At 51.3% G+C, this 70,579-nt stretch overlaps 2 protein-coding genes and 1 non-coding gene across 3 annotated transcripts; 1 reads left to right on the top strand and 2 right to left on the bottom strand.

The window, feature by feature from the left end:
• Positions 1-17,176: 17,176 nt before the first annotated feature.
• Positions 17,177-18,297, bottom strand: LOC148217266 (olfactory receptor 14J1-like). The gene has a single exon (XM_088158734.1). It carries the CDS (start codon positions 18,188-18,190, stop codon positions 17,258-17,260), a length of 933 nt encoding a protein of 310 aa, XP_088014860.1. The 5' UTR covers positions 18,191-18,297; the 3' UTR covers positions 17,177-17,257.
• Positions 18,298-26,853: 8,556 nt separating this feature from the next.
• Positions 26,854-26,937, top strand: LOC148217267 (small nucleolar RNA SNORD45). Its single transcript, XR_015801119.1, has one exon. It is a non-coding gene; the product is annotated as a small nucleolar RNA SNORD45 (small nucleolar RNA).
• A 19,647-nt stretch (positions 26,938-46,584) lies between these two features.
• On the bottom strand, positions 46,585-47,653 carry LOC148217268 (olfactory receptor 14I1-like). Its single transcript, XM_088158737.1, has 2 exons — positions 47,360-47,653; positions 46,585-46,999 (listed from the first exon to the last, which is right to left on the bottom strand). Exons 1-2 carry the CDS (start codon positions 47,651-47,653, stop codon positions 46,721-46,723), a joined length of 573 nt encoding a protein of 190 aa, XP_088014863.1. The 3' UTR covers positions 46,585-46,720.
• Positions 47,654-70,579: the final 22,926 nt, after the last annotated feature.

The raw sequence follows: 70,579 nt of genomic DNA on the forward strand, positions 1-70,579 counted from the left end.
TGAGAGAAGAGAGGGGCAAAGGGTGTAGGGAATTGATTTCTTTTTTAAGAACATTTTTATTCAAAACAGCACCTACACATACACAATCCACTCCTGCTACAATATGGTTAAGTATTTTCTGCTGCTAGGAGATTTCCTGTGGATTTGCTTTGCTTCTGTGAATGGCCTTTGCTTTTTGTGGTTGCTTGGTTTGTGGGGTTTTTTGTTGTTGCGGGTGGGTCTTGCTTTGTTTTTTTTTTGTTTGGGTTTGATTTTCCATATTGAACTGCCTTTTTTTCTGATACATAAATTCAACCTTTTCGTGTGGCTTGGTGGACACCTGATGACAAGAGAAATTTACCCAACTCAGTCATTTTGCCCAATTACATTTTGCAGTCACCATTAACCAGATGAATTCGGTCACAGACTCCCTGCAACCTGGCAGCATCCACAAAGGAATTGAAAGTGCATTTCATGCCATTGTAGAGATAATAGAAATGTTCCACACTGGTGGTCCAGGGCTGGTCACTGAGGGATGTCACCAGGGAGTGGCTGCCAAGAGGACTCTGTGCCATGGATGACATTTGACCCTCATTGTTCAGCCAAATTCCCACCCACCCCATGTTCCTCTCCTGCAGCCCAGCTCGCTCCAATCTGGCTCTGAGGAGAACACAGCAGACCATGTCCCAGGCCTGCCTAAAGTCTGGGCACACATCCCCTTCTTTTCCCTCCCACGGGGGTTCTGCAATCCCTGCCTTGTGCTGCCAGTGCCTGGAATGGCTGCAGGAGGATTTGCCAGCTGCCCTTCCCTGCTGAGCCTGACCAGTCTGTGACTGTCCCAGTGCCCCTCCCTGCCCTGTTTGCAGACTGGTTCCATGTCTGCCCTTCCCAAGTGCCCAGGACCCTCTGGGATATCTCTGTCCTTTCCAAGGAGTTTGAGAGAGATGTCACAGAGACACTGCCCAGCCTTCTCAGCATCCCTGACTCTAAAGGCCTTTTCCACATCCCTCAGCTCCTGGTCAGTGCCCAGAGCACAACACAGCTCTATCCAGGTTCTCAGGGTGGGTCAGAAGGGAGGTAGCTCTGATTTCTTCCCAAAAACCTACCATTCCATTTGTCTCTCTCTGCAGTCCGTAGCTGCCTTGAATATTTTTTCCTGGAACATCCCTGCAAGAATGTTTCTCTCCATGCAATCCTAAGCACACCCCACTAATGTATTCAGGTGTTTTCACAGAGTGTAGTGGCCTCAAGGCACTGTTTGTGCCACCAGAACTGTGCCACCCCCGAGTGCTGATGATGGTGTTTGTGCTCACTCGGGTTCATCTCCCCACACACACATGATGCACTGCTGAAATCTCCTCAGTACAGAGCAAACATGGCTGCTGGCCTGGTCACTCGGTGTCCCTCCATGCAGGGACAAACAACCTCGTGCAGCTGGGGGAGAGGCCAGTGCTGAGTGTGGTGATTGCAGGGGCTGGTGTGGGACAATTGCCCTGGGGCACCTTCTCAGGCTGTTCCCAGAACAAAGACACAGCCCAGGCCCTGCCCTACTGCTCCCTCAGGTCCATCCCAGGAGCTCTGGCTGTGCCAGGACACTGCTGTGTGCCCCCTGCACACTGCCCCTCTGCCCCAGGCACTGGGCTTTGCTTGGCCAGGGCATTCCTGGAGCACATTGCTGACAGCAGCTCTGGAGAGGAGCAAAGCCTTCCTGCCCTGCCCTCAGGAGATGCCCTTTGCTGATGGAGCTGCTGTGCTGGAGCCCAGCTGTGTCCCAGCAGTGCCCATGGCCTGTCCCTGCCTGTGGGCACAGCACGGACACGCAGCAGGACAGTGACCAAGCTGCCAGAGCACTGCGGCCTCACAGCCACAGAAGGGCTGGCAAGGAGAGGGTGGAGTTGGGAAGAGCAGATGTGGGAAGAGCCAGGGCCATTGTCCCTGGCTGTGCTGCTGTGCTGGGAGTCTCTTCCCTCCACCTCTGCCCACAGGCACTGCCCTGCAGAGACAGAGAAGGGCTCAGGAAAGATCCTGAACACACAGGGCAGGGCAGGCACTTGTTTTATTTAAATGCACAGCAGAAAGACCTCTTGCATGTCTTTGTGTTTCAAAAGAAAGGTAGATATTAATGAAGAAATGGAAAGACTAACACTACAGTATTTTGTAAGAAATATTACAACAATAGAAACAGATACCATAGAAAGAGCAGACAAATATGGAAAAAAAAAAAGGCGAGCTTTTAGAAAGTTACATTCAGAAGATTATGCATCAGAAAAGTTGAATGCTTCAGAAAATACAGAGTTATCAATTTTCTCAGAGCATCCTTGAGCTGCTGGTTCCTCAGGCTGTAGATGAGAGGGTTCAGGGCTGGTGGCACCACTGAGTACAGAACTGACAGTGCCAGATCCAGGGATGGGGAGGAGATGGAGGCTGGCTTCAGGTAGACAAACACTGCAGTGCTGATAAACAGAGAGACCACAGCCAGGTGAGGGAGGCAGGTGGAAAAGGCTTTATACCGGCCCTGCTCAGAGGGGATCCTCAGCACAGCCCTGAAGATCTGCACATAGGAGAAAATAATGAACATAAAACAACACAAAGATGAAGAGGCACTAACTGCAATGAGCCCAAGTTCCCTGAGATAGGATTCGGAGCAGGAGAGCTTGAGGATCTGTGGGATTTCACAGAAGAACTGGCTCAGGGCGTTCCCATGGCACAGGGGCAGGGAAAATGTATTGGCTGTGAGAAGCAGAGCAGTGAGAAAGCCACTGGCCCAGGCAGCTGCTGCCATGTGGGCACAAGCTCTGCTGCCCAGGAGGGTCCCGTAGTGCAGGGGTTTGCAGATGGACACATAGCGGTCATAGCACATGATGGTCAGGAGGGAAAACTCTGCTGAGATGAAGAACACAAAGAAAAAGAGCTGTGCAGCACATCCAGCATAGGAGATGTGTCTGGTGTCCCAGAGGGAATTGTGCATGGCTTTGGGGACAGTGGTGCAGATGGAGCCCAGGTCGCTGAGGGCCAGGTTGAGCAGGAAGAAGAACATGGGGGTGTGCAGGTGGTGGCCGCAGGCTACGGCGCTGATGATGAGGCCGTTGGCCAGGAGGGCAGCCAGGGAGATGGCCAGGAAGAGGCAGAAGTGCAGGAGCTGCAGCTGCCGCGTGTCTGCCAATGGCAGCAGGAGGAAGTGGCTGATGGAGCTGCTGTTGGACATTTCCTGTGTCCTGGCATGGGGATCTGTAATGAAGTAGTGTAGTATAGTTCAGTTTGGAGAGGACTTGAAATATCCCAGCCCAGCTTGGTGTCACTTTTCCCCCACTGCCTGTCCAGGGCTCTGCTGCCTGGAGCTGTCCCTGCCAGCAGCTGCTTCCCTGTGCCCAGGGCTGAGCCCTGCCAGTGCTGCCAGAGCCCAGCCCAGCCCTGGGGGCTCAGCTCTGCCCTGCACACCCCTCCCAGCACAGGGCACTGCCCAGAGTCAGCTCTCACTGTGCAGGCTTTGATGGGAACATCACAGCAACACCGAGGAGGCTCGAAAAGTGAGACTGATGCTGCCTGTGAGGGACCTTGTGCTGATTTCTGTCACTGCCTTCTTTATTAAGATCCGAGAAAAAAAAAATATATTTTTCCCAACCTGATCTGAGAGATAAATATCTATATGCAATTTCCTATCTATGCAATACAGAGCAGTAGATTATAAAGTCACGATTTTCCCTTTTATGCAGTCCCTGCCTCACTGTGCTCCCTGTATAATGTGTTTGAAAAGGTTCTAGATTTAAATGTTATGCTGGGAGCAGTCCTCAACAATGCAGCATCATCACCACACAAGGAGAACACTTCCAAGCCTCACCAGCTGTCTCCTTCCATCCATACCTTGTCCCCCAGTGCTGGGAGCAGCTCCCAAGGTTGGCTGAGACCTGTCCCTGGCAGGCAGCAGAGTCCCTGCCCCAGCACAGCGCCCTGGGCTGCAGGACCCTGCTCTGCACCACAGCCCTGGGCACCCCTGGCTGCTCTACACAAGAGATCATCAGAGAATGTACTCACACAGTCTGCAGGCATTGGGATGTTGCAGCTTTAGGAGATCAGTGCAGGAGCTGCAGCTGCATTGTCCTGCAGCCAGAGGCTTCCTGTGTCAAGGGCTGGGAGTGATTCTGCCCCAGTCCCTTCTGAGCATCTTCCCAGCCCTGACTGATTGAAGCTCTCTGTGCCTCTGTGCTGTGCCTGGGGTGGCTGCAGGCAGTGCCCCAGCCCTGCTGGGCTGGGAGAAGAGCTGCTCATGAAGAGAAATGTGTTTTTGAAGCTCTTCTTGGTTGCCAGGATCGCCTTCTGTGCCAGGAGCCCAGCCCAGCTCAGCAGCACGGACACAGCACAAGGATTTTAATGACCCTCTTGGGGTTTGTGCTGAGGCCCTGAACATCAGTCCCGGAGAGAGAGCTGAAGAAACCTCTCAAGAACTCCAAGTCACAATCAAACTCCAAAATTTCCTGAAGTTTTAATGGATCCCACTGTGGGACACAACTGAGAAAGTGTCCCCAGGTTCCCGTCAGAGCAGGAAATTGGAGGCAGTAATGACAAGTGGGGACAAAGAGAAGCCAAGTCTTGGTGCCCTGGGGCACAGCAGGGTCTGTGCCACCAAGGGCTGGGAGGAGACACCTTGTCCTGAGCCACTGGGGCCTCCTGGCACAGCCCCAGCAAGGCTGGCCACTGGCACCCCTTGTCCTGCCTTCAGCATCCCCCCACATCCCAGTGGCCTCAGGGATCTGCTGGGACGAGTCCCTGGGGAGCCTTGGTCAGGAATGGCCCTGGGGGGCTCCTTCATGCTCCCAGGGACTGCAGGTTTTTTACAGGACTTTGGTTATTGCTTTTCCCTTGGAGTTCTCTGAGATCTTTGTGCAATCCTGGCCTTCAATTATCTGCTTTAATTAGTCCCTTGACAGCCTTTGTCAGTAATGATACTCACTGGGGCTCATTAATACTTGAAGGTACTAAGTTTTTTTAAGGTACTTGGAGTTTCCCTTTTGACACCAACTCTTTAGTAGTTTATGCAGTGATGCCCCCAGTTATCTGCTTTAACAAGTCCCTTGAGAGAACTTTGTATTGACACTCACTGCGGCTCATTAATACTTCAAGGAACTTCAGTTTTTTAAGGAACTTTCCTTTTTCCTTTCTTTTCTCAGTCTCAGAGACATTTTTGGGCAATCCTGGCCTCCCATTCTCTCCTCCAAAGAGTGTCCATGAGGAGCCTGTGTTGGGGATGGACCTCAGTGGGGCCCATTAATGCTTTGAGACACTTTGGGTTTTTCTTCTGCCTTGGACCCCTGGAAAGGTTTGTGCCATCTCCTCTCAGGCCCTGAGGTTCAAGGGCTCAGCACCAAATGCACCACGGGGCTGATTGGGATCAAGCAAGTCCTGACAAACCATGGCTCTGCCTTGATTTCCCTCTGGTCTGGTGCCGTTCATTAGGAAGGTTTCCTACTACAGTTAGAGAGAAATATTTCAAAGAGCTTCTATGAAATATGAATTCCTATTTTAAAGAGAGTGTTTTATAGCCCTTCTCATTAGATATATGTGATTGCAGTATTCAGTGGTTGATATTGATCCAGGGTGTCTCCTCAGGAACTTTGGCCTGCTCAGAGAAGCTGTGCCTTGAGGTCTGAGTGTGGACAACCTTGCTCCACATTGCCCAACCCCATCCTGTCTGTCCTTACTCACCTGGGACCTGCTTTGCTTGGAGAACTGGCTGCACTCAGGCCAAAAGTAGTTTCTTGCCTTTTTTTTGTTTTGTTTTGAAACATTCTAAAACTCCTGAATTTCCTCATTGAAAACAGACACCTTCTATGAGTGTGTGCCAGCCCAAGGTACCACCAAACAGGTTCCCCAAGTCAGAACCCTGCAAGGAATGTTTGAGACCTTTGATTTCGTTGGTTCCACAAGGCCTTGCTGGGTCACCATGCACTCTTGGTTCCATGAGGTTCTGCATTGTCACAATGGAGATTTGGGTCCCTGGGGCCCCACAGTGTCACAACGCTCTTTTGGGTTCCATGAGGCCTTGATCTGTCACAATGGACTTTTGGCTCCTCGAGGTTCCATACTCTCACCAATGGTCTCTGTAGTTCCAGACTGTCACAATGGACTCTTGGTTCCATGTGGCCCCACAGTGTCACCGTGGTCTCCTTGGTTCCACAAGGCCATGCAGTGTCACAATGGCTCACAGGTTCCATGAGGCCCCACAGTGTCACAGTGGCCCCTTGGTGCCATGAGTTTCCCCAGTGTCACAATGGTTCCTTGGCTCCACGTGGCCCAGGTGTCTCACAATGGACTCTTGGTTCCGTGGGGTCCCGCAGTGTCACAGGGGTTTCCTTGGTTCTGTAGGGTCACACTGGACACTGCAGCGCCCCCTGCTGGCCGGGAGGACCTGGCGCTGTGCGAGCACCTCCTGGTGGATGACCCCTGCAACTGTGAATGGCTTGTACTGGTTTGTACTGGTTTGTGCTGGGATGGGGTCCAGGAAGTGCTGGGACGGGGCTGAGGTCATTGGGTTGTACTGGGTTATACTGAGAGAGGGTGTGTGAGTGTCTGGGTGGACCTAGCACTGTGTGTACTGGTTGTGCTGATTTATACTGGTTTGTACTGGGATTGGCTGCTGGGGGGTTACTGATTTGTGCTGGGTAATTCTGGGATGTGGTACTGGGGGTGACTGGTTTATGCTGGGTTATACTTGGTTATACTGGGTCATACTGGGTTACACTGGTTTATATTTGGTTTGTGTGCTGGGAGTCACTGGGTTATACTGGGTTATACTGCTTTATATTGGGATGTGGTCCTGGGGGTGACAGGGTTGTAGTGGTTTATACTGGGTTATAGAGGGATATTCTGGATTTTACTGGGTCAGACTGGGGTGTACTGGGTTATACTGGGAGGGAGCTTGGGGATGCTTGGCACTCCACTGTGAGCAACTTCTGGGGATGCTGGCCTTACTGGTTTATACTGGGATGGGGCTTGGGACATACTGGGAGTGACTTCAGGTAGTGCTGGCCTTACTGGTTTATACTGGGAGCTGCTGCCATGGGCTCAGGGGCTCAGGGGTGACTCCCAGTGCTTACTGGTTTATACTGGTGCCTTCCCAGTATAAACCTGGGAGCCCCAGGACCACACTAGGAGCCCCTAGACTACACTGAGTATGGGTTTGGGTGCATGAGGCCATACTGTTTTATACTGAGAGCTGCTGCCACAGGCCTCAGGAGCTCGGGAGTGGCTCCAAGTGCTTACTGGTTTATACTGGTGCCTTCCCAGTCCACACCTGGGAACACTGGTAGGCACTTGCAGCCGGGCAGGACCTCAAAGCTGAGCTGGCCTTCACCAGGGCCTTGCTGAGCCGCAACTTCTCCAACTTGTCGGCCTGGCAACACTGCCTGGGGCTGCTGATGCCCACCAGGAACTACGGCAAGGGCACTGCCCCCTGGAAGGCTGGAGGAAGGTGAGGGATTCCTCAAAAAATCTCCAACAATTTTATGAGATCCCCAAAATTGTCCAGCTTCGTCCTCACCTAAAGTGGGAGCTGGTGGGTTCTGTTGGGTTGAATGGGTAGACCTGGTGTTCCTGAAACTCCATTGACTTCATTGGGTAGACCTGAACTCCTGGATACCTGGGTGTCCCCAGTGAGATATTGGGGTTTCCCCTGCTGCCACCCTGAGATTTTGGGGTGCCTCCTTTGCCCACCCCAGAGCTGGAGCTGCTGCAGAATACCATCTTCACCAACCCCATGCACCAAAGCACCTGGCTGTACCTGCACTGCATCCTCTCCTGAGGTAACTCAGGGCTCCCTCCCACCCCTGATGTCCTCACCTGACGTTTTGGGGTACCCCTGAATGTTGGGGTGCCCCCCAACAGCCCCACAACTGCCAAGGGTCATCTGTGTCCACATCGACTGGGAGGACGGTGGCCATCATCTTCTCCTGGCCTGTCAGGGTGAGTCAGGGCACTTGGGTGCCCCAAAAATAGCCGGGATATCCCCAAAATTTGTCTGGGTAGACCTGGATACTGCCCAAAATCACCTGGATCCCTCCCAGCAATCACCTGGGTACACCTGGCTATCCCCAAAAATCACCTGGATACCCCCAGAAATCACCTGGATACATCTCGTTACCCCTTGGATACCTGGATCACCAAAAACCCCTTGGGACCCCTGAAACCTAGTGTCTCAAATATCCTCATTGCTTTGATTGGGCAGACCTGGTGCCCCTAAACCCCATTGCCTTTAAAGGGTAGCCCTGCTGTCCCTATATTCCTATTGACTTCAATTGGTTAGATCTGGAGTCCTGTTTATCTCCATTTATCTCTACAAATCCCTCCCAGTGGCCTCACTTTTGCTTCAGTGCTCCCAGTCACCCCAGTGTCCCCCCTTAGCCCTTCCCAGTGCTCCCAGTTTAAAGAGTAACTCTTCCCAATCAAGCCCTATCAATGGGTAGACCTGGTGTCCCTAAATCCCTATTGACTTCACAGTGGTAGAAAACTGGTGTCCTTCAATCCTCTGACTTCAGCGGGCAGAGCTGATGTCTAACATTTTTGCTGCTAAAAATCCCAATTTTGAGTTTGGAATTCCCAGATTTCAGGCTGAAAATGGACATTTTTGGGCTTAGCTGGAGGCACAGCTCCAGCATGGACAGCAGGTGAGGGATCAGGGATTTGGGATTGGCCTCCAGGAATTCATCCAGGACATCCAGAGCATCAGCATTGCAATCCTGGAATGGAAACTCCCAGAATTCAGACCAAGATTTCCCCCAAATTTCCCCATTTTAGGACCAAATTTCACCAGAAATCCATTGACTTCAATGGATAAACCAGGTGTCCCTAAATCCCTATTGACTTTAATGGGATACACCTGGTGTCCATAAGTCCCTATTGATTTCATTAGTCATGTCTGATGTCAAGAAAATGTGCATTGGGAGATTGATATTACAAGAGATGGGGCAACTGAGAGACGTTGTCAAAGATGGTTTATGGCCTCATGGTGTCAGTCTCATAGAAGGGTGAGACATTAAAGCTGTTACATCCAACACCAAACTATCAGAAGCCTCCTCATTCTTAGTTACAATGCCTTATGTTAGTTTTTTAGCCAATCAAATACTTCTGTGAAGTTTGCCAGCATCCTTTTACACCAATCATTAATTGCTTTGCTTCTCATGGCTTTGCCACAATGCATCATTTTTCAACCAATCCTATAACACTTCACAAACCTACATTGATATATCTGAAATTTCTAATTAACATTATAACAAGTTCTATTGCTAAGCTTTACAATCTTTTACTATCTTACTTAACATACTGCTTTGCTTACATAATGTATATTTCTGTTTGCTCTAAAATATAGATCTAGTTATACTAAAAACTTATATTCCTGTTTTATATCTATTGTACTTTGAATGCTCTGACTGTCTAAGATTTCTCCAAGGTCTTAGGTCAAACCTTGGATCCATCTCAATCTCTGAGCCTGTATGCACAAGGCCCTGAGAGCTCTCTGTGCCTGCATTTCCCACACCACCTGTCATCTCTGCCTCCAATTTCCTGCTCTCACTGGAACCTGGGGACACTTTCTCAGTTGTGTCCCTCAGTGGGACACATGAACAATATCAGAAATTTTGGAGTTCGAATAATACTTAATTCTTTAGAGGTTTCCTTGAAAGCAACAGTTCTGACTTGCTTTCCATCTGGTCTGATCCAATTCTTTCAGAAGATTTTCAACTCCAGTTATGGAGAAATATGACAATGACCTCCTTAGAAATATCCATTCCAATTGTGAAGCATGTATTTTATTACTGTTCTCTTTAGAGCTGAGGTGATTGCAGCATTCTGTGATTGATATTTGTGAGCAATGGATTTGTAAAGGATTCTCAAAGCCTGACTGAAAGCTCACACAGTCTTGTACATCTGGATGCAAACTCTGAGATAAGGTGTGCTGACTCAGAATGGCCCTGGAATAGAGAAGACATTGCTGAGAGAGAGATTGAACAAGAAACAAGTTTCAAACAATGGCCTTGCAAAAAGATCAGATATTTTGGAGAATTAGAACATGAAAGATGCACTGTGACAAGAGCACATGGGGTAGAACACTAGGTGATTGATGTTAGAATTATTTCCACCATTGCGTGGCAAAAGCTAATAGGCTGAAAAGCATTTCTAAAGTGTTGTAACCAAGAAAACACTTGGGTTTTGATGGCATAGCATGGAGTTTTATTCTCTTATGTTTCACCCTTCAAGGAGACTGATAATGGAAAAAAATCTTTTTTTAAAAAGTGCCTCTCAGTTGCCCCGTCTCTGTAGAGCTGGGATTTTTCAACAGTCCTGAGTCCCTGGACATCAGTCCCTGAGAGCGAGCTGAAGGAAAACTTCTCAAGAATTCAGTCATATTCAAACTCCTAAGTTTCTTGAGGTTTTAAGGATTCCACTGAGGGATATGACTGAGAAAATGTCCCCAGGTTCCAGTTAGAGCAGAACACTGGAGGCACTGATGATAGAGGGGACAAACAAGGGAAAGGTGTCTGTGATGCTGAGCAAACCTGGATGTGTTTCAGGAATGCAAAGGACCAAGGGCTGAGCCCCAGCCCCTGGCAAGGCACATCCTGTCCCTCCCTCATTGCTCAGGGCTCTTCCCGGGCCACTGGGCTCTGGCCATGTGCAATGCCAAGGGCAGCACCATGGGGCGGCCCCTGCCAGGCTGCTGAGCAGGGACAAGGAGGCAATGAGGCCCCAGCACAGCAAGGCTCACTTGTCCCCTGCTGGCCTCAGGCCCAGGGCCAGCCTGCATGGCCCAAGTGCTGCAGGAGTTGGCTGTGTCAGGGCCTTTCAGCTGCTGCCCATCCCTGTGCCCTCTGCAGCCCAGGCTGTCCTACGGTGTCCATGCCCTGCGCCTCTGTCCCTGCAGGCTGTCGTCATCCCCCGGCTGCCCCACCTCGCTGGCCCCTTCCTTTGCTGACAGCTCTGCCTCCTGCCTGCCTCTGCCTGCACACACAGAGCCTTGGGCTGCTCCAGATTCCTTCTGGGGGATGTGCTGCACCACAGCCCTTTCATAGAAGGGAAATTTCTCCTTTTTTCCAGTCTGGGCCTCCTCAGCTGCCTTTGGCATTAATTCTTTCTTTCTCAGGCTGTTTTCCACTATGTCAAAAGGATCCACCATCTCTGAAACCACTGTTCAATCCCTCCCAGGGCACTCTTCTGCTGTCCTCAGTTTCCACTCCACTGAACACATAGCTTCTTTGTCACTCGATAGTGGTCAAGTGCTTGAGCCCAAGAGCCCTTGGACAAGAGGGATCGCTCTTTTCCATAGGAAGGAAACCACAGAACCCCAGGGTTTTGAAGGCAGATGAGAAGCACTCACCAGAGGCCAAGGCAAGCCAGACCTGTCTGTCCTTACAGCTTCTGTCTGAAAGCAACCTTTGGATATATGGGGAGTTTTGGAGGTGGAATTCCATTTCAGCCATGGGTTCCTGGACTAGAAAGACAGTTCTCCATAGGAAGGAAAGGGTAGAGTCCCGGTGTTTCAAAGGCTGATTAGACACAGCCCCAAGGAGGCCAAGGCCAGCCAGACCTTTTGTCAGGGAGGAATCCTTGAACAGACAGAATTTGGGAGGCCAAATCCCACTTTTCTCTATGGACATCCGGATGAGAAGGACAATTCTTTTCCCTAGGAAGGATTGTAGGGAGCCCTGGTGTTTCAAAGGCAGACAAGAGCTGGCCCACAGGAAGCCTGGAAGATTTTGTCTGGGACCTGTCCTTGGAATTTTGGAGGTGGATTCCCAATTTTGGCCATGGATGCCTGGACTTGAAAGATGTTTTTCCATGGGAAGAAAAGCACAGGTCCCCAGTGTTTTGAAGGCAGATAAGAGGTGGCCCCCAAGAGGCCAAGGCCTGCCAGAGCTGTCTGTCCTGGCAGGTTCCATATGGGAATAATCCTTGGATAAAATCAAATTTGGAGGAGGTATCCCAATTTTGGCCATGAACCCCTGGAGGAGAAGGACAGCTTTTTCCCATAGGAAGGAAACCACTGAACTCTAGTGTTTCAGGGGCTGATGAGAAATAGCCCCCAACATGGCAAGTCAGCTGGACCAGTCAGGCAGCCCTCAGGAGGCCCAGCCAACCAGACCTGTTCCATGTTCTTGTACCCTTGGGGCCCTGACATCACAACTGCCCCTTGGTGTTGTGTTCCGCTGCAGTGAGGGGCACAACAGCTTCCCTGGGCCCTGGAGTCTTGGACCTCAGGCAGCCATTAGTGACCAACAGGAAAAGAAGTAAACAGGATGGGTCTTGGTTTACCAAAACCCGGGATCCTTTATTGAACCAGGGACCAAGACAAGAATGAGGGTAGAGTCATGGGTTTTATATGCCAGGGTATGGGTGGAGTTTAGGTTCAATTACGAGAAAAGCAGGGGACTGCAAAGGGGTGGGTCGAGGAGGACAATCAATGGGAAGAACTAAGGCAGGAACACTACAGTCAAATTTAAACCAATGAGGGTACAGGAAAAGAAGATCATTTTGGGACCATTCCTTATCTGACAAAATGAGTGGAGTATCTTCCTGGGCTTGCAGGAGCATGCCCCACAGGGTGGAGAGGCCCTGATTCCATTGGGCCCCTCTGTTACATGAGTTCTTAGTTCTATGGAGCCCTGTAGTTTCACAATGGTCTCCTTGGTTCCATGGTGCCACACAGTGTCACAACAGCCCCTTGCTTCCATGAGGCTCTGTGATGTCACAATGGTCTCATTGGTTGGACAAGGCTCAGCAGTTCAACAATGGCCCTTGAAGTATAAAAATAGTGTCAGCGGGTTCCCCTGCTGGTTCACAATGGCCTCCTTTGTTCCATGATGCCTCATAGTGTAACAGTGGTATCCTTGGTTCCACAGAGTCAGAATGGTCCTGTGGTCTCATGGAGCCTGTCAAGATCTGCTATTAATACAGAGCGGGGGTCGTGATGGTTCTTTTGATCTTAAAGGTGCAAAGAGCCAAAGTGCAGGGGACAAAATCAGTTTATTCAACAGCAGAAAATCAGTTTATTCAACAACAGCAATGCATTTCATCAAATGCCAACAACTCAGTTACGGTAAAGGGGAGAGGTATAGGATAGGGAGAGGGGAAGGAAAGAAAGGGATGGGAAAATAGCTACCAACAGACGAGACGGGCGTCCTCACGGGTCATCCGATAGACGAGTCTTTGTCTGTGGGGAGATCTCAGGGGTCTTCTCCAGGGGATAGACGGGTCTTCATCAGTGGAGAGATCTCAAAGGGTCTTTCCCAGCTCTTTTATAGTCCTTCTCCAAAACATGTGGCCTCTGGCCAAGAGGTGGGAAGATTTATGGACCATTGTGTGGTGCTGCAGGAGACAGGTACGGTCAAGCAGTCCTCAGTTGGTACAACACAACCTCTGGTTGGTGCCACAACAGCACAGTCCAGTGAACACAATACACCAGCCCACAGTCACGAGCATCCACCTTGGCCCGGCCAGGAAACCATTGTTGGGAGTCAGCCTGGGTGGAGGTCCTCGAGGTCTCTTTGCGATGGTCGGGAGGCAAAATCGAGGGAAACATCAGACCTACCCTTACAGATGGAGACACTTCAAGAAAGAAATCATGAATGAGCAGAAGGAGCCTGTCCCAGTGTGCCAGAAGTGATCTAGTGAGGAAAATGACTGGCCTGGCTGGGTATGGAGATTTTTCTAGGCACTCAGGGAAAAAAGTGGGTGCATCATATTTGGAAAAAGGTGCAGGCAACTCAGGAAGTGTTTAAGGATGTTATTAAGTCATGCAGAAAGAAAATGTGAGAATTGAAAACTCAATTAGGACATTACCTGGCCACTTCTGTGAAAAATAATAGAAAATATTTCTATAAATAAGTTATTAGTAAACCGGCGAACAAGGAGAATCTCAGCTCTTTATTGGATGCAGTGGGGAATAGAGAAATTGAAGATGAGAAAAAGGCTGAGCTACTTAACCCATTCATTGCCACAGTTTCAAACAATTAGACAGGATATCCTCAGGACAAGTGTTCTCCTGAACTGGGAGATTGGGACAGGGAGAAGAACAGACCCCTGTAATCCTGGAGGAAGCAGCTGGGGACCTGCTGAGCCACTCAGATGCTCACTGGTGTCTCTGGGAACAGGTGGGATCTATCCTAGGGGGATGAGGGAGCTGCTGGAAGAGCTCCCCAAGCTGCTCTCCATCATTTCTCATCAGTGCTGGCTCAGCAGGGAGGTGCCAGAGGACTCGAGGTGCCAATGTGAGCCCATGCCCAAGAAGGGCTGGAAGGAGGATGTGAGGAACTGCAGGCCTGTCAGCCTGACCTGGGTGCCTGGTGAGGTTATGGAACAGATCACCTTGAGTGCCATCACAGGGCACCTCCAGGATGGCTGAGGGATCAGAGGCAGCCAGCGTGGATTTCAATATCTGCATTGATGATCTGGATGAGGGCATTGAGTGCAACATCAGCAAATGTGCAGATGGCACCAAGCTGGGGGTGAGTGTGGATGTGCTGGAGAGCAGGAGGGCTCTGCAGAGGGACTCAGACACCACTGTGACACTGACACTGCCTGGTGTCATGGCACCAAGAATCCATTGTGACACTGCAGGATCTTGTGTCAGCAGGGGTCCATTGTGGCACCGTGCGAACAAGGAGTCCAGTGTGGCACTGTGGAGCCTTATGGAATTCGGGGGTCCCTGTGACTCCATGAGACCTCATGAAATCAAGAAGACAGTTGTGACACTTTTTGTCCTTTTGGAAACAAGGAGACCACTGTGATACTGCTGGACCTCGTACAACCAAGAGGCCATTGTGACACTGCAGGGACTCATAGACTGAAGGAAACAATTATGACACCATGGTGCCCCATGGGACCAAGAGGCCATTGTGACACTGTGGAACTAAGGAGAGCATTGCTGCACTGTGAGACCTCATGGAACCAAAGATCCATTGTGACATTGCAGGGCACAATGATCCAAGGGACTTTGTGACACCCTGGGGCTCCATTGAAGCAAAGGGATATTGTGACACTGGGAGGCCTCATGAAATTGTGACACTCTAAGACCGTATGGAATCGTGCTGACATGAAGCTGGGTGTGAGTGTGGATCTTCTGGAAGGTAGGAGGGCTCTATACACGGGCCTGGATAGGCTGGATCCAGGGCCCAAATCCAAGGAGAGGTTTAACAAGGCCAAGTACTGGGTCCTGAACTTTGGCCACAACAACCCCTGCAGTGCTACAGGCTGGGGACGAAGTGGCCGGACAGCAGCCAGGCAGAAAGGGACCTGGGGGCACTGATGGACAGCAGGCTGGACATGAGCCAGCAGTGTGCCCAGGTGGCCAAGAATTTCCATGGCAACTGGCCAGGATCAGGAATGGTGTGGCCAGCAGGAGCAGGGCAGTGATTCTTCTCCTGTACTCGACACTGCTTGGGCAGCACCTCCAGTGCTGTGTCCAGTTCTGGGCCCCAATTTAGGAAGGACATGGAGGGGCTGGATTGTATCCAGAGAAGGGCAACAAGGCTGGTGAGGGGTCTGGAACACAAGTCCTGTGAGGAGTGGCTGAGGGAGCTGGGGATGTTTATCCTGGAGAAGAGGATGCTCAGGGAGACAAGGTGGTGTCAGGGAACAGGTTGCATGTGAAGATCCCCAGGATCTTTTCCAGCATTGCTGATTCTATGATTCCCTGAAGCCACTTGGAGCCAACTTGGAGCAGTTGCAGGATGAGCCCTGGGCTTCCTCTTCACAAGGTCCAGCAGCCCAGGTCCCTCAGCTTCTCCACACAGCCCCAAAGCCCATCCTGTCAGTCCTGCAGAGCCTCTCCAGCCCCTCCTCATTGCCCACAACAGGGAGCCCCACACCCAGACAGAGCTGCCCAGATGTGTCCCCCTGGCCTGTGGTGCCTCTGGCAAGGGAGCAGCACGAGGCACTGCAGGACACTACAGACAATTCCTGAAGCACTTGGATGATGATCCTGCTCCCCAAGGGATGTTCCCATGGTGCCAACTGAGGAACTGAAATCGGGAGATGGGCCAGAGAGGAAAGGGCAAAGAGGAATGGGCTGTTAGCAGGGGAGGGGACAAGGGTGGTGAAGAGGAAGAAATCTGGATCAGGAAAGAGTAAAGAAAGCAAAGCTGAAGGAATAGAAATGCTCAGGGCAGTTTGGGAGTGGCTGCCAGGTAGCCCTGGCTCAGAGAAACAACATCTACAGTGGGACAGGAAACTCACAGCTGATGGGAACAAACTTTCTGGCTGACTTCAGAGGCCACGACAAAGCTGAGTAGTTTCCCTGCCGTCCCCCAGCCCTTGTTGGCCCCAGGGGCTGATGGCATTTGTGCTCACTCAGCTCCATGTCCCCACAGCAGCACCATGGGGGTGCTGAGCCTGCTGTGTGCAATGCAAACAGGGGCTCCTGAGCCAGTGCTGCCGTGTGTGTGCCTGCAAGGATGCGGCTCCTGTGTGAGCTGGGGGAGAGGCCAGGGCTGCAGAGGGGGGATGTTGTTGGCAGGTGCATGAGGACGCTCTGGGACGCTACCCTGGGGTGTCCAGTGCACTGGGGATGGATCAGCCCCTGCTCTGCTGCTCCTTGCCAGGGTGTCCCCCTTGCAGGGAGCTTGCAGAGCACCAGCCATGCTGTTTGCCCCCAGCCTGCCCACGGCCAGCCTGGGGCTGCTCCCGGGGCTTTTCTGTGCTCAGCATTGGGCTGGCCAAGTGTTGTGGAGAGAGCCTGACCAAGGAGCCTGGAGCCCCCAGGCCCTGGCCTGAGGCGTCAGCGCTGCCCCAGCAGTGCCCATGGCCTGTCCCTGCTGCAGCCCCAGCACTGCCACCCCCAGGGCTGTGCCCGACCCCGAGAGCACTCAGGCCCTGCAGCAAGACGAGGGCCAGGAGGGCAGCGGGGCAGTGGCACGGGAGCAGCACTGGCAACACCAAGTGCTGCTGCTGCTGCTGGGCACAGCTGCTGTGCCAGCACTGATCTGCCCCAGCTCTGCACACAGACATTGCTGCTGCAGCTCCAGAGAAGGGAACAAAAGGGGCATCTCTGGAGAAAACTTTGCTGGGAGATCCTTTAGTTCATATATAGCCTCCAAGAGTGCAGCTCCTCATTGACAGAATCTGTGGCCAATGGGAAGGGTGAGAGAAACAAAATGAGAAATAACACGAGCATAGGCTTATCTTTGTGGACAATATAGAAAAACTAAAACAAAGGAAAAAGAATCCCACAACTAACAAAACAAGAACTATCAAAAATGGCTATTATTTATGTGATTTTCATTATTTTTCTGGAAGTTTAATGTCCTTGAAACCCTCCAGTCATCAGTCTCCACATTGCAGCCTTGAGCTCCTGGTTCCTCAGGCTGTAGATGAGGGGATTCAGGGCTGGAGGCACCACTGAGTACAGAACTGACATTGCCAGATCCAGGGATGGGGAGGAGATGGAGGGGGGCTTCAGGTTAGCAAACATGCCAGTGCTTACAAACAGAGAGACCACAGCCAGGTGAGGGAGGCAGGTGGAAAAGGCTTTGTGCCGTCCCTGCTCAGAGGGGATCCTCAGCACAGCCCTGAAGATCTGCACATAGGAGAAAACAATGAACACAAAACAGCCAAAAGCTAAACAGGCACTAACAGCAATGAGCCCAAGTTCCCTGAGATTTGAGTGCGAGCAGGAGAGTTTGAGGACCTGTGGGATTTCACAGAAGAACTGGCCCAGGGCATTGCCGTGGCACAGGGGCAGGGAAAATGTATTGGCTGTGTGCAGCAGAGCATTGAGAAAGGCACTGGCCCAGGCAGCTGCTGCCATGTGGGCACAAGCTCTGCTGCCCAGGAGGGTCCCGTAGTGCAGGGGTTTGCAGATGGACACGTAGCGGTCGTAGCTCATGATGGTCAGGAGGGCAAGCTCTGACCCAATGAAGAAGATAAGCATGAAGACCTGAGCAGTGCATCCTTTATAGGAGATGTGTCTGGTGTTCCAGAGGGAATTGTGCATGGCTTTGGGGACAGTGGTGCAGATGGAGCCCAGGTCAGTGAGGGCCAGGTTGAGCAGGAAGAAGAACATGGGGGTGTGCAGGTGGTGGCCGCAGGCTACGGCGCTGATGATGAGGCCGTTGGCCAGGAGGGCAGCCAGGGAGATGGCCAGGAAGAGGCAGAAGTGCAGGAGCTGCAGCTGCCGCGTGTCTGCCAATGGCAGCAGGAGGAAGTGGCTGATGGAGCTGCTGTTGGACATTTCATCATTCAAGGTATCGTGGACTGTTGAAAAAAAAATGACAAGCTAGGACAGATTCCTTCTAGTCAATCATGTGCAATTAATTTTGAAACCTCTCAAAGCTACTACTCTTCCTGTGGGGGAACTTTCGCAAAATTTCATTTTTGAGATCGTACTTTTGCTGCTGATTTGTTACTGCCTTATCTTCAGCAGTGCTCTCAGTCTGAACACTGAGGAGCCCAGAGGGAAGACAGGGCTTTCTGAGCCCCAGTGCAGGCAGTCCTGCTAGTCCCACAGAGCTGCTCCTTGCTTTTCACACCTCCCTGTAACTCAGGGTGATGGCACTTAAATATTCTAGAGAAATAAAGTAGCCTTTTTGAATGATCTAATTTCAAAATAGAGAGAGGGAAACCAAGGGTTGTTCTGGCTCTCTGCTGCCTGGAGTTGTGCTTACTGGGAGCTGTTTCTCTCTATCCAAGCCTTGTCACTGCCAGTGCTGCCAGAGCCCAGCCCAGCCCTTGGGGATCAGCTCTGCCCTGCACACCCCTCCCAGCACAGGGCACTGCCCAGGACCATCTCCCTGCCAGCAGGGCCTTAAGGGCAGCTCACACAAACAGAGATGTTGCAAGCCAAGGTGCTGCTGCTGCTGTCTGTAGGCACAGGAGGGTGAGGAGGCACTTTGTGAGGGAGATGGGAGGCAGATGTGCTGATGCCCAGGGGGACAGTGCAGGAGTGTCAGTGACACAGACACACCTGACAGCCCCTTTGCCTTGCCTTGAGGAGAAAGCTGAGAGCAGCCCTGGCCATGCAGCACCATCTCCACAGCAGGAGGAATCTGCCCTGATGGGGGTGGCTCCTTGCACCTCCAACTTCTCCCCACAGTCCATGGGGAGCTGCCAGGCAGGCTGAGAGCTGTCCCTGGCAGGTGGCACAAGAGCCCTGAGGGCTGCAGGAGCTGCTCTGCAGGACAGCCCTGGGCAGCCCTGGCTGCAGCCCCAGCTTCAGCCCCTGCAGCCGTCCCTGGCAGCAGGAGCCGTCCTGCCCTGTCCCTCTGACGGTGCCCAGGGCAGCCCCGCTCTGCAGCACATCCTCCTCCTCCTTCTCCTCCTCCTCCTCCTCCTCCTCCTCCTGCTGTGCCTCAGAGAAACTGGGAGAGTCCTCCTGACACATCCCCCAGGCTGTGGGCTGTGCTGGCTCCAGGAGATCCCTCCAGGAGCACAGGGGACATTGCCCTGCACCCACACACTCACCATGTCCAGGGCTGTGAAGATGTTTCCCCAAGTGCAGTCTCAGCTCAATGTCTTCCCAGTCCTGATTGCCTTGAGCCTGTCTGTGCCTGGCTCCTGTGCCCTCAGTGCCTGCAGGCAGTGCCCTCAGCCCTGCTGGGCTGGCAGAGGAGCTGCTCCTCAGCAGAAATGTCTTTTTGAAGCTTCTCTTGGTTCACCTTGGGAGCTGTCCCTGTGCCAGGAGCCCGGCCCAGCTCAGCAGCACAGACACAGCACAAGGACTTTAATGAATCTCTTGAGGCTTTAGTTTGCTTTACATTATAATCATTCCCTGAGAGAGTGTTCAAAAAACTTTTCAAGAACTAAAATCTAAATTAAAATACTGAAGTTTCTTCAAGTTTTAATGGCTCCCACTGTGAGACATGACTGAGAAAGTGTTCCCTATTTCCAGTTAGAGCAGGAAATTCGCGGCAGAGATGACAGGTGGGGACAACTGGAAGCCAAGTCTTGGTGCCCTGGGGCACAGCAGGGTCTGTGCCACCAAGGGCTGGGAGGAGACACCTTGTCCTGAGCCACTGGGGCCTCCTGGCACAGCCCCAGCAAGGCTGGCCACTGGCACCCCTTGTCCTGCCCTCAGCATCCCCCCACATCCCAGTGGCCTCAGGGATCTGCTGGGACGAGTCCCTGGGGAGCCTTGGTCAGGAATGGCCCTGGGGGCTCCTTCATGCTCCCAGGGACTGCAGGTTTTCAGAGGACTTTGGGTTTTGCTTTTGCCTTGGAGTTCTCTGAGAGCTTTGTGCAATCCTGGCCTCCAATTATCTGCTTTAATGAGTCCCTTGAGAGTCTTTGTCAGTAACAACACTCAGTGGAGCTCATTAATGCTTCAAGGTACTCAGGGTTAATTTAAATTCTACTTTTTGACACTGGGTCTCTGAGAGGTTTGTGCAGTGACAGCTTCCAATTATCTGCTTTAATTAGTCCCTTGAGAGGCTTTGTCAGTAATGATACTCAGAGGGGCTCATTAATGCTTTGAGGTACTCAGTTTTTTAAGGAACTGGGCATTTTTCTTTTGACACCAACTCTTTTAGTATTTTATGCAATGATGCCCCTCACCTGGACACTGACTCAGGGTGCCCTCCATGGCCTCGTCCACATCAGCAAGAAAGAGATTTCACTGCCCTGGCCCCAATCCTGAGCCCTGGGGACACCCCTGGATGTGATTCCATTGCCCAGCACTCCTTGGCCTGGACTTCTGTTTTTTATGGAGCTGTGTCTGCCTTTGGTTTTGTTTGCTGACAAGAAATGAACATCCCTCTGTGTCTCAGGCAGCTCCTTCTCCAAGGAAAGCAGGTGGGAGTTGGTGCCAAGGAGCTGAAAGCTGCAGGCATAGCCTGGAGGGGAGGGAGCTCAGATTTGCACAAGGCTGCTCTGAGTGCCAGGGCTTGGATGGGGGAAATGGTGGGGTGGGTGTAGGGACAGAGTGTGATTGATTGTCAGCCATAAAGGGTCTTGACTTTCATATTTTTTCAGACTGCATTAGGAGGTGCTTGGGATCAATATCAACTGGAGATTGCTGATATCAGTGTATAAAAAAGAAAATAAAAATAAGATAAAAATATATTCTCTCTTTTTGTCTTTAATTGAAATATGTTTTGAATGGAGTGAAAGCTTAGACAAGTCCTGCCTTATGCTCAGGTTTCTGGCAGTAACTCTGTTTCAGGCGACCTGCACACCAAATTGCTTTTGCTCACAAGAGAATGGCTGATGAGGTCTATTATAAAATAAATTATTTACTGAATGGACTCAAGATTAACAGACAAGACACTTTAACTGGAATACTTACTGCACAGGATAAACAAAAGAAGCCCAGGTAGGTACAAACACCGTGCACAATAAAGTTCCCTATATTACAGCTAGTGAAGGAATAGCAGAGATCAGGAGTCAATGTAACTTAGCACCAAACTGATGAGGGAGTACACATGGAGCCCTTTCACTCAGCTCCCACAAAAGGAACCACAAAGATGCATCCAGACTTGGGAGAGAAGCCCTACCTGTTTGCAGGGACTATGCAGAAGATTTCTGCTTGGTGAAAGTTCTGTGTAGCTTTTCTAGTTTGTAAAGTGAAGTGTGTGTCACTCAGAAATTCAAGGCTCATCTCCCTTCAGGCTGCTCTCAAGGCCAGATGTTCATGGTCAGCTGGGAATTCCACCTCCCTGGCACCAGAGAGAACTCAGGACAGGACAGATGTGGGGCCTGGGTTATCTCAGCAATTCCTGAGAGGGGGAAGATGCCCTGAGTGATGGCCCCAGCTGATGGACAGAAGAGATGAGCTCTGCTGGGCCATAGGGGAAGTCCTGCTGCAGGAACCTCATGGAACCAAGGGTCTGTTGTGACATTGTGATGGCTCCTGGGACCAAGGAGACCCTGGTGACACCAATGAACCTCATGGAACCAAAAGTCCATTGAGACAGATCAAGGCCTCATGGAACCAAAAAGAGCATTGTGACACTGTGGGGCCCCATGGACCCAAATCTCCATTGTGACAGTGCAGAACCTCATGGAACCAAGGGGCCTTTGTGATACTGCAAGGCCTCAGGGAACCAAGGAGTGCAAAGCTCTCAAACCTTCCATGCAGGGTTCTGCCTTGGATGAAGGGGAAACTCCTTGGTGGTACCTTGGCCTGGCACACACCTGAGGAGTGTGTCTGTTTTCAATATAGAAAGTAAGGAGTTGTTGATTGCTTAAAAAAAACCCCAAACCAAACAATTTCCTGAGTGCAGGCAGTTCTCCAAGCAAAGCAGGTCACAGGTGAGTGAGGACAGACAGGAGGGGTTGGGGAATGTGGAGCAAGGTTGTCCACACTGGGTCAGACCTCAAGGCACAGCTTCTGTGAGCAGGCCAGACCTGCTGAGGAGAGATCTTGGATCAATATCAATCACAGAATGCTGGAATCACCTCTGCTCTAAAGAAAAACAAGAATAAAATAAACCCTTTAAAATAGGAATGTTGGTCCCTGAGGTGTCCCAGCGTGAGGCTGGGCCAGGCCATGGCTCTGTGTGCCAGGAGCCGGCAGCGCTGGGTGCAGGGAGCCCAGGGAGGGCACAGCAATGCTGGGCTGAGAAATGCTGGGGGGGACAGCGAGATGGGCGTGTGCAGCCGGCCAGGGCACAGGAGCAGCACGCACAGGGGGCACAGCCTGCAGGAGAGATGGCCAAGGGCTGGGCAGGGCTGGCAGGGCCAGAGGCACCCAGGCCTTTGTGCCCTGGGCTCGGGCAGGGCCTCTGCAGCCCCACAGAAGGAACTTTCCTGGCAGGGGCTGCACTTTGCTTCTGCCTCGGCCCTCCCTCAGGAGGCTGCCAGGGCTGGCAGCTTGATGACATTTGTCCTTGCTGCCCCTGCCATCCCACTGCCCCAGCAACAGCCCCGAGCCCCCCGTGAGGGACAGGCCCTGCTGGCCCAGGCCTGGGCTCAGGCCTTGGCCTTTCTGCTTCCTCCAGCCAGCCCAGGCCTTGCTCAGCATTGCAGTTCCCTGCTCACAGCCTCGGGCTCCTGCAATCCTGCCCTCAAGGATCTGCTCTCACCACTCCCTGGGGAGCCTTTGGCACTCCCTGCCCTCAGTGGGGCCACTGATGCTCCAAGGGACTTGGAGTTTTGCTTCTGACTCCTTGAGCAGCTTCTTCAACCTTCTCTCAGTGCCTGAGGGTCCTGCACTCAGCCCCAAATCCACTGTGGAGGTGATTAAAATACAGAAAGCTCTCAGGATCTCTTTGTCTTCCTTCAATTGTCTTCAAGTCTGCAGGGCTTGTGCAGCTGCTTGGAGTCAGTTTGGAGTTCTGTTAAGGAGGAAAATTTCGAAGTGCACCTCATGATTTTTGTTTTTATTCAGTTGAGTATTTTTTCATTTTTCAGTTCATTGTAGAGGTGATAGAAGCATTCGCCAGGTGATCTTGATGCTGAATGTCTCCTTAGGAGGTCTGGGCGTGTAGAAGAGTGAGCCTGACACTGATTGGACAACCTGCTCCTCACCCCTTCAGTCACCATGTCAGACATCGCCCACCTGGGACTGAGTCAAAACATTAAAATAAAAAATTATTAATTTTTACTTGGAATTAAAAGGTGCCTATTAATAAAATTTTAGTAATAGTTTTTTGTTTATACTAATATTGTTCTATATTTTTCTTACTTCTATATTTATGTAAAAAAATCTATACATTTTTAGCAAGCAAAAAAGATTTTGTTCATTGGTTCTAAGTAACACTATTCCCATCATTAATTAATTTGTCAATTGACCACTATTGGGTATTGATTCCTCCCTCTTTATGTTTATAAGTCCTATTTTTACAGGGGCCACTCTGGGGGAGCCGGGTGGGAATTCGATGCGGCACTGAGGGATTCTGATGGACACTTCGGGATCGGGGCGGCCACTTGGGAAGCTCTAACGGGGCTCTCTGGGCCGCGGGGATTCATGGGAGTTGTAGGCACAGGTATAACACGGTTCAAAGGAGCTGAGGAGCACCATGGGAGTTGTAGGCGCAGCTCCCAAGTGTCTCGGTGAGGCCTGGGGCATAACCGGAGATGACGTCACAACTGCAATGCCATGCTACGGGCACCGCGGAGCATGATGGGAGCTGTAGTCCCGGAAGTAGCTCAGTGTTTGGGGGCCCGGGAAGGCATTTCGGGGACACTCTTGCGTCCGAGCCGTGATTTGAGGTCCTCAGGAGAGAACGTGAACGGTTCGGGAGCACTCTGGGGGAACCTGGGGAGCTCTAACCGGGCTTTTTAGTGTGCAGGGAAGGGCAGGAGTTTTAGGCGCCAGATTATGTAATGTGAAACTCAGAAGCCGCCAGGGATGAGAGGAGATGAATTCCCATAAATGACTGTAACGGGAATCTGTGGTGTTGGGAGCATTCAGGGGATCTGGGGATGCTTTTAGGGGGTCCAGAATGGGTGCTGTGGAGGCACTTCAGAATCCTGGATGGTTTGGGGGACACTTAAGGGACATGTGGGGACGGATACCGGGGTTCTGTGGGGCGTGGGGCATGACGGGCGTTGTAGTCCCAGCTCCAATGGGGTTCTATCGGTCCGCGGGGCATGATGGGAGTTATAGGCAAAAAGAAAAGATGGCGCTGACACCAGGCAGCGCCCCTAAGCCTCGATCCCCGGCGCTGATTGTTTGCAGGCAACGATGGGCAGAGGCGGGAGGAGCCCATTCAACCCCTCCAGTCCCTCCCAGTACAGCCCAGTTCATCCCCAGGACAGCCCAGTACAACCCCAGTGCCCCTCCAGCCCTCCTTGTACACTTGAGTTCATTCCTATTCCCTTCCAGTTCCCCCCAGTGTCATGCATAGTATGCCTCAGTGTCCCCCAGTCTTCCCAACACTGTTCTTCCCAGTGTGATAAATGTGATTCGTGCTAATTAAATTGTAACTATATTAACAAAATTGTATTTAGATCAATAGAAGACAATTGTTACAGAGTGAGGGGGGAGATGGGTGAGACAGGACACAGGACATCTTCCAGATGTTGGGAGTCGAAGAAAGAGGTTGGAAGAAAGTCAAACAAGAATAGTAGAAGGACGTAGGTCTGACAAGCAGCATCTAGAAATAGAAAATTTTGACCTTGAAATGGGCCAAAATGGGATGATTCCAAGCATGGGACTCAATTAAAGTCTTGTTATGGAAAACATCTGCTCAGTCACACAGTGCACCTGAGCTACCTGCAGGTCACACCTCGGTCATTGATGAAGACGATGAGCCTTCATCGGAAATAAGACCCTCAAAGGGATGAGAGACCCCCTAACCCATTAGTAGAGCATGCACCGTACACACAGTGACGGAGATTTTAGGAATAGAAGGTAGGAGGAGTTTTCTAGGAACTTCTGTAGCCTACAGTATATAAGTGGGATTGTTAGCCTGGATGCTTTGGTACGTGAGGAATGGGAGCCACTCCCTGTACCCCCGGTCAGTTTTGCTTATGCTTTATATGAACCTCAATGATACTGAATTACTTACTGCCAAATTTTGTATATTCTCAAATATATGCTCTTTGATTGTATTCATCTCCAATACTTTAATTGTCATCTCCAATACTTTGATTGTATTCATTTTGTTACTATTTAAAAATCTACTATTAAATTTAATCTTGTTGCTTGATAAATTGGAAAAATAGAACATCATTCATAACACCAGGTAAGCAGTGGTGGTCGAATAAACGTCCTTATCCCAATTCACAAACTCTCCGGAGACAGTCAGTCTCACAGATAACCGTCTGGTCCTTGTAGATAACCACCAGTGAAATCTGGAAGTCTGCTCCTTGAGATTGGCAGCACTGATCAAACAAAGGCAGGAAGGGCTATCGGGAAGACTGATATTGCAAGCTGGTAGTCCATGCAGCTTACTTGGAAAACATAACATAGCATAATATAACAAGGTGATTTTAAACAGAACTATTTAATCATATCATTTCTTTTATCTAGTGTCCATGCTTCAGTTCAGAGCTTAGTATTCTGGTTTATACAAGCCCCAATGCTTTTGTGATTAACACGGATCTTTTATGGATGGTCCCAGGATGGAGGCAGAGGGGATGGAGCCGGCTGGGGTGGAGAAGGATGCCCCGAGAGTGGAGGGGGATGGGGATGGAGGCGGGGGAGATGAGGGTGGATCCAGGGCAAGGCGGGCACGGCCCGGGAGCGGATCCTGGCGGCGGCTCCTCCTCCCGGGGCAGCGCGGGCGGATGATCCTGGGGAGCGGCCGCGGGGTGCGGGACGGGACCGGGAGAACGGGGGGATAGCGGGGAACGGGGGGATAGCGGGGAACGGGGGGATAGCGGGGATTGGGGGGATAGCGGGGAACGGGGGGATAGCGGGGAACGGGGGGGATAGCGGGGATTGGGGGGATAGCGGGGAACGGGGGGATAGCGGGGAACGGGGGGATAGCGGGGATTGGGGGGATAGCGGGGAACGGGGGGATAGCGGGGATTGGGGGGATAGCGGGGATTGGGGGGATAGCGGGGATTGGGGGGATAGCGGGGAACGGGGGGGATAGCGGGGATTGGGGGGATAGCGGGGAACGGGGGGATAGCGGGGAACGGGGGGATAGCGGGGATTGGGGGGATAGCGGGGAACGGGGGGATAGCGGGGATTGGGGGGGATAGCGGGGAACGGGGGGGGATAGCGGGGAACGGGGGGGATAGCGGGGAACGGGGGGATAGCGGGGATTGGGGGGATAGCGGGGAACGGGGGGATAGCGGGGAACGGGGGGGATAGCGGGGATTGGGGGGATAGCGGGGATTGGGGGGATAGCGGGGATTGGGGGGATAGCGGGGAACGGGGGGGATAGCGGGGAACGGGGGGATAGCGGGGATTGGGGGGATAGCGGGGAACGGGGGGGATCCTCTGTGTGGGTGCCGGTGCCGGGGCTGTGGAAGGAAGGGGAGGAGGAGGAGGAGGAGGCGCTGGCCGGCCCGGGATGAGCGCTGGCATGTATTATCTGAGGCGAGCTGATGTCTCTCACCGCTTTAGCTCTAGAATTACTCTGAGGCCCGGCCATCCCTCCCTCCCTCCCTCCCTCCGGCAGCGCAGCTTTTGCCCGCGGTGCCATCGAGTCCCCGGGCCGGGCTCTGAGCCCGGAGCTCTGCTCAGGCCGGCCCTAAAGCCGCAATGTTTTGTGCTTCCCGCAGGTGTGTGGTTAAAGCCGGGACATTCCAGGCCCGGTGTCTGATGCAGCGTTTTGGAGAGTGCCCAGAGCTGCAGGTGCCAGTGGCACAGGTGAGGTTTGGGGTGACCCAGGCGCTCCCAAGGCTTTGGATGTGCAGCCCCTGGGAAGGCTCCCTGTGCCTGTGCTGGGCTCCTGTCAGCTCCCCAGGCATGGGTTTGTGGGCAGGGAAAGGAAAGGAGCCAGGGCCTCGTGTTCATCTGGGTCCTTTTGTATCTAAAGTCCAGATTTGGCTTCTGCTGCTCTATTTTCTACTGCAATTTAAACATTCTGTTTTTAATAAAACTATTTTTGGTGTCGTTTTCGTGTCCCTGGAGACACAATGGTCATCGTGTGGGGAGGAGGGAGAGCTCAGGAAGGAGAAAGGATGGGGCAAAGGTGCTTGTAATTTTACTTCTCAATGTCCTCTGATTTTTTGGGCAATAACTTCAGGTCGTTCTCCTCCATGGAGTGTGTTTGGCCAGTGATCAGGGCGAGGTTTCTCCCCGTTCTTATCCCAGGGCAGGAGCCTTTCAGCGTGGGCTCTGTGCCACTGGGTGGCCTCGTGGTTTTCTGTCTCTTGTGATCGCTGTGTGCATCTCCAGGGAGGCAAACGAGGCCATGCTGAGCCTCGAGATGCAAAATGTTCCCATTTGCCAGGGAAATGTTCGTGTTGGCCAGGCTGGGAACATCTCAGCATGTCCAGGGCCGGTGAGGGATGGGGTCCAGCACTCCAAGTGACGCTGGGACCAGAACCACAAGGACCATTTGGAGCCACACTTGAGCCTGGGGATGACCTTGACCTCAGCCTGACGCTGCTTCACCCCAGGACAGGAGAGCCACCATCAGCTTTTATTACCCACCCATAAAAGCTTCACCTTTGAACCTCCCCAAATCCCATCTGGGACCCCCCCACGGGACCCCCCCAAACTCTGGGACCCCCCTCCAGCCCCCTCAGCCACGCTGTGGCCGCAGCTTCATCTCAGTGAAGGGGATGGAGACGTTGAAGCCTTTCCAGGGGAACCAGTGGATGCCCTGTGGGGGAGCTGGGGGGTCAGAACCCTTGGAGAGTTCCAGAAACCCCCATAAATCCCCATAGAGACCCCACAGTCGCTCCCCAGATTCCTATGGGCACTCATGGACCCTTAGGGATCCCCATAGACACCCCAGAGACCACAGAGATCCCCACAGGCCCTACAGGACCACACAGGCCCTATAGATCCCACAGACCCTTTTTCCACAGGGCCCTATGGAACCCTATGGACTCCCACAGACCCCTATGGACCTTCAGAGAACCCCATGGACCCTCCCAAAGATTCCCTCATACACCCCCAGACCCCTCCATAGTCCTATAGCCCACCCTAGACCTCCCCTAGCCCCCTTAAAATACCCAAAGCCTCTTGCAAAGACCCCCAGATCCCCGCCATATCCCCCAAAATCCCCTCCAGACTCACACAAAATCTCCTCCCGACCCCACAAATCCCCCCCATAGCTCCACATACCCATTTAAATCCCCTCGAGACCCCCCGAAATCTCCCACAGACCGGCCCAATCCCCCACCCCGTGCCCCCCCGGCCCAGGTGGGTACCTGGTGGTCCCGGGGGTCCCGTAGAGCCCGTTCAGGTTGGCACAGTGGCAGTTTCGGTACCACCAGGCTCCCCCGGAGGCCGCGGGGTGGGGGGGGTGGTGGGGGCGGCCCGAGGGGTCCCGAGGGTCCCGGGAGTCCCGGTCCTGTGTGGAGAAGGGGCTGCCCGAGTGGTAGGAGAGGGCATCTCCTGTGGGGGGACATGTCAGGGACCCCCAAACTCAGCAGGAGCCACCAAAACCCACCCGAAACCCCAATACCCCCAGGGACCCCAAAACCCACCAGAGATTCTCAAAACCCACCAGGGACCCCACAGACCTCTGTCAGCCAGTGAACCCCAAAACCCCCAAGGATCCCAAATCCCAGCAGGACCTCACAAAATTCCCCAACACCCCAGGGACCCCCAAACCCACCAGGGACTCCCAAAACAACCCAGGGACCCCCAAACCCACCAGGAACCACCAAAACTCAGCAGAAACCCCAAAATACCCCAAGGACCCCGAAACTTATCAGGCACCCCCAAATCCACCAGAAACCCCAAAACCACCAGGGACCCCCAGGGACCCCAAAACCCACCAGCGACCCCACAGTCCTCTGCCATCCAGTGAACCCCCAAACCCCCCATGGATCCCAAATCCCATCAGGACTCCCAAAAATTCCACCCCAAACCCCCCCGGAACCCCCCCCGGCCCCGGCGGTGCCGCTGAACGCTCCCACGCGGAGCCGGTACCGCTCCTGGGCGCTGCCCACGGCCAAGTCGCGATAGATCGCCAAGGCCGAGTCGCGACCGGCCCGCAGCTCCACGCGCAGCTCCGTGGGGGTCGCGGCCGTCGGCTCGTGCAGCGCCTCGTTCCCTGCACCCCAAAAATCCTCCGGTACCCCCAGGACTCCTGCGGGGTCCCCTCGAGATCCCCCGTCCCCCCCCCCAATGCTCTCCCTGAAATATTGGGGACCCCCAAAGTGCTGGTGAGAGGAATGTTGAATTTGTCTTTACAAATGAGTTGTGGATCAGCCTGTAGATAAGGCTAGCAGTGAGAGATAAAAGAAACAATGGGATGGATTCCACTGATTGATGAATGGAAAGAGATATTTGCCTTTACAAACAAACTGTAGGGCTGCTGATAAATGAAATTGGATATCGAAAGATGAAAGAAGCAACGGGGGGAAAACTATGAATTCTATAAGAATTAAAAATTAAAAGGGAGGGTTATACATTAGAGGGGAATTTCAGGTATCAGGCGTTCCGGGAAGTCTGTGCCTCTCAAGTACCTCAGCCAATGGGGAAAGAGAGAGGGAAATGGGGCCGGGAAAATAGGATAAAAAGGAGGCTGCGTCCTCCGAAAATTTGAGAGATCCCAGGGGAATGTCCCATGGCCTCTCCCTTTATTCGAATAAAGCAAAAAGGACTCCTCTGTCTCCTTTTTGGACATAAACCTCTGGTGTTTGTGGATTAATTTTCCTGACATTTCCATTTTAATTTAACTTCTTTAAAGCTGTTTTCAGTTTTCCCAGAATCTTCTCCACAGTCCTGTTTGCTCTTTCCAAGAACCTTTCCTGGAGAACGAGGTGCAGCTCCTGTCACAAGATGTGCCACCAACTGCAGCTTCTCTTGGCTTTCCACACTGCACGTGCAGCACAACTTATGCAGTAAAGCAGGACAAAGGTTTTAAGAACTTGACAACTTGTCCTTTCTTTTCCTGGTGGACTGGGGAGTTGTGCCATGGGTAAGGTTTCCATTGTTACTGTTCTAACCTAAGAAAACAGGAGGTGCTACCAGGAATTGCTAGGAAATGCAACCCTGACCGAATGCAGAGAAAGAATCTGCAGAGCCTGCAGCCAGAAGTGCAGAGTTGTGTGATAATCATTCCAACACCCCCATGGACATCTTGACAGAGATCTAGAACATGAAAATGGGCTGACAGAGGGAGTTTGTGTTCAGTTTAGCTGATTCTACATCTCTTGCACTGGTATAAATCAAGAGTACCATCAATTCATGAGAAGCACCAGAACAAGCTGGACCTCTCCAAGTAGATGACTGAAAGAATCTGAAAAGGAGAAATGCAGGGAATGAACTTTGTCTGTAAGAAGGGTCATTTTTCTCTCATAATTTCCAATTCATTCCCTCTGCTTTTGTCCTTTTTAGCAAGGGATTTGCATCCCAGATTCCCCATGAAATGAGAACCCTGAGCTTGTGGAAGTGCCTGAGAGATGCCGTGTTCCTCTGCAGGGACACTCAGGCTGAAAGAGGAGCCTGAGGCCTGTGTGGGGAAGCCTCCTCGGAGCTGGAATTTGTGCCGTGCTGGGAGAGGAGGAGCAGGGGGAGAAGGCTGGGCGCTGTGTGGCAGGAGCAGGAGGTTTGGGCTCAGGACATTCCGCCTGCGCCGCTGCCCCGCAATGGGCGGCCGTGCCCGGGGCTCTGGGCCTGGCCCCGCGTGCGCTGAGCTCCCGACACTGCGGGAGCTGCCCGGGCTGGGCTCAGGATCCCGCTGGGGCTGGGCAGCAGGCTGGGCTCCCACTGGCATCAGCAGCAGCTGGAAATACCTCTGGGCATCTCCATTTCCTGCTGCTGCTGGGAAAGAACAATGAGGCGAGTTGAAGAGTTCTGGTTTCTCTTTGTCCTGGTGGATTTTTCATTTTATTTGACACTCCATGGCAATTTCTGTGATGGCTTCTGTCAGCTGCTTCTATTTTAGCAGCACCAGCAACAGGGCTGTGTTTGAGTGCTGCAAATGTGGCCTGTGTGGCTTTCATTCTCCTTGACTTTGTGCTCATGGACTTGTGAGCAATACAAGATGTGCTACTCATGATGGCTGCAACGAACAGCCCGAGTTCCCCATCACAAAAGCACTCTGGATAGCACTGATCGAAAAAGGCAATTGCAGTATTAAGGATAAAATTCAAGTGGCAAACAGAAGAGGGGCAAGAGCAGCCATGAGCTACAATTCCCAAGGCAAAGGCAACAACAGCCTCCTGCTGTCAGCTCAGGGTGTGTAAAACAGGTCTGAAAGCAGCGCTGGAACCCGATCATTTCTTTCTCTGCAGGCTGGGTCAGGGCAGCACAGGCGGGCCCTGAGGAATCAGGGCTGTGTGTGGGTGATTGTTGCTGTACTCCAGAATTGCCCTGGACAAAGGCCTTGGGAGCCGAGGCAGGAGCAGGTGGGAAGGGGCCGGCGCTGCTGCTGCTCCTGCCCGGGAGCCCCGGCTGGGCCGGGCCGGCGCCCACTGCGCTGCGGCTGCTGCTGCTGCCAGAGCCGGGCGGGACTCGGGGACAGGGAATGGACACGGGGGGACAGCAAAGGCCTTGGGGGCTGCAGGGATGTTGGTGCTGGGGCAGCGCCAGCACAGAGCTTCAGCCTGCAATGAACCCCGAGGGAAATGCTGGGGAAAGGATCCATTTCAGCCTTTCTTTACTCATCGCTCAGAAGGGTCCAAAATAAAAGGGGAACAAGCAGGGCCCGACCCCTTCTCCTTTGGGAGGAGCCATGAGGGGCTGTGAGTGGCCATGAAGGGTTGTGAGGGGTCCTGAGGGGCTGTGAAGAGCTGTGAGGGGCAGTGAGGGGTCATGAGGGTCTCTGAGGAGCCATGAGGGGCTATGAAGGGTTGTGGGGGACTGTGAGGGGCTGTGGGAGGCCAGGCACCTCATGGAACAAAGGGTCCATTGTGACACGGTAGAACCGAGGAGATCGTTGGTGGTTGTACAAAAGCTCGTGGAACCAAAAGCCCATTGTGACATTGTGGGGCCTCAGGGAGCCATGGAGACCATTATGACACTTCAGGACCCATTGGAACCAAGGGGCCATTGTGACAATGCAGGGCCTGGTATAACACAGGGGTCATTTTAGCACGGCAGGGCCTCATGGAATCAAGGGGATCGTAGTGACACTGTGGGGCTCCATGAGACCACGGGGACATTCTGACTCTGTGGAACCAAGGATAGCATTGTTACACATTGTGACACCAAAGGGCCATTGTGGAACTGCAGGGCCTCATGGAACCAATGAGACCATTGTGACATCACAGGGCCTCACGGAACCAAGGAGCCATTGTGACACTGTGTGGCACCATGGAACCAAAGAGCCATAGTGACAGTGTGTGGCCTCATGGAATTCTGGAGACCATTCTGACACTCTGGGGCCCATGGAGCCAAGACGCCATTGTGACACCGCAGGGCCTCATGGAACCAAGGCAACCATTGTGACACTGCAGGGTCTCATGGACACAAGGGCCCAGTGTGACACTCTGGGTCTCCATGGAAGCAAGAGGACAGTGACACAGCCAGGCCTTGTGGAAACAAAGGGTCATTCTGGCATTGTGCAGTCCCATGGAACCAAGGAAACCATTTTGACACTGCAAGGCCTCATGGAAGCAAGGGGTCATTGTGCCACTGTGGAGCCAAAGAGACCATTGTGATATTACTGGGCCTCATGGAAACAAAGATCTGTTGTGATACTATGGGGCCACATGGAACCAAGGGAGAATCATGATGCTGCAGGGCCCCAAAAATCCAAGAACATGGAACAGGTCTGGTTGACTTGGCCTCCTAAGGGCCACCTGAGTGGTCCAGCTGACACTGGAATGTTGAGGATCGCTTCTCATCTGCCCCTAAAACCTTGGCATTCAATGCTTTCCTTCCTGTAGGAAAGAGATGTCCTTTAAATCCAGGGGTTCATGGCCAAAATTGGGATTCCTACTCCAAATTTGATTATGTCCTTGGATTGTTCCCGTATGAAGCCTGCCAGGATAGAAAGCTCTGTCTGGCCTTGGTCTCTTGGGGGCCACCTTGCATCTGCCTTTAAAACACTGGAAGGCTGTGCTTCTCTTCCCATGGAAAAAAGCATCTTTCACTTCCAGGGTTCCATGGCTAAAATTGGGAATCTGCCTCCAAAATTCCTTATAACCAAGGATAACTCCCAGACAAAAGCTGTCAGATTCCCTTGGCTTTCTGAGGGCCAGCTCTCATCTGCCACTGAAACACTGGGGGTCTGCCCTTTCCTTCCCATGGAGAAGAACTGTCATTACAATCCAGGGACTCACAGCTGAAATGGAATTCCACATGCAAAACTCCACAAATATCCAATAGTTACTTTCAGACAAAAGATGCAAGGATAGACAGGTCTGGCTTGCCTTGGCCTCTGGTGAGTGCTTCTGATCTGCCTTCACAACCCTGGGGTTCTGTAGTTTCCTTCCTAGAGAAAAGAATTGTCCTTCTTGTCCAGGCACCCATGGCCTCAAGCACATGAGCACTGTACAGGGACACAGAAGTTCTCTGCTTAATGGAGTGGAGTCTGAGGACAGCACAGGAGAGCCCTGGGAGTGTTTCAAGGACGGATTCAGGGATGGTGGATCCCTTTGAAATAATAGAGAATTCCATGAAAAAGAAAGAATTAATGCCAGGAGCAGCTGGGGGGGTCCAGACTGGACCCAAGGAGAAAGGAATTTCTCTCGCAGGGCAGGGCTGTGGTGCAGCACATCCCCCAGAAGGAGTCTGGAGCAGCCCAAGGCTCTGTGTGTGCAGGCAGAGGCAGGCAGGAGGCAGAGCTGTCAGCAAAGGAAGGGGCCAGCGAGGTGGGGCAGCCGGGGGATGACGACAGCCTGCAGGGACAGAGGCGCAGGGCATGGACACCGTAGGACAGCCTGGGCTGCAGAGGGCACAGGGATGGGCAGCAGCTGAAAGGCCCTGACACAGCCAACTCCTGCAGCACTTGGGCCATGCAGGCTGGCCCTGGGCCTGAGGCCAGCAGGGGACAAGTGAGCCTTGCTGTGCTGGGGCCTCATTGCCTCCTTGTCCCTGCTCAGCAGCCTGGCAGGGGCCGCCCCATGGTGCTGCCCTTGGCATTGCACATGCCCAGAGCCCAGTGGGCCGGGAAGAGCCCTGAGCAATGAGGGAGGGACAGGATCTGCCTTGCCAGGGGCTGGGGCTCAGCCCTTGGCCCTTTGCATTCCTGAAACACATCCAGGTTTGCTCAGCATCACAGACACCTTTCCCTTGTTTGTCCCCACATGTCATCAGTGCCTCCAGTGTTCTGCTCTAACTGGAACCTGGGTGTTGGAATTCAAAATGCAAGGAATTCTCAGAACATTGAGACTGAGAGCCAAAGATTAGAATTAAACATAATTAAATAGAGATAGGTTCAACTTTATATATTAAGATATAGAAAAAGTAAAGTTAGTTACAAAGGTAACAAGAAGTTTTAGAGTGTAGCAATATAAGTTTGTGTCATGATATAATTGGTTGAGAAAGTTCACACTGCAGTATGAGTCAATAAGAAGAAACATCTTACTATTGAATTAGAAACAAAAATAACGCTGTTGACAGTGTTTTATAGGTTAATAAATCCTTAAAAGACCTTGTAACCATAAGTCTTTTGACTTCTAAGCCATGCTGTGAACATCTGTAGGACAAACTTACCCTTTCTGCCTGTATAGAAAAAAAATAAACTACAATTTCTAAAGCAGTTCAGAAGTCCTGTCTATCTGCTTCATTCAGAAAAATATAAAATCTTCTAAAAAAAAAAAAAAAGTAGCATAAAAACAATAAGCCTACACTTTAAAGATAGAATAAATATAAACACACATGTTAAAAATATAATGTATAAAAAATAAATCCGCACCTGGAGACAGCTTCTCAGGAATGTCCCTCACTGGGATCCATTAGAACTTCATCAAACTTTGGACTTTGGACTGACTTTGAATTCTTCAGATATTTCTTTTCCTTATTTACCCTATTTTTTTCTGACGCCATTGTCATCAATTTTCTGGTCTAATACAACCCTTGGGAAATCTTCTCCTTCATGTTTATCAATGAGACTCACTAAAAGTAGCAGAAACTTTGGAGTTTGAATCTGACTTGGAATTCTTGAGAGGTTTCTTCAACTCCCTCTCAGGGACTGATGTTCAGGGACTCAGCCCCAACCCCGAGAGGGTCATTAAAGTCCTTGTGCTGTGTCTGGGCCGGGCTCCTGGCAAAGGCAGCACTGCAGAGAGAGCCAATATTTCCAAAATAATATTTGGAGCTCCTTGGCATCACCAAATGCACCACGGGGCTTATTGGGATCAAGCAAGTCCTGACAAACCATGGCTCTGACTTGATTTCCCTCTGGTCTGGTGCAGTTCATCATGATGATTTTGAACTCCAGTTATGGAGAAATACTTCAAAGATCTTCTAAGAAATGCTCTTTCCTGTTTTAAAGGGTGTACTTTATCACTGTTCTCTTTAGAACAGAGGTGATTGCAGCATTCTGTGATTGATGTTGATGCAGGGTCTCTCCTCAGGAGGTCTGGCCTGCTCACAGAAGCTGTGCCTTGAGGTCTGAGCCAGTGTGGACAACCTTGCTCCACATTGCCCAACCCCATCCTGTCTGTCCTCACTCACCTGGGACCTGCTTTGCTTGGAGAACTGACTGCACTCAGGCAAACACTGGTTTTCCTGGTTTTTTTTTGAAGCAATCTAAAACTCCTGAATTTCCTCACTGAAAACAGACACACTCCTCAGGTGTGTGCCAAGCCCAAAGTGCCACGGAGCAGGTTCCCCTTTCCCCAGCTCAGAACCCTGCAAGGAAGGTTTGAAGCCTTTGGTCTCCTTGGTTCCACAGGGCCTTGCTGAGTCACCCTGCACTCTTGGTTCCATGAGGTTCAGTTCTGTCACAATGGAGATTTGGGTCCATAGGGCCCCACAGTGTCACAATGCTCTTTCTGGTTCCATGAGGCCTTGATCTGTCACAATGGACTTTTGGCTCCTCGAGGTTCCATACTCTCAGCAATGGTCTCTGTAGTTCCAGAGTGTCACAATGGACTCTTGGTTCCATGTGGCCCCACAGTGTCACCGTGGTCTCCTTGGTCCCACAAGGCCGTGCAGTGTCACAATGGCTCACAGGTTCCATGAGGCCCCACAATGTCACAGTGGCCCCTTGGTCCCATGAGTTTCCCCATTGTCACAATGGTTCCTTGGCTCCACGTGGCCCAGGTGTCTCACAATGGACTCTTGGTTCCGTGGGGCCCCGCAGTGTCACAGGGGTTTCCTTGGTTCTGTAGGGTCACACTGGACACTGCAGCGCCCCCTGCTGGCCGGGAGGACCTGGCACTGTGCGAGCACCTCCTGGTGGATGACCCCTGCAACTGTGAGAGGCTTGTACTGGTTTGTACTGGTTTGTGCTGGGATGGGGTCCAGGAAGTGCTGGGACGGGGCTGAGGTCATTGGGTTGTACTGGGTTATACTGAGAGAGGGTGTGTGAGTGTCTGGGTAGACCTAGCACCGTGTGTACTGGTTGTACTGATTTATACTGGTTTGTACTGGGATTGGCTGCTGGGGGGTTACTGATTTGTACTGGGTTATTCTGGGATGTGGTACAAGGGGTGACTGGTTTATGTTGGGTTATACTTGGTTATACTGGGTCATACTGGGTTACACTGGTTTATATTGGGATGGGGTGCTGGGGGTCACTGGGTTATACTGGGTTATACTGGTTTATATTGGGATGTGGTCCTGGGGGTGACAGGGTTGTAGTGGTTTATACTGAGTTATAGAGGGATATTCTGGATTCTACTGGGTCAGACTGGGGTGTACTGGGTTATACTGGGAGGGAGCTTGGGGATGCTTGGCACTCTAGTGGGAGCAACTTCTGGGGATGCTGGCCTTACTGGTTTATACTGGGAGCTGCTGCCATGGGCTCAGGGGCTCAGGGGTGACTCCCAGTGCTTACTGGTTTATACTGGTGCCTTCCCACACCTGGGAACACTGGTAGGCACTTGCAGCTGGGCAGGACATCAAGGCCCAGCTGGCCTTCACCAGGGCCTTGCTGATCCTCAGCTTCTCCAACTTCTCAGCCTGGCACAACTGCCTGGGGCTGCTGATGCCCACCAGGAACTACGGCAAGGGCACTGCCCCCTGGAAGGCTGAAGGAAGGTGAGGGATTCCCCAAAAAATCTCCAACAACTTTGCAGGATCCCCAAAATTTTACAGCTCCTCCCTCACCTCAAGTGGGACCTGGTTTGTTTCTCACCTTGATTGGGTAGACCTGGTATTCCTAAATCCCCAATGACTTCAAAGGGTAGACCTGAACCCCTGTATACCTGGGTGCCCCCACTGAGATATTGGGGTTTCCCCTGCTGCCGCCCTGATATTTTGGGGTGCCTCCTTTGCCCCCCCCAGAGCTGGAGCTGCTGCAGAATACCATCTTCACCAACCCCATGCACCAAAACGCCTGGGTGTATCTGATCTACATCCTCTCCCGAGGTAACTCAGGGCTCCCTCCCACCCCTGATGTCCTCACCTGGAGTTTTGGGGTACCCCTGAATGTTGGGGTGCCCCCCAACAGCCCCACAACTGCCAAGGGTCATCTGTGTCCACGTCGACTGGGAGGACAGTGGCCATCATCTTCTCCTGGCCTGTCAGGGTGAGTCAGGGCACTTGGGTGCCCCAAAAATTACCTCGATATCCCTGAAAATTATCAGGGTACACCTGGATACTGCCCAAAATCACCTGGATCCCCCTCAACAATCGCCAGACTACACCTGGTTATCCCCAAAAAGTCACCTGGATACCCCTTGAAATCACCAGGATATTCCCGGTTACCCCTTGGATTCCTGGATCACCAAAAACTCCTGGGGTCCTGTCCTGGTTTTGGGCAAATTTGGGGGAAAACCTCCAGAAGGAGCCCCCAGACAGCAAACCCCACGACTCCTCCCCCCCCCCCCCCACCCCACCGGGTTCGGGAAGAATTTCCTCGGAGAAGAGTGGGAGAAAAAACCTGTTTATTTAACAAGCAAGACACTCCCCAGCACAGGGAAAAAAGACAACACCAGCTGACAAAAAAACCTCTTTCACCGTTGTGAAGGGATGACAAACTCAGTCTCTCTGGCGAGTGGTCGCTCAGTTATCAGTCTCTGGCGCTGGGAATGGCTGCTGCAGGTGACAGAGTGTAGCCTCCCGGTGTTTCTTGGGGTTCCCAGGTCCCCGTCCGTTCAGATGGTATCCAGGAGAGGGAGGGGACGGGGTGGAAGAGAAAACAGTCCAGGGAAAAGGTTGGACTGCCTAGCTGAACTAACTAATAAGGAAAAAGCAAGGGCAAAGCGAAGGAAAGAAAAAGAGGCAGAAGCGAGCAAGCAGGCAAGCAAGCAGGCAAGCAAACCGAGCTAAAACCTCTCCTAAACATAGACCATGGGGGAGGTGAGCCGGCTGATAACAAGACAAAACAAAGCTTCACTCTCAGAGTCAGTCCTGGAAGCACAGGACATAATACCAAACATAATCAGGACACACGATTGGAGATAGAAACACCATAACATCACCCTAGGACATTCCACCCCTTATCTCCATATCGTGAACATACTAAACAGCATGTAAAAACTTCAGCAAGTAGAAATTTCCATCTTTCACTTACTCGGACACATTTTCTTCCATCTCACTTGCTCAAACCTTCGACACTTACACATTTCCTTCTATCTCACTTGCTCAGACCTTTGACACTTACATATTTCCTTCTGTCTCATGCTGCCTCACCCCACAATCAGATCTCCCTGAGGCACACATCGTGTTGTTCCATCTCTCTGCATTACCCACCATGTACAACCTGGTCCTTGAGCAAAGACAATCCCACGAATGGGTTTGTCTGTACTCGGGGCAGAATTGATCCAAACTGCCTTCCCTAACAAACCTCTGATATGTGCCACTGGGACTTTGTCTCCATCTACTATATTCAGGGACTCAGACTGGGCAGGGCCTGCTCGGTTGGTGGAACCCCGGGTGTTAACTAACCAAGTGGCCTTTGCTAAATGCTGCTCCCAGTTTTTGAAAGATCCCCCACCCAATGCTCTCAAGGTGGTTTTTAACAGTCCATTGTACCTTTCCACTTTCCCTGCAGCTGGTGCATGGTAGGGGATATGGTACACCCACTCAATGCCATGTTCCCTAGCCCAAGTGTTGATAAGGCTATTCTTGAAATGAGTCCCATTGTCTGACTCAATCCTCTCAGGGGTGCCATGCTTCCAAAGGACCTGCTTTTCAAGGCCCAAGATGGCGTTACGGGCTGTAGCATGAGACACAGGGTAGGTCTCCAACCATCCAGTGGTGGCTTCCACCATGGTCAGTACATAGCGCTTGCCCTGGCGGGTTTGAGGCAGTGTGATGTAATCAATCTGCCAGGCCTCCCCATACTTGTACTTGGACCACCGCCCCCCATACCAGAGGGGCTTCACCCGCTTGGCTTGCTTGATGGCAGCGCACGTCTCACAGTCATGGATAACTTGAGAAATACTGTCCATGGTTAGATCCACCCCTCGGTCTCGTGCCCACTTATAGGTGGCATCTCTGCCCTGGTGGCCTGAGGCATCATGGGCCCATCATGCTAGGAACAACTCTCCCTTGTGTTCCCAATCAAGGTCTATCTTTGACACCCCTATCTTTGCAGCCTGATCTACCTGCTGATTGTTTTTCTGCTCTTCATTAGCCCTACTTCTGGGAACATGGGCATCTACATGGCAAACCTTCACAGATAATTTCTCTAACCGGGTAGCGATATCTTTCCACTCTTCGGCAGCCCAAACTGGTTTTCCTCTACGCTGCCAGTTAGCCTCTTTCCATCTCTCCAACCATCCCCACAGAGCATTGGCTACCATCCATGAATCGGTATAAAGGTAAAGCTTTGGCCACTTCTCTCTTTCTGCAATGTCTAAGGCCAGTTGAACCGCTTTGAGTTCAGCAAGTTGACTGGATCCACCCTCTCCTTCAGTGGCCTCTGCTACCCGTCGTGTGGGGCTCCATACAGCTGCTTTCCACCTCTGATTCATCCCCACAATGCGACAGGAACCGTCGGTGAATAGAGCATAGCGTGTTTCCTCTGCTGGCAGTTGGTTATATGGTGGAGCTTCTTCAGCCCGTGTCACTGGTTCTTGTTCCTCATCTGTGACACCAAAACTTTCACCTTCAGGCCAATTTGTAATTACTTCCAAAATCCCAGGGCGATTCAGTTTTCCAATCCGGGTGCGCTGTGTAATGAGGGCAATCCACTTGCTCCATGTAGCACTGGTGGCATGGTGGGTGGAGGGAACCTTTCCTCTGAACATCCACCCCAGCACCGGTAGTCGGGGTGCCAGAAGGAGTTGTGCTTCTGTGCCAACCACCTCTGAGGCTGCTTGGACCCCTTCGTAGGCGGCCAAGATCTCCTTCTCTGTTGGGGTGTAGTTAGCTTCAGACCCTCTGTAGCTCCGACTCCAAAATCCTAATGGTCGGCCTCGAGTCTCACCAGGCACCTTCTGCCACAGGCTCCAGGACAGACCATGGTTCCCGGCTGCAGAGTAGAGCACGTTCTTCACATCTGGTCCCGTCCTGACTGGGCCAAGGGCTACTGCATGAGCAATCTCCTGCTTGATCTGGGCAAAGGCTTGCTGCTGCTCAGGGCCCCAATGGAAATCGTTCTTCTTGCGGGTAACCAGGTAAAGAGGGCTCACGATCTGACTGTACTCAGGAATGTGCATCCTCCAAAAACCTATGGCGCCTAAGAAAGCTTGTGTCTCCTTCTTGTTGGTTGGTGGGGACATAGCTGTGATTTTGTTGATGACATCAGTAGGAATCTGACTCAGGAATGTGCATCCTCCAAAAACCTATGGCGCCTAAGAAAGCTTGTGTCTCCTTCTTGTTGGTTGGTGGGGACATAGCTGTGATTTTGTTGATGACATCAGTAGGAATCTGACGCCATCCATCTTGCCACTTCACTCCCAGGAACTGGATCTCTCGAGCAGGGCTGCAGAGAACTAAAGATCCATTGTGACATTGGGGGCCTCATGTCATCAGTGGTCCACTGTGACACTGTGGAGCCAAAGGAGACCATTGTGACACTGCAGTGCTTCATGGAAGCTTGGGGACATTGTGACATTGTGGAACCCCATTGACCAAAGGGCTCATTGTGACACTGCAGGGCTGCATGGATCCAAAGCTCCAGGGTCACAGAGGGGCCTCCTGTAATCAATGCTCCATTGGGACACTGTGGAGCCAAAGGAGCATTTGCATTGTGACACCACAAAGCAAAGCCTCATGGTCCAAAAGTTCATTGTGACTTTGTGGGCCTCATGGAACAGAGAAGTTGCATGACATTGTGTGGCCTGTGGAACCACAGAGACCATTGTGACACTGCTGGACCCCATGGAATCCTTGGGACCATTGTGACACTGCAGGGCCTTATGAAACCAAGAGGCCATTGTGAGACTGCAGGTCTTGTTATCAAGGAGCCATTGTGACACTGCAGGGCCCCATAAAACCAAGGGAACACAGAATAGGTCTGGCTGGTTTGGCCTCTCGAGGGCCGCCTGACTGGTCCAGCTGACCTTGGCATGTTGAGGGTCTCTTCTCATCTGCTACTGAAATAGTGGGGCTTCCTGCTTTCCTTCCTATGGAAAAGAACTGCCTTTCTCCTCCAGGCACCCATGGCCAGAATTGGGATTTCACTGCCAAATTTCCTTATATCCAGGGATTGTTCCCATAAGAATATTGCCAGGACAAATCTGTCTGGCAGTGGTTTCACCAGGGTCACCTCTTATCTGTCCCCAAACCCTGGGGAAGGCTCTGTGCTTCCCTTCCTATGGGAATGAACTTTACTGCTTCACCAGGCACCCATGGCTGAGATTGGGATTCCACCTCCAAAATTCCCTATATCCATAGACTATTCCCAGATAAAATCTACCATTACTGATAATCCCGGCAGGCTGTCACCTGCCTTCCAAACACTGAGCCTCTGTGCTTTCCTTCTTATGAAAAAGAACTGTCCTTCTTGGACAGCAGCCCATGGCCAGAATTGGGATTCCACCTCCAACACTGCATGTTGTGAGAGACTAGAGGAGATTTTTGGCTCAAAATATTCCATGTGTTGGGGAGGAAGGGGCAGGTGCAGCTTTGCTCTGCCCTGTAACCCCAGCACTGCACTGCCCTGTAATCCCAATCCCCCCCAAGCCTCTATCCCAGCCCAGCAGTGTCTGCCAGTCCCTGGCACACCAAAGGCAATGCTCCACACCCACCCCTGGAGCCCCAGCCCAGCTCCTGAGTGACCAAATGACTGAAAATCCCCCCTGGGGGAAGGGCCCAGGAAGACCAAGGATGTATTTAAGGCTGACCACAAGGCAAGGACACAGCTTGACCCTACCTCCTCTTGGAATTTCTGTCTGAACACTACTGGAATCCAGGAGTTGGTAGCTGTGTGTGCTTCTCTGTAGTTTTTTTGTCTTTGTCTCTGTGTCTTCTATTTCTTCTGTTTCTGTCGTCTTGCAAAGTTTGAATAACTTAAAATTTAACTCTTCTTTATTGAGTTTTTCAGTTCAGGAATTCAGTAAAAAAATTCGTAACTATATGTTCAAAACACCCAAACAAGAAAAGCCCCTGGGAATACTTAAGTTTTCAATTCTTTTGTGGTTAATTAGGTAGATTTCCGAAGTGTATTCAAAACAAATATACTATATTGAAAAGAATATAGTTGAGAGAACTGTTTTGTCTTGCTGTCTTTTCCTGTTTATAGATGGATATCGGCAATGTCCAATTGATATGGACCCCCAGCATCCTCTAATGAAGTCTGGATAAATATGAAAATCAAGACCCTTCATAGCTGACAGTAAATCAGACTTTGACCCCACCCCCTCCCAAGCATTTCCTTAATCCAATCCATGTGACTCTAATGGATCAGGAATGGTGTGGCTAGCAGGAGCAGGGCAGTGATTCTTCCCATGCTCAGCACTGGTTGGGCAGCACCTCGAGTGCTATGTCCAGTTCTGGGCTCCTCAATTTAGGAAGGACATGGAGGGGCTGGAGAGTGTCCAGAGCAGGTCAACAAGGCTGGTGAAGGTTCTGGAACACAAGTCCTGTGAGGAAGGGCTGAGGGATCTGGGGATGTTTATCCTGGAAAAGAGGAGGCTCAGGGGAGACCTCATCACTACAACTCCCTGACAGGAGGGGGCATCCAGGCTGGGATCAGGCTCTTCTCCCAGGGAACAGCAACAGGACAAGAGGATACAAACTTAAAGTTGCGCCAAGGGATGTTTAGGCTGGACATTAGGAAATATTCTTCATAAAAAGGGTGATTGGGCATTAGAATGGGCTGCTCAGGGATGCAAGTGTGCCACTGTCCCTGGAAGTGTTTCAGGAAGACTGGATGTGGCACTGAATGCCATGGTCTGAGTGAAAAGGTGGTGTTGGGTCACAGGTTGCACTTGATGCTCTCAAAGGTCTTTTCCAGCCTGGGTGATTCTGTGATGATTGTGACACTGCAGGGCCCTGGGGCAGCATGAGGCCATTGTGACACTGCAGGGCCTCATTGAACTGGAGAGGACCAGAGTGACACTGTGTACGACATGGCCCCACAGAGCCAAGGGGCCACTGTGATACTGTGGGGCTACATGGAAGCAAGGAGTCCATTGTGACAGTCTGGGTCCTGGTGGAACCACAGAGGCCACTGTGACACTGCAGGGCCTTGTGGAACCAAGGGGCCATTGTGCCACTGCAGAACCAAGGAGAGCCTTGTGAGAGCCTGGGGACCAATGGAATCAAGGGGCTATTGTTCCATTGCAAGGACTCTGGGAACTAAGGGAACAATTGTGACACTGGGGTGCCCCATGGAACCAAGAGTCCTTGGTGAGACTGCAGGATCTTGTGTAACCAGGGCTCTATTGTGACACTGCAGCACCAAGGAATTCATGGTGGCACTCACAGAGGTCATGGAACCAAGGCTCCATTTTGAGACTGCGGAGCCCAAGGATCCAAGCAACTTTGTTACAGCAAGGGGTCCCATGTGACCAAAGGGACTTTGTGACACTGGAAGGCCTCATGAAATCATGGAAACCATTGTGACACTCTAGGGCCTCATGGAACTGTGAAGATTCTAAGCTGTGTGTGAGTGTGGATCTGCTGGAGGGTAGGAGAGCTCTGCAGAGGGACCTGGACAGGCTGGATCCATGGCCCAAATCGAACAAGATGAGAGAGGTTTAACAAGACCAAGTGCCAGGTCCTGCACTTTGGCCACAAAATCCCCTGCAGTGCTACAGGCTGGGGACAAAATGGCTGGACAGCAGCCAGGCAGAAAAGGGCCTAGGGGCACTGATGGACAGCAGGCTGGATATGAGCCAGCAGTGTGCCCAGGTGGCCAAGAAGGCCAATGGCACCTGGCCTGGATTAGGAATGGTGTGGCCAGCAGGAGCAGGGCAGTGATTCTTCTCCTGCACTCGGCACTCATTGGGCAGCACCTCGAGTGCTGTGTCCAGTTCTAGGCCTCCCAAATTAGGAAGGACATGAAGGGTCTGGAGTGTGTCCAGAGAAGGGCAACAAGGCTGGTGAGGGTTCTGGCACACAAGTCCTGTGAGGAAGGGCTGAGAGAGCTGGGATTATTTATCCTGGAGAAGAGGAGGCTCAGGGAGACAAGGTGGTGTCAGGGAACAGGATGGATTTGATGATCGCCAAGGTTTTTCTAGCATTGCTGATTCTGTGATTCCCTGAAACCAGCCCTGGAACATTTGCAGGATAAGCCCTGGGCCTCCTCTTCACAAGGTCCAGCAGCCCAGGTCCCTCAGCTTCTCCTCACAGCACCAAAGCCCATCCTGTCAGTCCTGCAGAGCCTCTCCAGCCCCTCCTCATTGCCCACAACAGGGAGCCCCACACCCAGACACAGCAGCCCAGATGTGCCCCCCTGGCCTGTGGTGCCTCTGGCAAGGGAACAGCACGAGGCACTGCAGGACCCTGCAGACAATTCCTGAAGCACTTGGAGGATGATCCTGCACCCCAAGGGATGATCCCATGGTGCCAGCTCAGGAACTGAAATGGGGAGCGGGGTCAGAAAGGAAAGGGCAAATAGGGATGGGCTGTTTGCAGGGGAGGGGATAGGGATGGGCAAGAGAAAGAAAACTGGATCAGGAAAGAGGAAAGAAGGGTAAGGTGAAGCAAAGGAAATGCTCTAGGCAGTTTGGGGGTGCCTGCCAGGCAGCCCTGGCTCTGAACAACTTCAGGAGTGGGACAGGAAACTCACAGCTGATGGGAACAAACTTTCTGGCTGACTTCAGAGGCCATGACAAAGCTGAGTGGTTTCCCTGCTGTCCCCCTGCCCTTGCTGGCCCCAGGGGCTGATGGCATTTGTGCTCACTCAGCTCCATGTCCCCACAGCAGCACCATGGGGGTGCTGAACCTGCTGTGTGCAATGCAAACAGGGGCTCCTGAGCCAGTGCTGCCGTGTGTGTGCCTGCAAGGATGCGGCTCCTGTGTGAGCTGGGGGAGAGGCCAGGGCTGCAGAGGGGGGATGTTGTTGGCAGGTGCATGAGGGCGCTCTGGGATGCTGCCCTGGGGTGTCCAGCGCAGTGGGGATGGATCAGCCCCTGCTCTGCTGCTCCTTGCCAGGGTGTCTCCCTTGCAGGGAGCTTGCAGAGCACCAGCCATGCTGTTTGCCCCCAGCCTGCCCACAGCCAGCCTGGAGCTGCTCCCAGGGCTTTTCTGTGCTCAGCATTGGGCTGGCCAAGTGTTGTGGAGAGAGCCTGGCCAAGGAGCCTGGAGACCCCAGGCCCTGGCCTGAGGAGTCAGTGCTGCCCCAGCAGTGCCCATGGCCTGTCCCTGCTGCAGCCCCGGCACTGCCACCCCCAGGGCTGTGCCCGGCCCCGAGAGCACTCAGGCCCTGCAGCAACACGAGGGCCAGGAGGGCAGCGGGGCAGTGGCACGGGAGCAGCACTGGCAACACCAAGTGCTGCTGCTGCTGGGCACAGCTGCTGTGCCAGCACTGATCTGCCCCAGCTCTGCACACAGACATTGGTGCTGCCCCTCCAGAGCAGGGAATAAAACGGACACACCTGGAGAAAACTCTGCTGGGAGAGAGATCCTTTAGTTCATTTAAATCCACTAAGAGCACAGCACCTTATTTATGGTCTGTGGCCACAGAGAAAGTGGGTCGAAAGACAATGAGAAATGGCATGAACAATGCAATTTTTTAATGGATTATAGTAAAAAAGTGAAATAAAAACAACAACCTCCAAAATAAAACCAACAAGAATTATCAAAGGTGACTTTTTTACAAATGATTTGCAGAAATTGACCATCAGTTTACAGTTTCTTGAATCCTCCAGTCATCAATGTCCACACTGCAGCCTTGAGCTCCTGGTTCCTCAGGCTGTAGATGAGAGGGTTCAGAGCTGGAGGAACCACTGAGTACAGAAATGACACTGCCAGATCCAGGGATGGGGAGGAGATGGAGGGGGGCTTCAGGTAGTCAAAAAAGCCAGTCGTAACAAACAGGGCTACCACGGCCAGATGAGGGAGGCAGGTGGAAAAGGCTTTGTACTGCCCCTGCTCAGAGGGGATCCTCAGCACAGCCCTGAAAATCTGCACATAGGAGAAAACAATGAACACAAAACAACCAAAAGCTAAACAGACATTAACAGCAAGGATCCCAACTTCCCTGAAGTTGGAGTGTGAGCAGGAGAGCTTGAGGATCTGAGGAATTTCACAGAAGAATCCCCCCAGGGCATTGCCATGGCACAGGGGCAGGGAAAATGTATTGGCTGTGTGCAGCAGAGCAGTGAGAAAGCCACTGGCCCAGGCAGCTGCTGCCATGTGGGCACAAGCTCTGCTGCCCAGGAGGGTCCCGTAGTGCAGGGGTTTGCAGATGGACACGTAGCGGTCGTAGCACATGATGGTCAGGAGATAATATTCTGCACTAATGAAGAACAGAAGGAAAAATACCTGTGCTGCACATCCTTCATGGGAGATGTTTCTGGTGTCCCAGAGGGAATTGTGCATGGCTTTGGGGACAGTGGTGCAGATGGAGCCCAGGTCAGAGAGGGCCAGGTTGAGCAGGAAGAAGAACATGGGGGTGTGCAGGTGGTGGCCGCAGGCTACGGCGCTGATGATGAGGCCGTTGGCCAGGAGGGCAGCCAGGGAGATGGCCAGGAAGAGGCAGAAGTGCAGGAGCTGCAGCTGCCGCGTGTCTGCCAATGGCAGCAGGAGGAAGTGGCTGATGGAGCTGCTGTTGGACATTTTTTCATTCTGGCCATCGAGTCCTGTTGAAGGGAGGACACAGTGACAATCCAGGGGAGATTTTGCTGAGCCATGTCCAAGTCCCTCCTCCCAGCCTTGCTGCTGCTCTGTGCCACCCCATCTTCCTTTTTTCAAACCCCTTCCTTCAGCCCCGTGCCTGGAGCTCTGCTGGGATCTGGCTCTGTTGCTGTGATCAGCAGGGGTTCTGCCAACGGACACTCTGGTGTCTGCTCTGCTCTGCAGCAATGGAGTCATGGGAGCAGTGACAGGGACCAGTCCTGGGGCTGGACTTCATCAGCCCAAACTGTTCCTGAGGCAGAGGAGCTTAGCAGCATCACCTGTCCCAGGGGTAAGGAGCAGTGATGGCCAAAGGCAGTTTGAGAGGGATTCCTGCTGTGCCCAGGGAGACCAGAGAGAATTGTGCAATGCAAGAACATTGGCTCTAACTCAGTGAAGGGTGAGGGGAGCTGCTCTGTCACTCCATCTGTCCCCAGCTGCCCTTTCTGAGATCGAGGACAGTCACTGTGTGTCCCTGAAAATCAGCCTGACACAGCAGAGCAACCTGGCTCAGCCCTTCTCAGAGTCTGAGCCCCACTCCTGGCCAAGGACATTCCTGTCCCCCAGTGTCCCCTGGAGGCAGCTCCCAGCTTGAATGGCATCCCTGCTGCCCGATGCCCCAAACAGAACACAAACTAACAGAGTGTCAGTTTATGCGGTGCTTTATTCAGGGCCCGGGGAACCTGCGGACTAGCGTCCAAAGTCAGGGTCCCACAGTTCCCTTTTTCGTCAAGTTTTTTATACCTTTTTACAAAGTAGTCCACGTGCAGAGGTACACATTCTTCAAGACAATACAGATACATAAATCTTGTAGATATCATTCCTAAAAGTTATAAATTTTGCATGCTTGTCTATTCAAAACTATAGGCTACCCCCCTTTAATTCCCCCTTGCATGTTTTCCCATCACCAGAACCCTTTATTTATTATTATACTTTAGCCTTATCCTGAAAGTTTCTAGATGTTCTTATATGCTCCACTAAATTCTTTAATTATCTTTAATTATTGTTTCCACAGTCCCCAGCTCATTCCCAGGGCTGGTTCCCAGGGCCTGTTCGAGAACTGCAGTTTTCTAAGCCTTAGCATGACTACTACTATATCTACATTAGTCCTTTTTCTCATTATTTCGGTATCAACTCCCCCCTTTTGAGCATTCTTCAGATTTTCTGCAAGGATGCTCAATTCTTCAAGTTATGGTTTCTAAGTAGGATGGTGAGTCTTCTTTTCGAGTTGGCAGAATTACTTCTTTCCGGGTCAGTGCTCTCATAACACGTCGAGTATGAGTTCCTTCTCTGGCAATCATTCCTAAAAGACATCTGTACATAATCATGCATACTACAATAATCAATACAATCATTATTACATATTGTACAATTGATGATATCCAACCAGAGACTTGGATTCCTAGGGAGCTAAACAGTGCTCCTACCCAGTTATGTTCAGCTTCCTCCTGGACTTCATGCACTTTTGTTTCAATTTGTTCTAATTGACTTATGTCTTTTTCTACTTCTTCTGTGACATTTGGGATATGTACGCAGCAATGGTCAACCTTTCCTTGGAGGTACCCACAGACTCCATGTTCTTTTAATAAAAGCAAATCTAATGCCATTCTATTTTGAATTGTCATTCTTGTTGTTGCCTGCAACTGTAAGTTTAGATCCCTAAATCCTTTCTTTGTAACTGCGGCTAGCCTCTCAGTTTGTCGTACTAATTTGTACAGCATCTCCCGGTTTCTATATGTAGAAATTGGTGCAAACAAGGACTCCATTACCCATCCAAATTTAACTCCTGATGAGGGTTCATGCCATTCATCTTCATTTCCCAATCCTAGTTCTTCTGCCACTTCATTTGTTTCTCTCTTTGTTCGTGACTGCATCTCTTTCTGTGTTAATTTAGACTGTTTCCAAAAAGGGCAAAGTGTAGGGGCTCCTAAAGTAATCTGTGTGACCGGGCCATTAATAGGCATATGAGTAGTCCACTGTCCGTGCCCCATTACCCACATTGAATGCCCTGGACTCCTGATGGTAGTCGTCTGACAGTCTTTCCATGCCCCTTTTATCTCACCTGTTATTGTATGATTATACCTTTGACATTCACAGCCCCATTTTAATAGTATCCGTACTGGCACTAAACCAATTTGGGATTCAGGGGTATCACAGGTGATGATTTTGCTACAATTCCAGCTAGGTGTGAGGGTCACTCGATCCCGTCTTACTGTTTCAGTTCCTAACACTCCTAGATGTCCTTGCTCTCTCTGGCCTGACCATTCGACACACCAATGTACTGGTCCTATGTAACTGTAAGGTTCTAACAAACTAGGACCCCAAATCGTTTTCCAATGTTCCCATTCTTCCTTCCCTTCTTGACATACTATCTCATAAGAAAATTCTGTGACTGGTTTTTGTCTTTTTTGTCTTATGTCATAAGTACACCATCCTACATTCCTGAACCGTCCAATTCTTGTAAAAACTGGATTTAGTAATTTTAGGCACTCACTCTTTTGTCCCGGTGTTGACCATTTCCCTCGAACTGTATAGGTTTCCTCTATCATCTTAGTATGATTCCGTACTTCTTTATTACATCTTTTTGTCCCATTTATAGTTACTGGAGGCATTTCCCCAACGGGAATGATGCCCCATGGTATTGGATCTCCCGCAGCTTTAGGTAAAGGTAAACATGCAGTGATGGACGTAGTATTTTGTACTTGTCCAAAATCCCTAACTAATCCCACTATTAAATTTTCTTGTCCCAATTCTTGTTGTGTTTTTCCAGCTTCTGTCACCTGCCATGTTCTCCCATTCTCTTTTAGAATACCTACATTTATGTTCCCATAATCAAAACTTTCTCTAATCCGCACAATGCATGAGAATTGTCCTACCTGATCAGCTTGCATATGAGATATTGTCAATGTGGTGTTACCTCTTTGCTGTTCCATATCCCAAAGTGTCACAATTCCTTCTGTAAATACCTCGTCTGTGGTGATTTGTCTCCAGGCTGCATGTACTTCTTTTAATCCAGTTCTCTGGTTGTCAGAAAACAAACAGGTTAAATTTACTCCCGCACCCTCAGGCACCATTACATCTGGCTCCGGAACTGTAATTTTAACAAACGCTTCTCCCACCTGCATTATACAGACTAATGTTAAAAGAACTAAGGCCTTGCCCTGAACACCAGCTTTGTTGCTGACAGAGGCTGTACTTCCCATCTTGACGGGACCTTCTTGATTCGAGTGTAGTGAATCCAGTTTTCGATCCCTTGGACTTTCACTGCCGTGTAGGTAGTCATGATCACCTGGTGAGGACCGTCCCATACTCCTTTCAAGGGTTCCGTATTCCAGTTTTTCACATATACTTGATCTCCTGGCTGTATGTCATGGACAGGATTCTCCAAGGGCAGAGGCCGGTTCCACTGCAATGCTCCTCGCAGCGCTGTAAGGACTTTATTTAAAGACAAAATGTAACTCAACAATACTTGATCTCCTATTAAGTGAGGGTCCCCTTTGTAGGTTGTAGCATGATATGGTTTGCCATACAAAATTTCGTATGGACTTACTCCTATCCTTTCTCTGGGTTTAATCCTGATTCTTAGCAAGACTAGAGGTAGTGCCTGAGGCCACTGTATCTTCGCTTCCTGACAAATTTTCTTAATCTGCCCTTTTAATGTCTGATTCATCCGTTCCACTTGGCCACTAGATTGTGGTCTCCAGGGCGTATGGAGATTCCAAACTATCCCTAACACTCTGGCTACCTCTTGGACTACTCTAGCTACAAAGTGAGGTCCTCTATCTGAGGACATTCCTAATGGGATTCCAAATCTAGGGATGATTTCCCGTAGTAAAGTTTTAATTACTTCCTTTGCTTGGTTAGTCCTGCATGGGAAGGCTTCTGGCCACCCTGAAAAGGTACACACATACACCAGTAAATAACGGTACCCTTGTGCTTTTGGTAGCTCTGAGAAATCTATTTGCCAATAGTCTCCTGGTTGCGGCCCCACTTGTAACTTTCCTAGTTGTATCTGCCTTCGTGTCACTGGGTTATTTTTAATACAGACTGGACACATGGCGTTAATCCGCTTTGCCATTGTTAACATCCGATTGGAAATTATCTCACGTTTTAAAAACTGTACCAATGCGTCTGCTCCCCAATGGCACTTGTTATGTTCGATTTCTAAAATTGTTTTCATTACTTTTGTTGGCAATACAACCTGACCTTCAGCTGTGACATACCATCCTTTTTCATTCTTCTGGGCCTGAACAAATTGAGCAAGCTTCTCATCTTCATGTGTATACCATGGTTTCTGCTCAAGAAAAGAAGTGGCAGGGTTAATTCGCACTGGCAATAAAGCTAATTGTGTCCATACCTCTCGAGCAACCTGTTTGGCAACTCTGTCAGCCAGCTGGTTTCCTTGGAACGCTTTTCCCTCTTCCTTTTGATGTCCTTTTACATGCATCACTGCTACTGCCTGAGGTTTATGCACTGCTTCCAATAGTGCTAATATTTGTTCTTTGTGCTTAATTTCTGATCCTTGAGAATTCAACAGTCCTCTTTCTTTCCACAGTGCTCCATGTACATGTATTACTCCAAAGGCATATTTTGAATCGGTCCAAATGTTTACTCTTTTCCCCTGACTCAATTCTAAGGCTCTTACCAGAGCTTGTATCTCGGCTTTCTGGGCTGAAGTTCCCGGGGTTAAAGCTCGAGCTTCTATTATTTGTGTCAAAGTCACTACTGCGTATCCCGCATACCTGATTCCGTTTTCCACAAAGCTGGATCCATCTGTAAACAGTTCCCATTCCGGATTTTCCAAAGGCTCATCTTTCAGGTCCTTCCGGCTGGCATATACCTGTTCAATGATTTCTACGCAATCATGTGTCAATTCGCCTCCTTCTTCCTGGCTGCTGCTCCTAAGAAATTCTGCTGGATTAAGATGATTGGTTATTTTTAATTCAATGTCATCCTGTTCTCGGAGGAGTGCCTGATATTGTAACATGCGACTCGACGAGAGCCAATGCCCCCCTTTTTGTTCCAAAACTGCAATGACCATATGGGGAACAAATACTTCCATCCTTTTTCCCAAAGTCAATTTTCTGGCTTCTCGAATTAGGAGCACTGTTGCTGCCACAGCCCTAAGACAACTGGGCCATCCGGCACTTACAGAGTCTAGCTGCTTTGAGAAGTACCCCACCGGGCGTTTCCATGAGCCCAATTTTTGGGTGAGAACCCCTATTGCCAGTCTCTGTCTTTCATTTACGTATAGTTGAAAAGGTTTTGTGAGATCTGGCAATCCTAGTGCTGGGGCTTCCTTTAAAGCTTGTTTCAGACTCTGAAATGCCTTTTCTTGCGTTTGTCCCCACTGAAACACAGGGCTTTTGGCTGCTTCATACAAGGGTTTTGCTTTCAGTCCAAATTCCAGAATCCACAAGCGGCACCACCCTATCATGCCCAAAAAGGATCTTAACTCTTGTGGATTTCGTGGTGTGGGTATGGTGCAAATTGCTTGTACTCGATTGATTCCTAACTTTCGCACCCCTTGTGAGATTTCGCAGCCTAAGTAAATCACTTGGGTTCTTACCAGCTGAGCTTTTTCTCTCGATACTCGGTATCCAGCTTGTCCCAGCATATTAAGTAATTCAATGGTGAGTCTAAGGCAAACATCCTTTTCTGTGGAGGCTATAAAGATATCATCAACATATTGTAGGAGAACATATAAAAAAGGTGATTCTTTTACCTGAGTCATCTTCCATTCTTCTAACTCTCGAGCCAATTGATTTCCAAAAATAGTTGGTGAGTTTTTGAATCCTTGTGGTAGACGCGTCCAGGTGAGCTGCTTCTTGCGTCCCGTGTCTGGGTTCTCCCACTCAAAAGCAAAGTATTTCCTACTTTCAAGTGCCAAGGGGATACAGAAAAATGCATCTTTCAAATCAATCACTGTGAACCACTTAAACTTTTCCGACACAGCTGTCAACAATGTATACGGATTAGCTACTACTGGGTGTATATCTTTAGTGATATTATTAATTGCTCTTAAATCTTGAACTAATCTATACTTACCATTTGGCTTTCTAACTGGGAATATCGGAGTATTGAATTCTGACTCACATTCCTGTAAAATTCCTAAGCTAAGAAATTGTTCAATCATAGGTGCTATTCCTATTCATGCTTCCAATTTCAAAGGATATTGTTTTACCCTTACTGGGGAGGCTCCTTCTTTTAGTTCTATTACAACCGGTTGTGCCGCTTTTGATTTTCCAGGTACTCCTGTTTCCCATACCCATGGTACTACAGCTTGCTCTATTTCTTGTGGTATTTCTACTGCTTCTACTTCTTTCACTACAAACAGCTTAGCAATATTCTCCTCGGGAAATTCCAATCTTACTCTACCTTTTTCAAATATTATCTTTGCTTCTAACATTGACAATAAATCCCTCCCAAATAGTGATTCTGGGCTATTTGGCATATATAAAAATCGATGGTCAAATTCCTTCCCCCCAAATTTTATATCTAATGGCCGCAAAAATGTTCGTTCCTCAACTTGTCCCGTAACTCCCACTACTTGAATAGTAGAATCACTCAAAGGTCCTATCTTAGTGTTGACAGCTGAGAATGATGCCCCAGTATCTACTCTAAATTCTAACGGTTCCCCATCTACTTCCATTATTACCTTTAAATCCTAGTCTAGTCAGCTCTGATTCTGGTAATTCCCCATCATAAAGGCCTGGGCGGCACCTTGTGGATTTCCCGGGAAAGCACCTGTATTATTCATCAGTCCCTGATTTCCATCCCCACTGGCTATAATTCCTCCCCCAAAACCCATTCCTTGGTTGAGAGGACACTCATTTTTCCAATGTCCTCTATTTTTACATAGAGCACATTGATCTATCCCCAGCTGCATTCTTCCTCTTCCCATATTCAATTGTCCCATGAGTCCTCCCACCCCCATTGGCATTTCCCCCTTTGCTATTCCTCTACCCCTTCCTCGTCCACGTCCACAACTCCCTCCTCTCATATTATTTCCAGCCACTTGCTGTAACACCGCTAACATAGTAGCCTGTTGTTTCCTGGCCGTTTCTTTTTCCCTGTTATTATATACCTTCCACGCAACTTCCAATAGTTTATCTAAATTCCGAGTATCTTCTCCCTCCAATTTTTGTAATTTCTTTCTAATATCTTCCTGGGACTGCCCCATAAAAATTAATGCTAGCTGTAATTTTCCCGATTCTCCCTCAACTTCTAAATTAGTGTATCTACGAGCTGTCTCCTTAAGCCGCTCTAAAAAGGTTGATGGAGACTCATTCTTTTCCTGTCTGACCGAATATAACTTAGACCAATTCAAAGTTTTTGGTATTCCATTCCGTATTCCTTCTGTTAACAAATCCTGATAAGCTTTAAGTCTCCGAGACCCGCCCGTCAAGTTGGGATCCCACTCCGGGTCTTCCCTAGGCACTAAGTCATTTACTGTACCATCCGCAAGCCGCAACCTAATCATTTCCCGTGCTTTCTCTGTCATGGCTTTAAACACCATTTCCTTTTCAGTAGAATCCATTATTGTGTCTAACAGAACTTGTAAATCATTCCAATCTGGGTTCTGAGTCTTAATTACCATTTTTACCACCCGCGCAGTTCGTTCAGGATCCTCCCGATACGCCCCCGCTGATTGTTTCCAAATTAGCAAATCATTCGGAGAAAAGGGAACTTTCACTATGACCCGTTCCCCCTGCGGCCCGACTGCTTCACGAAGCAGAACCATTAAATGAGCATTCCTTCTCTTTCTGCCACCCCTTACATCCTTCACAAAGGTTTAATGTTTTCAAAACCATGATCCCACACTCCTTTTGCCACTCTGGTTTATCTTTCAAATAATAAAAGAGGTCTAGGTACGGTATTTCATCCCATTTTTCATTACTTTGCAGGAAATGCATCAAAGGTGTAATAATGTCAGGATTCAGTGTACCGTTCCTAGGCCATTGCATACCATCGGGTTCATATAAAGGCCATACATGATTACAGAAATCAATCAATTTCCTTTTACTTAATTCTTGACCAAAGTTCCCCGCATTCCAGTGTTGTAATAAACAGCCCAATGGTGAATCGTCTGGGATTTCCATCCCGGAACTTGCTAGAGTCTTAAACGTTTTTAAAGGCATCATTACACTTTTTTTCTTTTTTTTTTTTCTTTTTTTTTCTTTTTCCTTTTTTTTTTTTTTTTTTTTTTTTTTTTTTTTTTTTTTACACAATTCACACCACACACAACACTCACACCCTTTCCAATACACACCACACACAACACTCACACCCTTTACACTTACAGCCTTTCCACAAATCTTGCCTTTCTCGTCTCTGCGAGTGGCAAGTGCTGAACCTGCGCAGTCACTGCTGCGTCTGACGGTCAGCGCCTAGGCTTTTTCCACAACCTTAAAGACGTCTGTGACCCCCGTGCGGAAACGCCGTTCCGACTTAATCGGCAGGCCCCCCTTTCCCTCGATAAAAGGAATAAAGCACCTTCGGGCTTACCTCCTGGTCGTCCGTCAGGCGCGGGGTCGGGCACGGGTTGATGTCCTCCCCAGAAATCACCTGGTGCCGGCGTGGAGTGGATCAGCTCGCGAACCGCCCCTGCCGCCTCCGGAGTCCCATCTGGGTCGCCAGAAAACTGCTGCCCGATGCCCCAAACAGAACACAAACTAACAGAGTGTCAGTTTATGCGGTGCTTTATTCAGGGCCCGGGGAACCTGTGGACTAGCGTCCAAAGTCAGGGTCCCACAGTTCCCTTTTTCGTCAAGTTTTTTATACCTTTTTACAAAGTAGTCCACGTGCAGAGGTACGCATTCTTCAAGACAATACAGATACATAAATCTTGTAGATATCATTCCTAAAAGTTATAAATTTTGCATGCTTGTCTATTCAAAACTATAGGCTACCCCCCTTTAATTCCCCCTTGCATGTTTTCCCATCACCAGAACCCTTTATTTATTATTATACTTTAGCCTTATCCTGAAAGTTTCTAGATGTTCTTATATGCTCCACTAAATTCTTTAATTATCTTTAATTATTGTTTCCACAGTCCCCAGCTCATTCCCAGGGCTGGTTCCCAGGGCCTGTCCGAGAACTGCAGTTTTCTAAGCCTTAGCATGACTACTACTATATCTACATTAGTCCTTTTTCTCATTATTTCGGTATCAGTTCCATGTGGCCCCATAGTATCACAACAGATCTTTGTTTCTATGAGGCCCAGTAATATCACAATGGTCTCTTTGGCTCCACAGTGGCACAATGGTCCCTTGCTTCCATGAGGCCTTGCAGTGTCAAAATGGTTTCCTTGGTTCCATGGGACTGCACAATGCCAGAATGACCCCTTGGTTCCACAAGGCCTGGCTGTGTCACTGTCCTCTTGCTTCCATGGAGACCCAGAGTGTCACACTGGGCCCTTGTGTCCATGAGACCCTGCAGTGTCACAATGGTTGCCTTGGTTCCATGAAGCCCTGCGGTGTCACAATGGCGTCTTGGCTCCATGGGACCCAGAGTGTCAGAATGGTGTCCAGAATTCCATGAGGCCACACAGTGTCACAATGGCTCCTTGGTTCCATGGTGCCACACAGTGTCACAATGGCCCCTTGGTTCCGTGAGGCCCTGTGATGTCACAATGGTCTCGTTGGTTCCATGAGGCCCTGCAGTTCCACAATGGCCCTTTGGTGTCACAATGTGTAACAATGGTATCCTTGGTTCCACAGAGTCAGAATGTCCCCGTGGTCTCATGGAGCCCCACAGTGTCACTACGATCCCCTTGATTCCATGAGGCCCTGCCGTGCTAAAATGACCCCTGTGTTATACCAGGCCCTGCATTGTCACAATGGCCCCTTGGTTCCAATGGGTCCTGAAGTGTCATAATGGTCTCCATGGCTCCCTGAGGCCCCACAATGTCTCAATGGGCTTTTGGTTCCACGAGCTTTTGTACAACCACCAACGATCTCCTTGGTTCTACGGTGTCACAATGGACCCTTTGCTCCATGAGGTGCCTGGCCTCCCACAGCCCCTCACAGTCTCCCACAACCCTTCATAGCCCCTCATGGCTCCTCAGAGACCCTCATGACCCCTCACTGCCCCTCACAGCTCTTCACAGCCCCTCAGGACCCCTCACAAACCTTCATGGCCCCTCACAGCCCCTCATGGCTCCTCCCAAAGGAGAAGGGGTCGGGCCCTGCTTGCTCCCCTTTTATTTTGGACCCTTCTGAGCAATGAGTAAAGAAAGGCTGAAATGGAGCCTTTCCCCAGCATTTCCCTCGGGGTTCATTGCAGGCTGAAGCTCTGTGCTGGCGCTGCCCCAGCACCAACATCCCTGCAGCCCCCAAGCCTTTGCTGTCCCCCCGTGTCCATTCCCTGTCCCCGAGTCCCGCCCGGCTCTGGCAGCAGCAGCAGCCGCAGCGCAGTGGGCGCCGGCCCGGCCCAGCCGGGGCCCCCGGGCAGGAGCAGCAGCAGCGCCGGCCCCTTCCCACCTGCTCCTGCCTCGGCTTCCAAGGCCTTTGTCCAGGGCAATTCTGGAGTACAGCAACAATCACCCACACACAGCCCTGATTCCTCAGGGCCCGCCTGTGCTGCCCTGACCCAGCCTGCAGAGAAAGAAATGATCGGGTTCCAGCGCTGCTTTCAGACCTGTTTTACACACCCTGAGCTGACAGCAGGAGGCTGTTGTTGCCTTTGCCTTGGGAATTGTAGCTCATGGCTGCTCTTGCCCCTCTTCTGTTTGCCACTTGAATTTTATCCTTAATACTGCAATTGCCTTTTTCGATCAGTGCTATCCAGAGTGCTTTTGTGATGGGGAACTCGGGCTGTTCGTTGCAGCCATCATGAGTAGCACATCTTGTATTGCTCACAAGTCCATGAGCACAAAGTCAAGGAAAATTAAAGCCACACAGGCCACATTTGCAGCACTCAAACACAGCCCTGTTGCTGGTGCTGCTAAAATAGAAGCAGCTGACAGAAGCCATCACAGAAATTGCCATGGAGTGTCAAATAAAATGAAAAATCTGCCAGGACAAAGAGAAACCAGAACTCCTCAACTCGCTTCATTGTTCCTTCTGAGCAGCAGCAGGAAATGGAGATGCCCAGAGGTATTTCCAGCTGCTGCTGATGCCAGTGGGAGCCCAGCCTGCTGCCCAGCCCCAGCGGGATCCTGAGCCCAGCCCGGGCAGCTCCCGCAGTGTCGGGAGCTCAGCGCACGCGGGGCCAGGCCCAGAGCCCCGGGCACGGCCGCCCATTGCGGGGCAGCGGCGCAGGCGGAATGTCCTGAGCCCAAACCTCCTGCTCCTGCCACACAGCGCCCAGCCTTCTCCCCCTGCTCCTCCTCTCCCAGCACGGCACAAATTCCAGCTCCGAGGAGGCTTCCCCACACAGGCCTCAGGCTCCTCTTTCAGCCTGAGTGTCCCTGCAGAGGAACACGGCATCTCTCAGGCACTTCCACAAGCTCAGGGTTCTCATTTCATGGGGAATCTGGGATGGAAATGCCTTGCTAAAAAGGACAAAAGCAGAGGGAACGAATTGGAAATTATTAGGAAAAAATGACCCATCTTACAGACAAAGTTCATTCCCTGCGTTACTCCTTTTCAGATTCTTTCAGTCATCTACTCAGAGAGGTCCAGCTTATTCTGGTGCTTTTCATGAACTGATGGTACTCTTGATTTATACCAGTGCAAGAGATGTAGAATCAGCTAAACTGAACACAGAAACCAACTCCCTCTGTCAGCCCATTTTCATGTTCTAGATCACTGTCAAGATGTCCATGGGGGTGTTGGAATGATTATCACACAACTCTCCACTTCTGGCTGCAGGCTCTGGAGATTCTTTCTCTGCATTCAGTCAGGGTTGCATTCCCTAAAAATTCTTGGTACCACCTCCTGTTTTCTTAGGTTAGGACAATAACAATGGAAACCTTACCCATAGCACAACTCCCCAGCCCACCAGGAAAAGAAAGGACAAGTTGTCAAGTTCTTAAAACCTTTGTCCTGCTTTGCTGCATAAGTTGTGCTGCACGTGCAGTGTGGAAAGCCAAGAGAAGCTGCAGTTGGTGGCACATCTTGTGACAGGAGCTGCAACTCCTTCTCCAGGAAAGGTTTTTGGAAAGAGGAAACAGGACTGTGGAGAAGATTCTGGGAAAACTGAAAACAGCTTTAAAGAAGTGAAATGAAAATGGAAACAAACAATCCAAGATGTTTTTCTCTATTTATTTCTGTGGTTCCATTTTCCATCTTGCACTACTTCTCCATCCCTTTAATTCCAAATGGATCTCAGCTCTAAGATCCGTGACTTGGCAAGTTTTAGACACTGTAAAATACCATGAGCTGCACACAGTTTGCCTTTCCCTTTTCTTCTTGGAAAGCAGTGCTGGAGACACAAATGCAGTGTTTGGGTCAGGTACAAATTCTGCATTCAGGGAATGTGCTTAGATAGTGTTTGAGCCTCAGCAGGGACAATGCACAGCAGCAGCCAAGGAGATTCCTGTGCCACTGTGCAGGAGTCAGGACTCTGGATCTTTGCTCAACACGGCAAAGTTCCCGTGTTTGGACAGACCCAGGAGCTGCCAACGGGGAGCGCGGGGCTCGATACAGGGACGAGAAGGGAACGGACACACGGACAAATGGCCCTGGCGCTTCAGTGGCAGCGACAGCAGTGGCACCAGCGGCAGCGAAAGAAGCGACTTTGTCGACTCCTTCATGCTTCTGCTCTCCCTCTCCCGCAGTCCCGCACCCTCTCTCGCTCTGCCTTTCCCGGTGTCCCCCTCCGCTCCCAGCTTCCCTCTCCCCGTTCCAGACCGGGCCATGCCCCTGGTCCCGGGCGGGGCTGCTCCGTCCCCGTCCCCGTCCCCGTCCCCGTCCCCGTCCCCCTCCCCGTCCCCATCCCCGTCGCCGGCCGTTCCGCCGCGGTCTCGCCTCCGCCCGGCTCTGCCCGTGCTGGCGGTGCCGCTGCTGGGCGGGCATCAGTGCCTGGGGCTGGGGCGGCATCGCCTCCCTTTGGCTCCGCCTGTCCCGGCCCCGGCCCCGGCTCCTCCCGGGGCCCGCGGAGGACACACGCGGGGCGGCCGCTCCCGCCGCCTGCGCTGCGGCTCCCCCGGCCCGAGCTCCGCCGCTCGGCAGCGCGGCCGCCGGCCCCGAGCCGCCGCTGTCCCGTTCCACAGAGCGAACGCCTGGGGCTGCCCGGCCCGGGGCGGCTGAGGGGCGCTCGGGGGCCGTTCCTGGCCCCGGGCCGAGCGCTGACAGCCGCGTCTCGCCGGCAGGGAAGGCGCAGCAGGGCCTGAAGGAGCGGTACCGGCTGGGTTCGCTGCTGGGAGAGCGGGCGTGGGCTGAGCGCTGCATCCCTGATGCAGAGCATCCCGGGCTGGCTGAGGGGTCCCAGAGCCCTGGCACGGCCCCAGCCCCACTGAGATCGTGCCCCTGGAGATCGTGCTGCTGGCCAAGGTGTCCTCTGGGTGTGCTGGGGTCATTCAGCTCCTGGAGTGGGTTGGGTTGAGCTGCCCAACAGCTTCTTGTTGGTGCTGGAGCGTCCGGAGCGGTGCCAGGACCTCTCGGGTTTCCAGGCAGAGCGGAGATTCCTGCTGGAGCAGGAGGTGCAGGAGCTGTTCCAGCAGGTGCTGGAGGCTGTGCACTGCACCAGCTGCGGGGTCCTGCTCAGGGACATCAAAGCAGAGAACATCCTGCTCGACCTGGCCACTGGGCAGCTGAAACTGATCGACTTTGGCTGTGGCACCTTCCTCCAGGACACAGCCTACACCCAGTTTTCAGATGAGCCCTCCCAGGGGATGCTCCTGGGCATCTCATGGCCCAGCCTGGGTGTAGCACCGGGGCTTCCCCCTATTGCAGCCGGGATGGGATCAATGCTTGAGCCAAATTGATTTGGGTGTGGGTATGAGGGGTGCCAGCTCCCAGCCCTGCTGACAGCCTTCATCACCCACGCTGCTCTGGGCTGGGGCTGGAGCTGAGGCAGCCAGGCTGACAAAAACCCCATGGGGGTAGCAGAGAGGGGGGTCAGACCTCATGCCCCAGCCGGTTTGGCGTGCAGGCAAGGAAGGGCTTGAACTGCTCTGCTCTGCTTGTTTACCTTGGCTTATTTTTGGGGCCATGAAGGTGGGGAGAAGAGTGGGTTTTCTCCACCTCTGGGTGGGGTTTTCTTTTGCATGTCATGGTTATGCTTCCCTGGGGCTTCTGCTGCCCTCTTCCAGCACCAGTGGATTCTTTTCCAACCCAGAGTTTGTACACAAGTCCCAGGTGCTGGCGAGAGGGCAGTGGGTCACACCCTGTGCCACTGGGGCAGCCCCCACATGCCCAGGGATGTTGGGAGCAGGCTCTGGGAGCAGCAGCATCCCCCTGATGAACTCCATCTGGATTCCATAGGAGCCCTGTCCTACAGCCCACCAGAGTGGATCCACCACCAACGCTACCATGGCGAGGCAGCAACGATCTGGTCCCTGGGCCTCCTGCTGTACCACCTGGTCATGGGGAAGCAGCCGTTCAGGAGGGGCCAGGAGATCATCTGGGGATGGATCCTGTTCCCACGAGGGCTCTCTCAAGGTGGATCCTCATCTCTGGGCACGGGGGGAATACCAGTGCTGGGAGACAGCAGCAGGCTCGTGAGCATCCTGCTCTGGCAGCTGCTGAGGAGGTGGCACATGTCCTGCTCTCCTGCTCTCCTCCAAACAGAGAATCCATGGGGAAGTTTAGGCACAACCCTGGGCACACCCAGCATGGCCTGGGCACAGGAACGGGGGGGGGGGGACAACTTCTCCAGCTGACTGGTGATTTCTGGTTTCTGTCTTCAGAGTGCCAAGATGTTATTAAGAGGTGTTTGTCCATGCAACCCTTGGACAGACTGTCCTTAGAAGATCTTTTCTGTGATCCTTGGCTGCAGAGTGTTCATCTGCCCTAGAAGATGGGAGAGATCCACGGGCACAGTTGGATCCAGGAGCCTGGCAGGTAACAGCTGCACACATCTCTTGGCAATCAGTGGCAAAGGAAACCAGACTGGTTTTGTCCTGCTGTAGCTCTGGGCAGGGATCATGAGAAGGGAACACGCAGCTCTTGGGCTGGAGCTGAGCTGGAGACCTGGTGTGGCAAGCAGTGGTGGCCACCATCCACCCTGGGTTTGCTTGTCTGGTTCATTGATGGCTGGGGCCCTGGGCAGAACACTGACAGCCTGGTCTGGCCCCCAGGGAAGGAGAAGGAGCCCCTGGAGAAGCTGTACCAGGTGGGGCTGGTGCTGCTGGGGACAGCAAGGAAGACATCAAGGATGACAGCCTCTTCCTCCACCTGGCCACAGAAAAGCTGAAGATGATGGACTTGGATTCTGGCACCTTCTTCAAAGCCAGGCTCCACAGCGAATTTGCAGATGAGTCCAGACCCAGGGGGATGCTCCCAGATTTGGGCATTGCACAGGTTCCCCCTTTGCTGGGGAGGGTAAAACGGATTCTTCAGTCGGCTGCCAAGCTGCTTTTTGGCAGGGCTGGGGGGATGGGCTGGGCTGGGTACAAAATGGGAGTTGGCTCCTGGCCCTGCCAACAGCCCCCAGCACCCACCGTGCCCTGGGCTGGGGCTGGAGCTGGGGCAGCCAGCCTGACACAAACAAAGCCCATGGCAGCAGCAGAGGTGGGACTGCAGAACTGTGCATGGCTGCTTTGCTTTGCAGGCAAGGAAGACCTTGGGCTGCTCCACTGCCCTTGTTTGCTTTGAGATCACCATTACTTTTGGGGGCAGTGCAGGGGGAAAGGGAAAAACCATGGGCTTCCCTCACCTCTGGGTGAATTTTTCCCTGGCATGCAGAGGTTGGGCCTTCCTCCAAGCCCTGACAGAGATAAGATTTTTTACCTTTTCTCGTGTCTCCCCTTTTTGTCTGTAATCTCTTATTCTTCATTTGTCGTTTGTTTCTCTAAAGGAAGCGTTCTAGGTGGTGTCCAGTGTGGATCAGGAAGTGCTTGGGCCCAGCTGCAGCGTGGATGGGCCGTGTCCTTGGAGAAGGCTGAGGACATCGTTTGGGACCAGCTTTTCTTCGGGCAGCAATGGCGTGAGGCGGGTCCCCGTCTCCTTGGCAGGGTGAGATAAGAGCTTTTGGGAGATGGCAGCGAGCACAGGAGCATCCTGCTGGGGCAGCTGCTGAGGGGCTGGATGTGCCATGGCTGGCTGCAGGCTGGGCACAGTCCTGCCCTCCTGCTCTGTGCCCAAGGCAGCAATGATGGGCAGCTTTGGGCACCGCTCTGGGCACGGCCAGCACGGCCTGGGCACGGCGGGAGCTGGGACAAGGGGGACAGGAGCCTTCAGCTGACGGGCGGTTTCTGGTTTCTCTCCTTGCAGCCGGGCTCTGCAGATGCTGAGGCTGCTCTGGGCTCTGCCAGGGCTCTGCTGGGCTCAGCCCTGGGCACGGCTGCGCCCGCTCTGCCCTCACATGGCTCTGACAGCTTTGCATCAGACAAACCCATTCCGAGCACAGCACCTGAGCTTTGTGCTTCTGCAGGTGAGGGAGACTCTCCTGCAGGCCAAGACATTGCAGTTAGGGACACACATCCAGTTGGCAAGAACCCAAACTCTCCACAGTCCCAGCTGAACACCTGCATCTCCACGGGATGTTTTCTTGGTCCCACTCTTCATTCCTTCTTGGCTGCAATTGTGCAATTGCACTTTCTTTTTCCTCTAGAAGTGCCCCGAGTGGACCAAACCTGGCGAGTGGGCCGTGCTCCTAAGGCAGTGCAGTCTGGAGCTGAGGGATGGAGAATTGCCCTTCTGCACTTCAAAACTAAGCAAAAAGCCATAAGTGAGACTTTCTTTAAAAAAACCCTGATAATTTCAAAGGGAATGTGGAGCTCATTCACAGTGAGAAGGAAGGGAGTCTTCTAAAGGATTTGGGTTGTGACAGAATTGAGATTCCCAGTCCTGCTTGGAGCTGGCAGGGCACAAAGGAATTTCTTCTTGCTTCCCACCAGTTTCACCACAATTTAAAATAATAATATTGGAAACAAACCCCAAAATCTTTTTAAAAAAGATTACTGAGGCAAGTAAGATGCTTCAATGCCAGCAGCTCATTTACCAAATCAATAAATGAGTTTTCTGTGTCAGAAGATCTGTAACCTCTTAATTCAAAGTTACAGAAAATGCTTCACTGCACACTTGGTGGTTTTATCTTTCACATTTTATAGAGGCTTTTTTCCTTTTCTTTATCGTTTTTTTTTTTTCCTTTAAACAGAAAACATGCCATAAAAAAGGAGTGTCCTTTGCTCCTGGTTCCCATGAGGAGCAGCTCCTTCCCGCTGGCTGAGCTGCTCAGGCAGAGCCCGGCTGCTCCTGGCCCTGCAGGGCTGAGGCTTTTCCCCATTGCTGGGCACAGACTGATGGAGCAGCACTGCAGAGCACGGGGACACACAGAGGGACCAGGAGCAGCTGCCTTTGTCCACCTGGAGCTGCAAGGGCCAAACTCTGAGCAGACAGGGCTGGCAGAGACTCACAGGCTCCTGTTTGCTGTGCTGCCCCACTTGTGCCCAGCCCAGCTCTGTGTGGGGCAGAGGGAGAACAAGGGGCAGCTCCCTCCCAGCCCCCAGCGCAGGGACCCCTCTGGCCCCGGGGCTTGGGGCACTGTCAGCACCCACTGCTGCAGCCACCGCCTCTGCTGGCACTGACAGCAACCCCCAAATTGTGGCTGATCCCGAGGGAGCAGCAGCAGGGCCTGGATCTGATCCCTGACTCTGGGGCAGGGCTGGACAAATGACCCCCACAGCAGCAGCAGCAGCAGCAGCAGCAGCAGCAGCAGCACATGGACCTGAGTTTCAGCACAGCCCCTGCCACTCTTCCCTCCCGTGTGCAGTGGTGTCACAGCAGCCTGGGCCACCTGGGAGCCCCCAGGGCCAGCAGGGACTGGAGATGGCAGCCCTGGGCTCCTGGAGGTTGTGCAGGGAACAGAGGTGGGGACTCCCTGTCCGTGTGGAGCTTCCAGATGGAAAAGGCTGCTGTGAGCAGGCAGCTCCAAGGGCACAGAAAGGAGGGGCTGGAGCCCCTGATCTGTGCCAGTGCCACAGTCCTGGGCAGCAGCCACCGAGCACAGGGGGAACAGAGGGCACAGCAAGAGGGACAAAACCAGTCAAGGTCAGAGAGTGGGAAGAGCCAGAGCTGGGAGCAGGAGCAGCTGCTTCACTGCAGCCTTGGAGAAAGCTCTTGGCTGCTTCAAAGTGCTGAAAGGTGTGAAGGGCAGGAGGAGAGCACAGCAAACAATGCTCCTGTTTCCACAGCCTCCCCTCTCAGTGTCCCAGAAGGAATTGGATGAACTGTATTCTTCTCCCTGAGCCATCTCGTTCAGCATGAGCAGCTCAGCACCAGGAGCTAAAGGAGCTGAAGCCTTAGGCCACAAGAGCTGACCAAGAGGCAACTTTTGACCAAAGTAATGCTGCCAACATGGACCTAACTGAATGCAGCAGATGGAATCCTGGAATTACAGAATCCTTTGTGTTGGAAAAGACCTCTGAGCACATGGAGTCCAGCTGTTCAGCCAGCACTGTCAAGCCCAGCACTAAACCCAGTCCCTGAAGTGCCAAGGCCTGGACAACAGGCCCTGAGCCCAAGGTGACCTCTGGATGAACCTTCCAACCAAAGGTTATCCTTGTATTAGCAAATATACATGGTCATTAGTGCTGTGATAGATGTATCCACTCATGAGTGAAACATGGATTGACCTTTGTGCATTTAGAAACCAGACAAGGCCATGAAATCTGACATCTGGCCTTGTTTGGGGCTGTATGGTCAAAGTCAGCTCCCTTGGTTCTTCCTTGAGCCCTGGCCAGGCTTTGGGAGGAGCCCAAGAGGAGAATGAAAGCAGCTGTTCCTGCACTAGAAGTGCTGTCAGTTTGTTTATTCAGCACTGTCAGAGCTGGGCCCTCTCACAGCGGGGTTGGAAGCCTCACCTGTGGCTGGAGGCACCTGCAGGAATTCCCAGTGTCCAGGAGTGGCTCTGCAGTCCTTGGCTGTGACAGCTTCCCCAGCTGATGTGTGCACCTGGCTGATGGCAAAGTCTGAGGGTGACTGGTGCTGTCTCTTAATCCCTGCAGGCAATCTTTGGTGCTGATGGTTGGCTGCATTGCTGAGCTTCTCCTTTTGTGATTCTTTGCTGCTTTGAACTGCAGTAAATGACACTGATTGCTGAACTTGTGCCTGTGTCTCTGCTGCTGCCCCTGCCCACTGCTAAAACAAAGCTGGTGTAGTCTGGCCAGATCACCACAAAATGTTGCTTTTAAATGTAAATGTAAAGAATCAGTCTTGTCTGGAATTCCCAGGTATAGGGAGAACCTTCCCTAGAGTTTGCTGGCTCTGCAGTGGGCTGAGGTTGGAGCACTGTGTGAGCAATGGGGAAGTCAGCTGAAAGAAGCCGAACCACTGGATGTATTAAAATGTATCCAAAAATTGCACTTGGAAAAAGAAAAAGAACTTAATGGATATAGGAAGATGAGGGTGAATTTTGTAAACAGAATCCCAGAAACAGCACCAACAGAAGGATCAATTGTAGTTGGAACTCTCCCACATGGAAGAACAGAAAAGGTTTTTAATCTTGAGCTTGGATTTGTTTGTGCAAGAGAAATAATAATAATATAATAAACAATTATATACATATATATAAAATAATTAATTTTTAATGTATATATTTATATGTATATAATACCATCATAAAATAATGTTCCAAATAGTAATTTTTTAGCTTTGACTGCTCAGGGATGTAACACTAAATACCCTACTGAAAATGATTGGCCAGGACACGAATATCACTGGTAAACTGTGAGATTGTGTACAATGAATGAAAGAGGAAAGGATGAAATTGGCAGTTTTTACAGGGTTTGCTGACACTAGGATGTGCAATGCTTTGTCTGTTCCTTTGAAAAATACAGTAAAGAAGACTGCTGGGTTTTTCATATACCAGACTACTTACAGGCTACAGAACTGAGTGAACAGATGAAAGAGATTGTTAAAAGAGCAGTTGAAAAAAAATAGGAGAAGGGAACGTGTCACAATGAAAATCCCATCTCCCAGATGTGCTCCATACCCTTAACAATGGCCCCACTGGGAAATGGGAACCCCCTGGATGTGCATGGCTGCACCCAGTTTGCAAATACAGCCAAGGACAGTGACACTGTGACTGCCTGGGAAATTATTCCGGGTGTGATGGCCCCTGACAGGGCCACCCCAGAGGCTGCAGGGCTGGCCCTTCATGCATAGGAATTAATTAGGATAAATCAGAAGCAAATGAGAGTTATCAATACTAGAATAGGAATTCAGATTCCTCCAGGACACTTTGGTTTGATGATTGCTCACTCAGTCTTGGCCTTGAAATTGTTCATGTCATGGGAGGAGGAATTGGTGCAGATTATCAAAGAGAAATTAAAGTAATTCTGTTAAACAGTAGTGAACAATTGGATTATTCAACCCCATATTCAATTGTGGAAGGGTAGCACAATTATTGATATTGCAGTTTTTAAAACAACTGTGAGAAAAGGACATCCCCCTCAAATCACTGCTGTTGATGGAGATAAAGGGTTTGGATGCACCAGTCCTAATAATGGAGCCAGAGTGTGGGTGCAGAGGCCCAATGGCCCTCCCAGGCCAGCTGAAGGAACAGCTCTGGGCAAAGACAACACTGTTTGACTCCTGAAACCTGGGTGAGAACAATGGGAATGTGTCCCTGCAGCCAAGTGTTCTGTGCCAGAACAAGTGGATGTTATGGGATATTGTTTTACAGATCCTGCCAGACCAAATCTCCCTGTTTGCCCCAACAGCTCTTTGGAAAATGATCCACGGGGCTCCATGTGAAGGCTGATGTGACACTGAGGATGTGGAATTCCACACAAATTCCAGCCAGGAGCCTGGGTGCCCTCAGGGACTGGGACCTGGCACCTCTCCAGCCAGAGGGGAAAGGACCCCACCGAGCCTTGTCACCACAGACAGCACAGTAGAGCTGAACAGCAAATGACCTTGGGGACATTATTCTGGAATTAAAAAGGCATCAGCTCTGTGGGCAACAGAATTATTGTTCCTAACCCAAATGAGACTGAGGAAAAAGAATGAGGAACCGTGTCACTAAAGTGCTACTGAAGTCTGTAAATTATATCTTGATAGGTAGCCAGAATCTTTGTTTGCCAGAAACACCTCTAGTTTTACCAAGGGTTAGTCATGAAAATTGTGATGAACATGTAAATATCAAAGTAGCCAAAATACTCAATATAACTAATTGCTGGATATGTTCTTGACCCTAGGGAAATCAAAGCAGAGCCATGGTTTGTCAGGACTTGCTTGATCCCAATCAGCCCCGTGGTGCATTTGGTGCTGAGCCCTTGAACCTCAGGGCCTGAGAGGAGATTGCACAAACCTTTCCAGGAGTCCAAGGCAGAAGAAAATCCCCAAGTGTCTCAAAGCATCAATGGGCCCCACTGAGGTCCATCCCCAACACAGGCTCCTCATGGACACTCTTTGGAGGAGAGAATGGGAGGCCAGGATTGCCCAAAAATGTCTCAGAGACTGAGAAAAGAAAGGAAAAAGGAAAGTACCTTAAAATATTGAAGTTCCTTGAAGTACTAATGAGCCCCAGTGAGTGTCAGTACAAAGCTCTCAAGGGACTTGTTAAAGCAGATAATTGGGGGCATCATTGCATAAACTACTAAAAGAGTTGGTGTCAAAAGGGAAACTCCAAGTACCTTAAAAAAACTTAGTACCTTCAAGTATTAATGAGCCCCAGTGAGTATCATTACTGACAAAGGCTCTCAAGGGACTAATTAAAGCAGATAATTGGAGACTATCACTACACAAACCTCTCAGAGACCCAGTGTCAAAAAGTAGAACTTAAAATTAACCCTGAGTGCCTTGAAGTGTTAATGAGCCCCACTGAGTGTTGTTACTGACAAAGGCTCTCAAGGGACTCATTAAAGCAGATAATTGGAGGCCATGATTGCACAAAGCTCTCAGAGACTCCAAGGCAAAAGCAAAACCCAAACCTTGAGTATCTCAAAGCATTAATGAGCCCCTCTGAATGTCAATACAAAGCTCTCAAGGGACTAATTAAAGTAGATAATTGGGGGCATGATTCTATAAAATACTGAAAGAGTTGGTGTCAAAAAGGAAATACTTGACATTTCTTGGTCCTCACCTATCATATCTGCCTCGAATTTCCTGCTCTAACTGGAACCCTGGGGCATTTTCTCAGTTGTGTCCCTCATTGGGACCCATTAAAACTTCAAGAAACTATAGCATTTTAATTTGAGTTCTTGAGAAGGTTTTGGAACACTCTCTCAGGGAATGATTATGATGTAAATATTTAATGATCCAAGAGGGTCATTAAAGTCCTTGTGCTGTGTCTGTGCTGCTGAGCTGGGCCGGGCTCCTGGCACAGAGGCAGCTCCCAAGGTGAACCAAGAGAAGCTTCAAAAAGACATTTCTGCTGAGGAGCAGCTCCTCTGCCAGCCCAGCAGGGCTGAGGGCACTGCCTGCAGGCACTGAGGGCACAGGAGCCAGGCACAGACAGGCTCAAGGCAATCAGGACTGGGAAGACATTGAGCTGAGACTGCACTTGGGGAAACATCTTCACAGCCCTGGACATGGTGAGTGTGTGGGTGCAGGGCAATGTCCCCTGTGCTCCTGGAGGCATCTCCTGGAGCCAGCACAGCCCACAGCCGGGGGGATGTGTCAGGAGGACTCTCCCAGTTTCTCTGAGGCACAGGAGGAGGAGGAGGAGGAGGAGGAGGAGAAGGAGGAGGAGGAGGAGGAGGATGTGCTGCAGAGGGGGCTGCCCTGGGCACCGTCAGAGGGACAGGGCAGGACGGCTCCTGCTGCCAGGGACGGCTGCAGGGGCTGAAGCTGGGGCTGCAGCCAGGGCTGCCCA

The sequence above is a fragment of the Sturnus vulgaris genome, unplaced genomic scaffold, assembly GCF_052056855.1.
Source record: "Sturnus vulgaris isolate bStuVul1 unplaced genomic scaffold, bStuVul1.hap1 Scaffold_87, whole genome shotgun sequence".
Classification (NCBI taxonomy): Eukaryota; Metazoa; Chordata; class Aves; order Passeriformes; family Sturnidae; genus Sturnus; species Sturnus vulgaris.

Bases quoted from the DNA above. Each gene is read 5' to 3' on its own strand.
- LOC148217266 (XM_088158734.1), bottom strand. From the start codon at position 18,190: ATGTCCAACAGCAGCTCCATCAGCCACTTCCTCCTGCTGCCATTGGCA.
- LOC148217268 (XM_088158737.1), bottom strand. From the start codon at position 47,653: ATGTCCAACAGCAGCTCCATCAGCCACTTCCTCCTGCTGCCATTGGCA. The intron at 47,000-47,359 runs GTATTTTTCCTT...TCCTATGTGCAG, and splicing joins ATGAAGGATGTGCAGCACAG to ATTTTCAGGGCTGTGCTGAG.